Below are 72,089 nucleotides of genomic sequence, written 5' to 3' on the forward strand. Positions count from 1 at the left end.
GAACTTAACCACTATGCCACCAGGCTGGTCCCCCATCTTAATGCATTTTTATTAACAGCAGCAGCAGCTGGAGCAATGATAAGCAACCTTGTTGGAATCAACAAAGTGACTTCCAATTTGAATGGGGATGTATTACATGGTGAATTTTACTAACAATGCTGAGTGAAAAAAGTCTCAGAAGACTATATACCTTATGATACCCTTTTCATAATATGAACAAAAGGGTCATGGTTACCAGTGGGATGTGGGGAAGGATGGGATAGAGGAGGAGGGCATAGGTTGATATGTGGTATTGGTTATCTTCTGGTTCTTGTGGGTGGTGGGTTCATATATATTTAAATTTTTGAAAACCTGCCATTTTGGATGAGTTACATGAACTTGTAAACAATGCTAAATTTACTCACCTGCAGAAAGGTAAGCAACATTTGAATTCATCAAATCAGGTTTTGAACCCCTTAAAGCAGACATGGGACACAGTAGCATTCCTTTGGCTCCTCTGGTTCTTTCCTCAGAATATCTGAAGTTCTTAACTACGTATTGAGGCTTCAACAACTCCTCATTCTCCAGTTCTTTTGCTGCTGTTTTTTCCTGAAACTGGCCTGACCGGCAAAGAAGAACATCTTCCCCAAGAGTAGACAAGGACTGGAAGAGACAGGTTCAAAGAATAAAAAGAAAGTGAACATGGCCTCTGCCCTCCTGGATGTACAATTGAGAAGATAGAGAATACTCATGATAAATAACTGCCTAACACTTAAAGGCACTATGAAATTAAGAGCAAATAGTTGTCATACAGTAAATGAGCCATTTGTTAATGCCTTAGGTTATCTGTGATCCCAGCCAAAGAGTATAGATGGAAATCACACATCTCCCAGCAAAATAAAAAACAAAACTCAAAAAGTTCTTAGTGTACTGGTGGTGGGCGGGTTGCCTCTTCTTCACAAATGAAAGACAATGATTCTTTGAAATATACAATTAACTAGTGTTGGTGCCCCAGCTGAACTTGACTCCTGAGGTGAATTGAGAGAATGTAGCTTCTGTCCTTGGAAAAGTTCATAAAGTCAAATAAGAGGTGAAAAAACATAACATGAAAAAGAAGTAGAGAGCAGAAAAGACGATTTGTGGGTAAGTGAAACACTGCTGTGGGAGACCTCCGTGTGGGCCACAGTGGTGTGACAGGAAGCTGAAATCCTAGGTCTTCATCCTTAGTGCCCTTTTTCTTGAAGCTGAAAGGCTGGGACCCACTCACTCAGGCCTGCAATAAATTTTGACTTGTGTAATTAAATCACTAAACCTTTGCACCTCCTTTAACCCAGGAATTCCTCCTGTGTAAGGTGTCTGCAAAGAATAATGAGAAAGGCCAACCAAACCAGTGTAGATTATTGTAGGGGAACAGGCTTTGCTAGGATCTTAATGAAGGAGCTTCGATTTCAAAGGGTGTAACCAATACTTCACTGTGACAGTATTGCCCCAGATACATTCCTTTTTCCTTATTGGAGAGAAAGTTTAAATTTCTCAGATCTGAATTTGCTTAATTTTGCATTTGAAGTTTGAAATGAAACCAAGGCATTTGAAGGTAACCTTTTTGAAGTACACTCATATCTCTTTCCCAGATTTCTCATTCAGAGGGCATACTTAATTTGCCTGGATAATAGTATGGGATATGATGGCCAAACCCAGTTTGGGGTTTGTGATACACAAGAAGAATATAATAGAAAAAGAGAAGATATTAACTTCTAGTGTAGAGAGATTTCACGGTTTTCAACCTATGCTTTTTTTTAAGAACTGGAAAGAGATATACCAAAATAGTAACACATGCTTTTGATGAGATTATGAGTGATTTTCCCCCTCTGTAGTGAACTCTTCACTATGGAAACCTCTAAGCACACACAAAAATGACAAAAATACACAGTGAACCCTCTCATACCATCTCCCAACAACTATCAGTGGTCAATCCCACTTCAAATATAGCCTCATCTCAATTTTCCACCCCTACCCCTGTATTCTAAAGTAAATCTTGGACTTGAAATCAGAGAGTCAGATGTTTTAATGAGCTTCACATGAACCAGTCAAGAGATTCAAGGTTGATAATTAAATCCTGTTTTTTAAATTGGGATAGACCACCAGTGTCAGCTTGTTTTCTTTTTAGCCTCCACTCTTAAATTTTTGGACCTTTAAAAATCCCTTTTGTAGAAGATGTTTTCATAAAAGTGTAGAATGGCCTCTGGGGAGTCCTATTGTACAATAAATATTGTAAGTAAATAGTAAAAATATTTACATATTTAATTATACATAACCTTTTGGAGAAAGGAGTTCAATCCATTTAAAACAAAATAAAGATGCCAGGAATTTAGCATGCCATAAAGGAAGAAAGAGACATAAATGGGACAAAACATCCCAAGGACACTAAATGTGGGCCACAGTTTGGTTTTCAAAGATTGATATGGGAACTTGGTTAACTTCGTAGCTCATAGTTTCTATGAGATGGAAATTGACTAAATGTTTAAGGGACTTAGTGGGATTCTTGTTAGTCAAGGATAGGCCTGGGTTCTTGGTAAATAGAAACTATCACAAGGGGTTCTCTTTTATTTAATGTTTTCAAATCAATGAGGAAAGATAAACACTGCAATAAAAACTTGGTAAGCAATTTACTGAGGAAGAAAGATAAAAATCCTTTAAACATGAATGTTGATCCTCACTCATAAAGCTGTATAACAATGCCTTACCATTTTTCACCCATTAAAATGTTTTGTTGTTGAGGTTTAATCGTATTCTATTGGTTAGGTTTGTGATATCTAAATTGTTTTAAATTTTTTGGTAGGCAGTTGGACAGTATATATCAAGAGCTGAATAAACTTTGATCTAGTGATCCCACTTACCAAAATTTAAGGAAATAATTACGGATATTTGAAAATATTTACACAAGGATGTTCTTTAGAGCATTGCTCATGAAAATGAAAAATTAGAAATAATCTAATGTTCAACAACACTTGTTTGATATGGGATATCTGCAGTACTTTACAATTAGGGGAAAAAATAAATTTTGAAGAGGTTACAATTGTCATGTCAGGAATCACTTCTGAAACTTTCTTCAAATAGAACTATAGTATATGACAGAAAATATAGCAAATCTCATATCTTGGAGGGAAGGAAATTAGGAAACCATTGTTCCCTGTACTTCTCACTCCCCGTTTTCTCTTTAACTATCAAAAGTAAACTATGAAACCAAGGAAGTCTGGAAATCTAAGCTAGGGCATACCGAAACTCAAATTGTTTCTCTTCATGCAGAAAAGAGCTCTAACCTTTGCCTTAGAGAAAGAAAAAAGAAAACCTTTGTGTGTTAATAAGTACAGAAAATAACCTATCTGGACAAAATCTATTTAAAATTTACAAGTGTATGTTTCTACTCTCTAAACTTAGCCCAAAATCCAACAGTTGAAACGAGTCAAATACATTTATTGAGCTCCTACCATGCATGCCGGGTGCCGCCCTGGGCCTACAAAGGTTATTTTAGCACAGTTTACCTGACCCCTGAACGCTCTCAGTCTCGTTGGAGGAATAAGTTCTTATTGTTTAGTCTCAAGTCTTCATTGAAATATGTGACCTCGGGCCTTGCAGACCACAGCTCAGATTACTTTGCGCAAAGCTGAGAAAGCTGTAAAGATGCAGCTCGTCCCCCTTATTCTCACCCCGCCATCTCCCTTAAAAATAACTGCCAGTCATGCCCGCCCCGGCAATGGACGCCACGGAGACTTTTAATTTGGAACGTCTGAGCGAGACTGGGACGGTGGGGAGGCCAGCGGGTCCCTCCAGGGGGTTCTCTGAACCCGGGACGGGTCAGCCCCCCGGAGCAGACACTGGCTTGTCCCGCCCGCCCCGGCGGGAGCCGTCGACCCTACACGGACTTCCCCAGGCTGTCCCCAGCTGTTGCTTTCGGAGCCCAAAAGAAACTGCCCAAGGAGTGGCAAGGCAGTTCTGGGGACGAAAAGGAACCTAAATAGAGATCGAGGGGGCCATGCCACTGAATCGGGGTCTTTTTTTAGATTCGTTGTTGTTCCTCACTATCTCCAAAAGAAAGAAACCCCAGAGCGAGGCTAACCACGCTCAAGATTTCGATGAGGATTAGAGGCTGCAGGACCGACGGAGCGACCCAGGCAAAACGATGTTCGTTCTTTCCTTTCCTTCCTTCCCGAAATATGGGCCGTCTGGGCCCAGGAAGTGTTTGCACTCCCTTCGCGAGATGGGGATGACAGTTGTAAGGCCCCCGAGAGAAGTGTGTCCAGTTTTATGCATAAACATTTTTTCTCCGCCCGCGAAATTCTTCCTCTTCAATCCACAGGCGGCTTTTTCCCTCTCCGGCCGTTACCCGGCAACACTGATATCAACACTTCCTCGAGTGTACGTCACAGAGCCGCTGCTTCTGGGTATCTATTTTACCGAAAAAATCACCCGCTGCTCGCAGGGTGTCAGGATGGCCGAGTGGTCTAAGGCGCCAGACTCAAGCTTCGCTTCCCCGCGCTGGGGATTCTGGTCTCCGAATGGAGGCGTGGGTTCGAATCCCACTTCTGACACATCGGTTTTTTTTTTTTTTTTTTCCTCCCCTAATTTCCAAAACAAATACTGTACCCACCTGAACAGTACGCATAAACAATTTACCAACTCATGATGCTAAAAACTGACTTTTAAAATTTTCTCACAGGGACTGCTGTCGAAAAGATTAAAAGCGGAAGCATCGCGATATTTCTTCGAAGCCTCACGATTTGAGGCAAAGACACTTAAGAGCCGAGATTACTAGAGGCTAGTGACGCTGAGGCATCGGGAGATAACCTCGAAACCGCAAAATTGTGCACCTGGGTAGTTCCCGCTCCTGTGGTGCTTGAGGAGAATGCGGGCGGTGGCCGGGTGCCTTCTCTGCTCCTTCACTCGGGTCACTCGCTTTGTCCCGGACCCGGGCCCTCCCTGAATGCTTCCGGTATTACTGTCCCACCAATCCCGCTCCCCGGCTGGCCCACGGCAGTGCCGTCTCTAAATAAACCCTGCACAGATCCTCTGCCCTCTTCTGCGTTTTCAAAAGTCATGGGACTAGTTCTCGAACACTTCCTTTGTAAATTATGCACATTCGCACTCACGTTGGCATCTGATAATTATTGTTTTGTCTCCTCTGTCAAAATTGAGTACCATTTTAACTCCTGAATAAAATATGAAAGCTATACTTTCCTCCTCCAAATGTAACCACCATCAATATTTTATCGTATTTCTTACAATTCTACTTTCTCTGAACTTGCATATATGTATTTATAAGTAAGTATTTTATTTTTTACAGTAATGTGGTCATACCACACACGTTCTCTGACGCATTTTTTACTTAACATATCTTGGGCTCTTTCCATGTGAACACAATCTTTTTCCTGACAATGGAAATATCGCAAATCATTCCACAGGATAGATATATCCTGCTCCATTTATCCACTTTTTTTTTTTTTTTTTTGCTGAACATTTAGGATATTTCTAATTATCGGTCATCCAACAAGTATTTAATGAGTGCTTATTATTTGTCAGGCGATGCAGTCCTGGGGCTGTGGCATAAAAATATGAAATAGAATAGGATAGGAGAAAAAATTAGATTTAATTTAAAAAATAAGAAAATAAAATAAATTTCTGCCCTTGTGTTGCTTATATTCCAGTTCAATGACTTTGGTTCTGCCTTAGAAACACCACATTCCGAAATTTCCCTTTCTCTCAGGAGAAGAATATAAATCTTGGATCTTGAGACACAGTGTTTAATGCCAGCCATTGAAGATTCATGTCTGCATGACCATATATTTCTCTGTCAGTATAACTACTCACGACTGTACTTATTTGATTATTGATTTTAGCCTAATAGTCAAAATATGAGAGACTGGGCAGGTGAAAAGAAGGCTGGTTTATTTGACAATAGAATTTTCAGGAGATGTGCATCAGGGACAAGGTCCAAGTGCTCCATTGGAAAGACCACATTTTGAATTCGGATAGCTTAGAACCAAATGGTCTCCAGTACTACCAAACAGACTCAGCTCTCTGCGGTACTTAAATTAACTGTGGTTAGGAGAGATACGAAATGAAATATAAAAGCTTAAGAAGGATAAATGAAACTAATTCTCACAAGGTTATTATTATTATTATTAAATATATAAATGTGCAGGGCAGAATATATCATATGCGTGTACATACATCAACTACGCTCATAAAATCATTTTCAGTGGAGCAGACAAGTGTATCTCTGAAGATTCTGGAAGAACTTGTAGTTTGCCCTCCCCGTAGGAAAAGAAATCTGAGTAAGAGTTTTTGCTTTCTTCCATCCACATTTCTCTTTTGGGTGACATTAATGTTTAGCTGTGCTTCTGTGGTCTCCCTTAGCCCTTTGCATTGGTGGCTTTTAGGGGTATTTGTGTCTTCACAGAGTTGCTGGGTGAATGTGTCCACTAGGTTCCAGGTCTAGACACGGGAAGGAGTGGAGAAAGCTCATTCTAGCTTCAAATCCAAACCATGTTCTTCAGTCTACATTTACCAGTGACAAAGCTGATATTTTGTTTCTGCCACTGGTGTTTATGCCTCAATTGGTTCCAAATTGTTAAAGGATTTTTTCTTTTGTAAAAAGTAAAATTATGACTTCCATTCAAATAAAAATGAATATGTGTCAAAAACCATTTAATTCATGAAATAGTATAACAATCAGTAAGATGTTCAAACTGGTTCAAAAGAAAATTCAAAGTACCACATATTTAAAGATAATCTGGAATGCTGAAATAAATTTACAAGTAGTTTTTTTTAAAACCTGTCAATTTCCAGGGCAATGATCAACTGCATTCCACTAAACACAATTCATTTGCATTTCTGTGAATGAAAATCATTTGCACTAATTATTAGTTTTCTACAACTTAAAGAGTTGTAATTCACCTCAAAATCAATGAAAGTAGCTCTTATGGATTGAATGTTTGCATCCCCCCAAAATTCATATGTTGAAAGTTTACCCCCTAAAGTGGTGGTATTAGGAGATGAGGTCTTTGGAAGGTAATTAGGATTAGATGAGGTCATGAGGGTATAACCCTCATGATGGTATTAGCGTCCTCATAAGAATCCTGAGAGAACTTGCTTCCTCTCTCTGCTCTTTCTGCTAAGTGAGGACACAGCAAGAAGACAGCCTTCTGCAACCAAGAAGAGATTCCACACTAGAACCTGACCTCTTGGACCACTCTGATCTTAGACTTTCCAGCCTCCAGAACTTCGAGAAATAAATTTGTTATTTAAGCCATGCAGTTTATGGTATTTTGTTATAGTAGCCTGATCTGACTAAGATAGTTGTCCTAGACAAGGTACCCAGGAATCTTTTTTTTTTTGCCCATTTGAAACTTCATTTTTTCCTGACAAAACTCACATGGGAGATGGATGTGATTGTAACCTTAAAAACTGAACACATCCTTCCCTATGTAGCTAATACAATCATGTAGAATTGGGTTTTAGAGTTTAATCTACTAAAAAGTGAAGAATATAGGCATCCATTTCACCACATCTCAGCAAGCACTCTCCAATTTGAAATAATTCTGCAGCCAATCAGTGTCCTTCTTTTTGTATATAATACTGTAATAGCAGGCATTTATTGAGCAATTCTATGAAATTTACATTATGTTACATGCAAATGCTTTATATGTGAGTTTTTCAGGTATTTTTATTTTCATTAACATCAAGATAGTGATGACAAGAAAGAAAAAGAGAAAGAGAAGAGGAAAATGACTAAAATTTCTATCTATTCAATCATTTATGGTTTGAAGTATTAGCCTCTGAGCTAAATGACCCTTGGCCCAGGAATGTGACATTCCTGAGGAATCTAAGAAAAAATTAGTTATTTTCTTATCAGGGAGAAAAGGACCAGTTTTGGCAGAGGACTTAAATCCTCTGCCAACAAGTCACTCTCTCTACTGGTTACTGACTGGCTACTGATCAGCTTGCCTATGTGTAGTTCTAAGCGTTTCTCCAAAGTACACTGTGAGAACAAGATGGGGGGGAGCAGTGCTTTAGACATGGAGCCTGTCATGTTAACTCAGTCTCGGTGTGACAAGTGTTAAAAGAGGCAGAAGAGAAAGCTTCCTTGAAGTGCTAAGTTAAGGCCTCAGTATGGGGAGGGGAAAACCAGGAAAGGACCAGGGGTGGTAGAGAGTCTGATTTAAGCAGAGGGAACAGCATGTGCAAAGGCCTAGAGGGACCCAAAGTAGTTCCAAATGAAATATATATATACATATACATATTTTTTTAGAAAGATTGGTCCTGAGCTAACATTTGCTGCCAATCCTCCTATTTTTTGCTGAGGAAGACTGGCCCTGAGCTAACATCCGTGCCTGTCTTCCTCTACTTTCTATGTGGGACGCCTGCCACAGCATGGCTTGCCAAGCAGTGCCGTGTCTGCACCCGGGATCTGAACTGGCAAACCCCAGGCCACCAAAGCAGAACGTGCAAACTTAACCGCTGCACCTCTGGGCCAGGCTCCCAAATGATATTTTTAAAGAGTTTGCTGCAAGGATGTGGTGGGAAAGAAAGCTAGGGAGATTAGCAGGGGCTAAATCACAAAAGGCTTGGCCTTGTACTCTTGACCTTGTAATACTGAGGAGCTCAGTCTCTATGCTGAGGCTGGGTGCGGTCTTCTACATCTATGGCCTATATCAGTTGAAAGAATCCAAGAAGTATAATTAGAGATAAAGTTTAAGATTTAGTTCTTGACCTGAAGAAACTCTTTGGAGTGGAGAGTTTAAGCTGGACAGCTGGAGGAAGTTGGAAAATGTCCTTACATTGCTATGAAGGGAAAGGACACAAGACTGTTATTCCTTTCTTTCAAAATCTGGTCACAAGGGCTGGCCCTGTGGCATGATGGTTAAGTTTGGCATACCCTGCTTTGGTGGTCTGGGTTTGCAGATGCAGATCCCAGGCATGGACCTACACCATTTGTCAGCCATGCTGTGGCAGCGACCCACATATAAAGTGGAGGAAGATTGGCATAGATGAGAGCTCAGGACTAATCTTCCTCAGCCAAAAAGAAAAAGAAAAAAATCTGGTCACAAATCAAGAGATTATGATAAGGAAAGAGAATCAGAAGTTTGAAGGGCAGCAAAACATGCCACCCCAAGATATGCCTCTTTGGCATAAGGATTATTTTCAGAAACAGCAGACATAGGAAAAACTCTGAAAACAGAGTAGAAGTTAGTCTTTTGTAAGGGTGTCTCTCTCTCTCTGCACCAGGAAGAGAAGGATGACTCTCAATCACAAGAAAGAACAAGGCAGTGACTTAAATCTCTATACAAATTTAACTCTTGTTTATCATGCTTTTCCTGGTCACTCCCCATAACTGTCCCCCCCACACCTTCTTTCTTTTGTCTTTAGCTGAAGACGGTAGTTAAGCCTGAATTCTAAGCCACCTCTGTGAGTAACTCATTTTTCCCTGGGTATCTCCCATGTATATATGAAATACATATGTTAGTAAACTTGTCTGTTTTTCTTTTGTTAATCTGCCTTTTGTTACAGGGCCCCCAGCCAAGAACTTAGAAGGGTAGAGGGAAAATTATGTTTTCCTCCCCTACAAGTTTTAAAATTCTACAAGCCTTTTCTGGGAGAGTCTTATCCATTGCTCCATCCATAGAGAAGCAAAACTAGACTGCGACCCGGTTAGGGAGTGGACTGAAAGTTAGGGAAAACAATTAACATTTGTTAACAGGTTTTGGAGCCTAAGTTAGACTTATCTAGAGAGCTTGTAAAATATGAGTTAGACACAATCAAATGATGACATTTCAAAGACGGCCGTGCGGAGGCGGCACCCCACATACCACAACTAGAAGGACCCACAACTAAAAATATACAACCATGTACCAGGGGGCTTTGGGGAGAAAAAGGAAAAAAAAAATAAAATCTTTAAAAAAAAAACAAAACTCGTCAAACTTAGAATTGTCCTATCATAGGGCTAGAGGAAGAAACACTGTGACTGAGTTCAATTTTGAAGATTTGTGGAAACAGGCTAAGGTCTAATTTCAAGTTCTTTGACTATCAGGAAACCATCTACCTCATGCCCCATTTCCAGGCTCAAATGAAATAATGTGTGCAAAGTGCAGAACTCTTCCCACCACAAAGAAAGGGGTCTGTAAATGCTCTATGCAGTGTTGGTGGGAGAAGCAAACAGCCAGTTAACTCTGGTGGGGGCGGTGAGTGAGTTTGAAAGCTTTGGCGGCTTTTCTGCCCTCAGTGCAGGAATTGGAGCGGGGGGGGGGGGGTGGGGGGGGGGGGGGGGGGAGGGGGGGGGCGGGGGGGGGGAACCAGTGAGAAGGTGAGCCCTCCAGCGTCCTAGAGAGGACCCGGAAGTAACCTTGGTATGTGTACCCTAGGCTGGCTCTAGGACAGGCCTCTTTAAGGTCAGTTAGAAGTTAACTTTTACCTCTTCCTTCGTAACCTAGGACTCTGGGTGAGACGGTCCCATTCGCTGGCTAGAAGAATGAGGTGAGTCAGAAGTGAGGGTCCCTGGGCTCCGCGGTGGGCGTGGCCATGGGGGCTGATTGGAAGCCCTGTCGGGGCCCCCTTTTCTGGTCTGGCTCCCTGGGACGTGTCACACTCGGGACTGCTTGCTGCTCCTCCGCGCGGGTCAGACTCGGGTCCTGGCGGACTACCTGCCCTCACCGCTGCACACTTTCGCAGGGTCTGGGAGGATCTGTCACATGAAAGGAGTTTAAACAGGAGAAGGTTTTCCTGTTTATTCTTTTTCGGAGCCCTAGAGTTATTTGGAAGTACATATTATTTGGCTTTTTTAGCTTTCATCCTGTTTTGATGTGACATCAAGAAACTGTGAAAGCACTTCTTAAACTGTAAGGGAGTGTATAAATGTGAGATTGTTATATAGAAGGGGGGAAATCAGCTCCTGTTGGTGGAGACAGACATATAAACGATTAGTACCAGCATCACCTGGTAAGCACCATGGAGGAGATAAACAAATGCTGTGGAATCACAGAGGAAGGGGCAGCTAATTTCTTCGAGAAGCAAGAAAAGCAAGAATCTTTCATTATCTGGGCATCTGGGTTTGTGATCTGTGTTCTCTTACAGTCTTTCTTTGCTTATGGACAAACTATTCTGGAAATTGTCTTTTGGTAGCATGTAAATTTAGCTTACTTTTTTTTTCTAACAGTAATTTCTTATGCCGTTTTCTAAATCAAAATATATCTGTCCCAGTTGAGTTTCCTACTTCCTTGCCACATTGGAAAGAACTTTAAGGGGAATATCTCTCAACGGAGAGAGTTCAATACCTTCTTTGTGGGGCTTATATCGAGCCAGCAGACCATGAAGCCAAGCGAAGCTGGAGGTTTCTCCCTCCACGTTCCAGGGGAGCCTGTGGAGCTTGTGATACTGACGGTGGAGAAAGATAGAACATGTTGCGAAACAGGAATCCAGCATTCAAAGGAAGCAACCCCAGACCAGGGAGGGCTTTTGCCGGTGTTTCGGACAGTTTTGTTATCGAGAGATCCCTGGGCCCCGTGAGATACCTGAGTCCTGTGAGGCTCTGAGTGGGCTCTGGCTCTGGGAGCTCTGCCACCAGTGGCTGAAGCCCCAGACTCGCACTAAGGAGCAGATCCAGGAGCCGCTGAGACTGGAGCAGCTCTTGACCATCATACCCGAGGAGCTGCAAGCCTGGGTGCAGGAGCAGCATCCTGAGAGTGGGGAAGAGGTGGTGACTCTGCTGGGGGATTTAGAGAAAGCTGGTTGAGCCAGAAGAGGTGGGAGAGAGAATGTGAGCTCTCCCCAGGAAAGGGGTTTAGATCTCTGGTCTGTGGGGAGGCATCTATCCAACAATTGGAGAGTGGGCAAATTTCAGTTTTCTCTAAACAAGTATAGAGCTACTAGCTTCTCATTTTGTCTTTATCTTTGGAAATGAAAATGTTTGCTTCTCTCTGTTAGGATTTTCTTAGATTTTTCTCTCACCTCTAAGATTTTTTACTCCAGTTTTCATATTGATGCCCACATGGGCCCATCTTTACACACTTTTTCCTAGGTTCCTGTTAGTACCCAGAAAATACCCTAGAGGGAGACGGAACCCATGGAAACAGCACAGAGGTCACCATGTTTTAAGCTCCTGTCCTTGGCAACACAGTTAAAAAGTGAATCTCCATAATCCAACCATTCCTTACAAGAGAAGGGTAAGAACCAGGGTTCAATCCAGTATGAAGGGAGAGAATGGGAGGAAAACAGATATTTTCCTTTATCTGTTCTTGGAAGTGAAAGCAATATTGATTGATTGATTGATTGTGAGGAAGATTGGCCCTGGGCTAACATCTGTACTCATCTGCCTCTGTTATATGTGGGATGCCTGCCACAGCATGGCTTGACAAGTGATGCATAGGTCCATAGCCAAGATCTGAATGAGCGAACCCTGGGCTGCTGAAATGGAACGTGCGCACTTAACCGCTATGCCACTGGGCCAGCCCCTGATTTTCTACTTTTTAAATTCCCACATAGTATATGTCATACAGGAGAATTTGGTTACAATTATTTTGTATCTTATATAGATAAAATATTCTGCTCTCTTTCAGGGCCACCTATCACAGATACTGAATGTTGGATCATGGGATACCAAGTGACTGTGACAGCCATGCTGCTTGTGCTGTTCATGGTAGCGCATTCGCCCAGCCATAGAGTCAGGTGTGTCCAGCATTACTACGGTATGTGGTTGAAGTAGAACATTCAGTGTCTGCTCTAAGCAGAAAAGCTCTCAGTGTAATCCTGTTGCTGAGTGGCTCCGTCTCTATAGCAGCCACTGGAATATGTGGTAGCTGTGGGCTTTGCTCTAATAGGGGATCTGAAGGGAACCTAAGAAGGCAGTGGGAATTGCAGAGTTTGAATTCCCCTTGGATGGAATCCTATTGCTCTAATAGGACTCTTAAAGAGGAAATAAAATCATTCATATTTAACGACTTTAAAGAGAAAAGCAGGGATCAGACTAGATTCCAGGTTTTGGTCAGCTTGTCTGATTACAAATGCGTGTAACTGTCTTCAGGATAAGGTTTTGAGTCAGTTATAGAATGTTCATGATCCTGTGGGAATTATTCTGTCTTTTTGCTTAAATCATATTGTATTAACTGCAATTTGAGGCTTTTTTTTTACTGTCTGTTCCTACTACCTCTTTCCTATTCACTCTGGCTTTTTCTGTGTTCTTTCACTTACACATACTTTTCTATGTCTGTTGCATGTATAGGAAGGCTGACTGGGCTCCAAGTGCTGGTATACAAAATGAAAACTGAAAATATTAAAAAAAATTATGTCAAATATGGGAAAAAATAAAATTTTTAGTCATACAATAGAAAGTAATATGGCAGTTGAAGGAAGTAAACTATGTCTATAGCTATTGACGTGGATAAGGCGCAAAAGCACAATGTTAGCTGAAGAAAGGAAGTTGAATGTATTGTATCCTTCCTGTAAATTATTTATTTTTTTTAGGAAGATCAGCCCTGAGCTAACATCTGCCAGTCCTCCTCTTTTTGCTGAGCTAGACTAGCCCTGAGCTAACATCCATGCCCATCTTCCTCTACCTTATATGTGGGACGCCTGCCACAGCATGGCTTGATGAGCAGTGCCATGTCTACACCCAGGATCCGAACCGGGGGACCCCAGGCCACCAAAGTGAAACGTGCACACTTAACCACTGCCCCACCGGGCCAGCCCCCCTTCCTGTAAATTTTTAAAACATACATTATGCTATTTGTTATTACTAGAGGTATGAACATGTGGGTAAAGACAACAGTGACCACAGCAACTAATTTAATTCCCTGGCAAACAAGACTAAAAAGATTTTTAAAACGCATATACCCACAATGACAAGGGAAACAGAGAGAGGCAATAACAAAGTTTTGGAAGCAGGATGGCAGATGGGTTAAAGCTAATTGATTTTGCAAACTCCCTGTCAGTGAGAAAACTCGTTTCATATGATGGAATCCCCAGAGGCAACATGAGTTATCTCTGGGAATGAGAGTGCTGTGGGAGCTAAAAGAAGGAGAGGTGATTTTAAGTTGTTTAAGAAGCACTTAGATTCTGAGGTCTCCAGCCTGTTCCACATTGATGGGTGTGATTGCTTCTCCATCACAGGTGAATATTGGAGATTTTCTCTGGAGAGGATGCCTATACTGAGAGATGTTAGGCACAGCAAAGGATAGGAGTGTAGTACTGAAATGGGATTAAGTGAATTTATGCACAATGAATGCTAAGACTGCCCCCCTCCTCTGTCTACCCTCCAGCCCTCTTTCCTTAGTCAGCTTCTAGGATGCCTTTATTCTCTAGGCGGGCGATTGGAAGAGCCTGCTCTGGGGAATCTGACCATGCTAAGTGAAAGACGTAGATACCAATGATGAAACAGCTTGGCCAGATCACCCCATTGTGATCCTATGTGCAGGCCATGGTAAAAAGCCCCATTCATATACTCAGAGTTTCCAATTAGTTTTTTTCCTTTTAATTAATAAGCTTTACATTTTAGAACAGTTACAGGTTTACAGAACAATTGAGCAGTTAATACAGAGCGTTCCCATATAGCAACCTTCTCCTCTTCCCAGTACAGTTTCCCCTATTAGTAACATCTTGCATTACTGTGGTATATTTGTTATGAGGCCAATATTGATACATTATTAACTAAAGTTCACAGTTTACATTGGGGCTCACACTTTGTGCCTTAGAATTCTCTTGGTTTTGACAAATGCAGAATGTCATGTATCCACCATTAAAGTACCATACAGGATAGTTTCTCTGCCCTAAAAATCCCCTGGCCTCACTCTCTCCCCTTCTCATCTGAACCCATGGCAACACTGATCTTTTTACTGTCTATAGTTTTGCCTTTCAGTATGTCATATAGTTGGAATCATACAGCCTTTTCAGACTGGTTTCTTTCACTTAGCAATATGCATTTAAGTTTCCTCCATGCTTTTTCATGGCTTGATAGCTCATTTCTTTTTCTCGCTGAATAATACTCCGTTGTCTGGATGTACCACACTTTGTTTATCCATTCATCTATTGCGGCACATCTTGGTTGCTTCCAGGTTTTGGCAATTGTGAATAAAGCTGCTATAAATGGTTATGTTCAGGTTTTGTGTTTTCAACTTGTTTGGATAGATATCTAGCAGTGCAATTGCTAGATCATATGGTAAGATTATATTTAACTTTGTAAGAAACTTCCAAACTCTCTTCCAAAGTGGCTGTGCCGTTTTGCATTTGTACAAGCAGTGAATGAGAGTTCCTTTTGCTCCACATCCTTGACAGCATTTGCTATTGTCAGTGTTTTGGATGTTAGCCATTCTAACAGATGTGTGGTGGTATCTCCTTTTAATTTGCAATTCTCAAATTGTATAAAATGCTGAGCACTTTTTCATGCGCTTACTTGCCATCTGTATATCTTCTTTGGTGAAGTGTCTGTTTAGATCTTATGCTGATTTTTAAATTGGGTTGTTTGTTTTCTGATTGTTGAGTTTTAAGAGTTTTTTGTGTAATTCGGATACAAGTCCTTTATTAGATAATGAGTTTTGTAAAGATTTTCTCCCAGGCTGTTGCTTGTCTTTTCATTCTCTTAGCAGTGACTTCCGCAGAGCAGAAGTTGTTAATTTTGATAAATTTATCAACTTTTTCTTTCTCAGCTCATGCTTTTGATATTGTATTTAAAAAGTCATCACTAAAGTGAAGGTCACCTAGATTATATATGCTGGATGTTAGCTCAGGGCCAGTCTTCCTCAGCAAAAAGAGGAGAATGGGCAGTAGTTAGCTCAGGGCTAATCTTCCTCAAAAAAAAAAAAAAAAGAATTTAGTGTGAATTTCTATGTGTTTTATTCTTTATCTATAGCTGGTTTTACAAATCTGTTGAACAAAGGAAAATAGAATTTATTCCCCTTATTGGAAAATCATGTTTCTCTATTAGCAGTGAAATTTAAATACTTTTTTGTTGTTGTTTTGTTTCAGAAGGTGAGTGTAGGTTTAGAAATGTAAAACTGACTCAAGAGAAGAAAAGTTCTGAAGAAGTAGCATGTCACCCCCCTGTTCCTGGGAAGATGAAAAGGTGAAGATCCCCAGAAGCCTACACCTGAACACACTTGTGACCCTAAGGGTAGGTATGAAAGGCATTAAAAACCCTTTATTGGTGAGGGAGAGAAAATCTTCATCCCAAGAAGGAGATCACAGAGTAGTCATGAAGGTTATACCAAAGAAAATACTTAGGAGACAGAGATGTCATAAATGTGATGAACGTGGAAAGTTCTTCACTAAGACTTCAAATTTTATTTGACATGAAGTAATTCGTACTAGGGAGAGACCCTATAAATTTGAAGTTTGTGGGAAAGCCTTCAGTGGGAGCGCCAAACTTTGTCTCCATCAGAAGATCCACACTGGGGAGAAACCTTATAAATGTGATGAGTGTGGGAGAGTCTTCACCGTGAGCTCCAATCTGACCCTGCATTATAGAGTCCCTATCCTAGTCAGACTGTATGAATGTGATCAGTATGGTCTGACCTTCAGCTAGAGCTCAGATCTTAGTAAGCATCAGAGACTTCATACTGGAGAAAACCCGTATGAATATAATGTGTGCAACAAGTCCTTCAGTTAAACTTCTGACCTTAAACACCAGAGGGTACACACAAGAGAAAAATCCTACAAATATCGTATGTGGGGAAAGCTTCTAATCAGAGTCCACACTTCTTTTTTTTCCCCATCTTTTGCTTCAGAGTCTGCACTTTATTAAGCATCTGAGAATACACGCTGAAGAGAAACCCTATCACTGTAAAGAATATGATAAAAGTCAGAATGCAGGTCTGACATCACATCAAAGGCTGCACACAAGAGAGAGACCTTATAGGTGTAAGGAGTTTGGGAAAGCCTTCAGTGAGAACTCACACCTCCTTAAACATCCCAGAATTCAGACGGGGGCAGGGAGGGGCGACTTTATCAGTGTGCTAAATGTGGGAAATGCTTTACTGAGAGCAAAGGTTTTATTTCACATCAGAAAATCCACATTGGAGAGAGACCTTGTAATTATGATGAATGTGGGGAAGCTTTCCACAACAGCACAAACCTTTTTAGACATTAAAAAAGAAAAACATATCAGAGAGGGAAAAAGACATAACTGATGAATGTGTGTAAAACTTTAGATTTCCCTTGTAATTGACCTTTAGAGATGTTCAGAGGAAATACCATGAATATAATTGTGAAATGTTTCAATGATAGCTTCTTACCTCACTCTAGAGTATTCTTTTCAACACCACCAAGCAATTAACTCAGTCCTGACACTATTTACCTGGTGATAGTGTCAGATCCAACAGGTTAGAGACTCAGTCCCACAAGACTGCACCCCTCCCTATCCCCCACTTCAGACACCAATCTGAGGTTGTTACCTGTGCTTCTGACCAACCGGCTATGGATCGGAGATTCCCATGACCCTCTCCCGGGGTTCAATTCATTTGCTAGAGCAGCTCACAGACCTCAGAGGAACATTTACTTGCATTTACCCCTTTATTATAAAGGATATTGTGAAGGATGCAAATGAATAGCCAGATGAAGAGGTAGATAGAGGTGAGGTCCAGAAGTGTCCTGAACGCCGGAGCTTCTGTTTCCGTGGAACTGGGGTGCACCACCCTTCAGGCATGTGGATGCTTCACCAACCTGGAAACTCATGAAATCTTGTTCGAGAGTTTTCACAGGGCCAGCCCAGGGGCCCAGCAGTTAAGTTTGCACATTCTGCTTTGGCAGCCCGGGGTTTGCCGGTTCAGATTCCAGGTGTGGACCTATGCACTGCTTGTCAAGCCATGCTGTGGCAGGGATCCCACATGGCAAGATGGGCATGGATGTTAGCTCAAGGCCAGTCTTCCTCAGCAAAAAGAGGAGGATTGGCGGCAGATGTTAGCTCAGGGCTAATCTTAAAAAAAAAAAAAGTTTTTATAGAGCTTAATCTGGAGCACCCCCACATCCCCTTCTCAGAGGTGGGTGGTGCTGAAAGTTCCAACCCTCCAGTCATTTTTGCTTTCTGGGGACCAGCCTTATTCTGAGGCTATCTGAGGGTACTTGAAGTCACCTCATTCCTGTAAGATCAAAAGGGGCTCTTGTGACGGACAAATGACGCTGTGGTCACTGGAGAATCCCAAGGGTTTGAGGAGCTTTGTACTAGGAACTGGGAACAAAGACCAAATATATTTCTTATTATACCACACTCACTTAACATTAGCAAATCCGTCAAGTGCATGTCAGCAATGGGTTGGCTAAAATTTGGTTTAGCAGAGATAAATGTAAGATTTCAGTCGTTATACTCTTTCAGGAAGGAGTCAGTCTTACCCAGTGACCAATTCCAAGCTCCAACCTGACTCTTAGGCAACAATGAGGAATACTTCATTTGAGCCTATAGATATTTGAAAACTTTGATGTTCAAGGTCGGTAAAATATTGGAAGTGGTTTTCACTCTGAGACTTCCCTTGTGAAAATAGTGCTTTGTAATGTTCATGATTCCCTGCTCTCTGTTTCCTCTCTCTGTGATCTTATCGTTATTCAAAACCTGGACCACTATGTGTAGTCCTGTCCCTAAACTCCCACAAAGATTTAAAGGTGTTGGAGTAGATCTAGAGAAAGGCAGCCAGACTGTTCCTTATCTTTGTTTGCTTGTACCTGGCATAGTGCCTGGCACTTGAGTTCCATAAATGTTTATTCAAATGAGTTAAATTAAAATAAATTCAAGTGATAGATCCCAAAGTTATACAGTACAGTTATTGAAATTTGCTCTCAAGGGGCCAGCCCGGTGGCACAGCAGTTAAGTGTGCACATTCCACTTCTCAGCGGCCTGGGGTTCGCCGTTCGGATCCCGGGTGCAGACATGGCACCGCTTGGCAAGCCATGCTGTGGTAGGCGTCCCACATAGAAAATAGAGGAAGATGGGCATGGATGTTAGCTCAGGGCCAGGCTTCCTCAGCAAAAAAGAGGAGGACTGGCAGTGGTTAGCTCAGGGCTAATCTTCCTCAAAAAAAAAAAATTAAATTAAAAAAAAATTTGCTTTCAAGAAGTGGCATAAAGGGAAAATAAAAATATTTTAAACACATTTAGAAATATTAGTGGGGTGACTACAGTAGGAGTCTCTGATCTTCTGAAGGTATATATGTAACCCATGAGTTGATGTCTGGGAGAGCACTGTTCCCTCCCACATTTTGTAGTACTGGAGGACCATAGCCCTGACCAAATGGGACTATTTTTAAGTTATGCTCTTAAATTAAAAAAAAAAAGGTAACATCAATTCTTTAAGTACATGTACTTAAAGTACATTGTTAATGTAATTATTCTGTTCTGTATAAAACTATGATACAGTGTTATTTGTGAAATGGCCTTTCTTCACTTACTACTGTGGAAACAAACTAATAAATGCTTCTTTTAAAAGAATGAATCTCCTTTCAAAAAAAGGAATCAACTTTGAAAGATTGGCCCTGGGCTAACATCTGTGCCCATGCTCCTGTATTTTGTATGTGGGTCACTGCCATAGCATGGCTTGATGAATGGTGTAAGTCCACGCCTGGGATCTGAACCCGCGAACCAGGGCTGCCAAAGTGAAGCACGCTGAACTTAGCCACTACACCACCAGGCCAACCCACAGAATCAACTTTTAATTAAAAGAAAACTATGGAGCAAATCACTTGAAACTTAAAATACTTTATATAGTCAAACAGTGAATAAACTTTGTGCTAATTCTTTATCTGTGCTAATATGCAGTGGTTCTCAAGCCAAGGCATTGCTACCTTCAATCCACATTTGGAAATATATTTGGGAACATTTTTGATTGTCACAATGACTGGGGCGTGCCACTTATATTTTATGGGTGGGGTCCATAAATTATAAACACTGTAGTATATTATTATAAACAGTATAGTATATTATATACTATACATTATAGTATATAGTAGAGACAGAAATTATAGTATAATATACTATATTGTGCTATATATTATATAAAATGGAGGACAGTATATTGTAGTAGAGTATAAAGAAAGAATTGTTCCATTCAAAATGCCAGTAATATCCCTTTTGGAAAACAGTGAACTAAATATGGAGTATTTCCAACCCAGGGAGCTAAGCAAAGAATGTTTGTTAATTAAATTAAGCTAAAGTTGCAAATAAGACTAAACTGTACTTTCTTTATTAAAAGTGACATATTTCTTTGAAAACAGTGTAGTGTGTTAAATTAAACGGGGAGGCCATTCGACTGAGGTGGCTCTACAGCCACTTACATAGCAGGTAGGTGCCACCTCACGCAGCAGCCTACATAAGCAAACCAGAATCTAAGCCTGTAAGTGCCTCAAGGTTATGAAATCGAAAGCTAAGGACAACCAATCACAGCCAGCTAGGCTTTAAACTATAGCCAATCGATGCTTTCGTTGCTTTGCTTTTGCCTTTTCTCCGTGAAGGTCGCTCCCTGTGCTCCTGTTGGCGGAGCACTGCTTACCCCTTCAGGTTTGGTGCTGCCCGATTCAAATCGATTTTTGCTCAAATAAACTCTTAAAACTTTTAATGTGTCTCAGTTCATCTTGAAACAAGTGTAAAGGGATAATATTACTTGTTTTATTCACCTGAAACGTAGAACCGTTATGTCTGTATAGATGTCAAGATTTGTAATAATTGTGAAATGTTAAAGCGTGCCTCAGTGATGGTTGTTAATTGTATGGTTGTTGTTAGTCAATTATTAACATACTCCCCTGTGGGTACTACTATCATAATTTCAGTTGCCCCGCACTGTGCTGTTGTCTGTTTGGCTCTCTTCCTCTCTAGGTCAGTCACCTCGAAGGAGGAACTGTATCTTTATTCGTCTTCCAATTATCAGCGCTAAGCATACTACCTGAAAAAGAGTACCAATAAATGTGGATATGCAAGCACTGCATCTAACTCTGTAGTCTTGAATTTTGGCTGCTCTCTTGGTTTTATTAATTCTCTTTCCTCTACCCCTTGCATCTTGGTGCTTTCTGGAATTACATTAGCATCACAATATTCCTGTTTAGCTTTGATTTTCACTGTCACTTCCTGCACCTGATTATCCCTCACCTCACCTCCACAAAGCCAGCACATTGGGAGAGTGTTGTCCCCTTAGCAACCTATTTATTCTGAATCTTTGGAAACTTATTCTAACCTGCTTATTTGGAATCTGACCCCTACCCAGCTTAATTACAATTTCATACAATACAAACTGATTGCAAATGAAATTTTCCTGCCCCAAAGAAGCTCACAGTCTAATTGTAGGCCCAAGGTTGTGTAGGCAGCAAAATATAATTACATATAATATTTTATTTAAAATAGTTTGTGTCGGGGGCTGGCCTGGTGGTGCAGCAGTTGGGTGCACACGTCCCACTTTGGTGGCCTGGGGCTCGCTGGTTCGGATCCTAGGTGAGGACATGGCACCACTTGGCAAGTCATGTTGTGGTAGGCACCCCACATATAAAGTGGAGGAAGATGGGCACGGATGTTAGCTCAGGGCCAGTCTTCCTCAGCAAAAAGAGGAGGATTGGCTGCAGGTGTTAGCTCAGGGCTAATCTTCCTCAAAAAAAACACAATATTGTGTGTGGATATTGGAAAGCCAAATATTGACAGTAGTAGCAATCATCTCTCTTTTTGATGAGAAGACCCCCAAAACACAGAAAGCTAGGGGCTTACTTTTCCACCAAATAACCCTTGTTTTGAGTGACTTTTGTTCTGTATAATCTGAGACTATTTTGCAACCAGCTATTTTAAATGGGATTTTATATGTTTTAATTGAATATAAAGTGTTTGGTCTGAGACTACACCTTTGTTATTATTAATCATTAAGCTCTAAGGTATCAAAAGAAAAACATTTTAAATATCAGAACTAAGAATAAAAATAAGTATATCTAATATTGTGGAAGACTCATTGCACGGTCTGCATTTTTTCCTTTCCTTACAGGGAAGTGAAAGCGTTTATCCCATGCATTTTCCGTTTGCATTTAAGAACCAGTGTCACCTGCTGATAGTGCGGTCACCCTTACCTCTATCTCACTTCTTTCTCATCCTTTAGGAAGAATAGACCTCTTGGCAGAATCAAAATCTAGAAAGAAAGCAGATAGACCAGGCTTTAGGACAACCCATAGATTGCAAAAGAAATAGTCATAGTTCTCTCTGAAGGTTGTTACTTCGTTCTCACCACCAACGTTCAATTCCCAGGAGATGGATTCTGTACCTTTCCTTAGGTCTTTACACAATAGCAACTTGCTTGTAAGTGAGTCTGATGGACTTAGCCATGGTCACATGGATATGTACTAGCTAAAAACTGGAGGGTAATAGAAAGTGAGTACCTGACTTTTTTGACCTTTTAAGTGTGAGTAAAATAATGAAGAATAGTGCTCACTTTGGCAGTACATACACTAAAGTTGGAATGATACAGAAATTAGTGTGGCCCTGTGCAAGGATGACACGCAAATTTGTGAAGCATTCCATAGTTCTAAAAGAAAAAAATTTAAAAATCAAGTAATAAATTTGGGTTTGACTAAGCTATCCTTAGAATGGTAAATCTCATCCTAGCAATTTGAGTTCATATAACCGACCTAAAACTGACCTAAACCAGTACTCTTCAGTGTAAAGCATGTCTAAGATTTAAAAAGTGAAGGTAGGGGGAGGGCACATGACTAACAATAATGTACAACTGAAATTTCACAAGGTTGTAAACTATTATAATCTTAATAAAAAGTTTAAAAAAAAAGTGAAGGTAAAATTCAGCTAAATTACCGATGGCTCCAGCTGAAAAAAAATGAAGACACTTTTTAAAAAATGCAGAATACCCAGCATAGCAAGTAGGTTCAGAAGATGGGTGACCAAACCATAACCACTACAACACAGGTCTGATATCTCTGTTGATGAGTGGATGTGAATGAGATGCGTGTGGTCCACCAGCAGAAGTCTCCTAGGAAAGCTGTAGAGGAAGTCTCCAAATCTGATTTCTCTCTGAAACATCATTAGGCCAGTATTCTTTAGTAGAGAATTCATTTAACTCATCTATTCTAGCGTCCTTCAACTTTTTTATAAGTTTGATGTGAAAGGGTGACATTTTATTGAATTAACACACAATACTCTTTTTTGTTGGTGAGGAAGATTGTCCCTGAGCTAACATCTGTGCCAATCTTCCTCTATTTTGTACGTGGGATGCCACCACAGCGTGGTTTTTTTTTTTGAAAGATTGGCACCTGAGCTAACTACTGTTGCCAATCTTTTTTTCTTTTTTCTTTTTTCTTTTCTGCTTTATCTTCCCATACCCCCCCCCCCACCCCCACCCCGTACATAGTTGTATATTTTTAGTTGCAGGTCCTACTAGTTGTGGGATGTTGGACGCCACCTCAACGTGGCCTGACAAGCAGTGCCATGTCCGAGCCCAGGATCCGAACCCTAGGCCACCTCAGCGGAGCACGCGAACTTAACCATTCGGCCACGGAGCCGGCCCCCACAGCATGGTTTAATGAGCACTGTGTAGGTCTGTGCTGGAGATCCAAGCCCGCAAACCCCAGGCCACCAAAGCAGAGCAGCCAAACTTAACCACTATGCCACCAAGCTGGCCCCACAGTACTCCCAATTTTACCCCCATTTTATCCATTTTTATTATAGATATTTCCCCCCTTTCATGGACAATGAGGTGAGAAATAGACTGTGCTTCACCACTTAAAACATCATGCCCGGGGCTGGCCCAGTGGTGCCATGGTTAAGTTTGCATGTCCCGCTTCGGCAGCCCGGGGTTCAGCGGTTTGGATCCTGGGTGTAGCACTGCTTGGCAAGCCATGCTGTGGTAGGCGTCCCACATAGAAAGTAGAGGAAGATGGGCACGGATGTTAGCTCAGGGACAGTCTTCCTCAGCAAAAAGAGGAGGATTGGCAGCAGATGTTAGCTCAGGGCTAATCTTCCTCAAAAAAAAAAAAAAAAATGCCCTCCTTCAACATGTTAAAGAGCATTTATGAAAAACCCACAGCTGACATCATCCTCAATGTTGAAAACCTAAAAACTTTCCTTCTAAGATCAGGAATGAGACAAAGATGCCTGTTTCACCACTGCTGTTCAACGTTGTGCTGGATGTTCTAGCCAGAACAATTAGACAAGAAAAATCAATAAAAGTTATCTAAGTTAGAAAGGAAGAAGTAACGCTGTCTCTGTTCACAGATGACACGATCCTACATATAGAAAATCCCAAAGAATCCACAAGAAAACTACTAGAGCTAATGAAGAAACTCAGCAAAGTTGCAGAGTATAGTAAGATCAACACACAAAACTCATTTGTGTTTCTATACACCAGCAATGAAGAATCCGAAAAGAAAATTAAGAAAACAATTCCAATTATAATAGCATCTAAAAGAATAAAATACCTGGGAGTGAATTTAACCAAGGAAGTGAAAGACTTGTACACTGAAATCTATAAAACATTGCTGCAAGATATTAAAGAGGACCCAGGGGCCGGCCTGGTGGCGCAGCTGTTAAGTGTTCATGTTCTGCTTGGCGGCCTGGGCTGGCCGGGTGCGGACATGGTACCGCTATGGCATGCCATGCTGTGGTAGGCGTCCCACATAGAAAGTAGAGAAAGAGGGGCATGGATGTTAGCTCAGGGCCAGCCTTCCTCAGCAAAAAGAGAAGGATTGGCAGAAGTTAGCTCAGAGCTAATCGTCCTCAAAAATAAATGAATTAATAAATAAATACGACCCAAATAAATGGAAAGATATCCCATGTTCCTAAATAGGAAGTCTTAATACTAAGTTGTTAATTAAATGCTAAGATGTTAATACTACCCAAAGTGATCTACAGATACAATATAATTCCTACGAAAATTCCTACAGCCTTTGCAGGGAAGCCACTCCTCAAATTCATATCGAGGGGCTGGCCACGTGGCTGAGTGGTTAAGTTCGCTTGCTCCGCTTTGGCGGCCCAGGGTTTCGCCAGTTTGGATCCTGGGCACAGACATGGCACCGCTCATCAGGCCATGTTGAGGCAGTATCCCACATGCCACAAATAGAAGGACCCACAATTAAAATATACAACTATGTACTGAGGGGATTTGGGGCGAAAAAGCAATTAAAAAAAAATGAAGATTGGCAACAGTTGTTAGCTCAGGTGCCAATCTGAAAACAAACAAACAAACAAACAACTTAGTATAAAGCTATAGTAACCAAAGCAGTATGGTACTGGGGAAGGATAGACATATAAACCAATGTAATAAAATTGAGAGTCTAGAAATAAACCCATACATTTAAGGCCAACTGATTGTTTTAAAAGATGAATATTTATGCTTTTTTTTTTTTTTTTGAGGAAGATTAGCCCTGAGCTAACTACTGCCAGTCCTCCTCTTTTTGCTGAGGAAGCCTGGCCCTGAGCTAACATCCATGCCCATCTTCCTCTCTTTTCTATGTGGGACGCCTACCACAGCATGGCTTGCCAAGCAGTGCCATGTCCACACCCGGGATCCAAACTGGTGAACCCCAGGCTGCCAGGAAGTGGTAGCTTCGGACTTAGCTGCTGTGCCACCCGGCCGGCCCCTATTGATGCTTTTTTTGTGTGTGAGGAAGATTGGCGCTGAGCTATCTGTGCCAATCTTCCTCGATTTTATGTGGGATGCTGCCACAGCATAGCCTGGCTAGCAGTGCCATTTCTGTACCCAGGGATCGAACCTACCAACCCGGGTGCAGAGGCTGAGCACAGGAATTTAACCTCTACGCCGCTGCCTGCCAGCTTGCCCCTGTATACTTTTAATTGTGGGGAGAAAACCCATCAAACTTGCCATCTTAACTATTTTTGAGTGTACTGTTCAGTTGTTAAGTATATTCATATAGTTGTGGAACAGATCTCCAGAACTCTCTTTGTTTTGCAAAATTGAAACACTATACTCATTAAACTCCCCATTTCCCCCTCCCCCACAGTCTGGTAACCACCATGCTACTCTCTGTTTCTAGGAATTGGACTACTTTAGATACTTTGTATAAGTGGAATTATATAGTATTTGTCTTTTTGTGACTGGCTTATTTCACTTAGCATAATGTCCTTCAAGGTTTATCCATGTTGTAGCATGTGACAGGATTTCTTTCCTTTTTAAGACTGAATAATATTCCATTGTATTTATACACACACATACATTTTGTTTATCCATTTATCCATCCAAGGATGTTCGGGTTTCTTCTACTTCTTGGCTATTGTGAGTAATGCTTCTGTGACCATAGGTGTGCAAATACCTGTTTGAGACCCTGCTTTCACTTCTTTTGGACATATACTCAGAAATGGAACTGCTGGATGGTATGGTAGTTCTATTTTTAATTTTTTGAGGAACCTGCCTACTCTTGAGATCCATTTATCGCATTTACTCTCTTGCTAAAACCCAACCTATCGTGACTACTTTAATAGAAGTTGCTCCAGAGGACAGTTCAGTTCAGGATAAAAGCCTTTGGTGGCTTCTGCCTTTTATGCTTCTCTCTGAGATCGCTATTTGGGATGTAGTGGCAGTTACATTTATGGTACTAAGGAAAATCTGGAGAAGATCAAAAAGTGCCTTCAGGTTCTCAGCGAGTTAGCACTGTTATTTCTTCTGTCAGGAATACTCTGCCTAAAGAAACCCCCACCCCTTATTCTTGATCTCAGCCCATTGCTTATTTCTTTCACAAGTCTTGAGACAAATCTTCATCATTTTGTTTCTGTGTTTGCTTGATTTCATCCGTCGGGTCCAGTAGAAAGTAAGCTCTTTGAAGACACGTGCTATTTCCACCTCCTTCTTTTGTAAAGCACTTGTCACACAGCAGGCATTCCATGTATACTTGTTAAATAAGAGTTTTACCTTTATGTGTGAGGTGGTAACCAGAGCACAGCAACAAGGAAAACGCTGCTAATCAAATTTTAAGCATCTTCCGGACTTTATCCAAGCTGGCGGTAATCAGACTAGTAAGAAAAAAACCACGACCACGAAGGGACTCGAACCCTCAATCTTCTGATCCGGAATCAGACGCCTTATCCATTAGGCCACGCGGCCAGTTGTTGGGAAGCTTTTGTCACGTAACCTCCAAAGGGTATGCAGAGAAGTTGGGGAGAGGGGCTTTCCTCTCGCTAGTTCTAAAGATCCAACTTTATAGTTTCCTGTTTGAGATTAAAATTCGCCAACAGTTACAAACCATTTACAACACCCTCTAAAATTTGCAAAAACTAATACATAGAATTTAGGAGCTGTTAGATGGTTCATCAATGTGAACCCTGTCGAAGTCTTTGATTAATTACCTTGAGAGGTATTTAATCAAAGGGATAGGGCGGAAGACTAAATAGGGAGCTGAGGCTGCAACGCGCACGGAAAAGAGCAAAGAGGAGAGAGCGAGCGCAGACAGATGGTACACAGGGAGGGTGGGAGTCTGAAAGGAATGGTGGCGGGGCTGGTGGAAGGGCAGTGACGGCCTAGAAGCTTTGTAAAAGGTTCTGCTGGAAGTGCAAGGTTGGCTTAAACCTGGAAAAAAGTAGGTTTTTCAATTCATATATACTGTAGGTTTAAAAAGATTAGAGCGACTGGATGCCGTTGTTGAACTTGGTGACTCCATGCTGGACTTGGAGACTTCTCAAGTTTGACTTATTCTTGACAAGAAGATGTCCATTGGTTTATTTGTGGGTTAATCCACAGAGGAATAGGGTGTTCTGAAAGAACCTCGTGGACACCGAATGTATGGGTGGAACACGAAAGCTGCAAAACACATGCCTAGAAGTACAGCAGTTAACACTCATCTGCTAACTCAGTGGTTTTGGTTCCTTGAACATGAGGAGTTATTTGAAAGAAACCAAATCAAAGCAAAACTTCTCCCCGCCGCCGTCCTGCACTGTCCCACAAAAAGTCTTTCTCAGCAACTTTTCCCATTTTTTTCCACTATTTTCTTCTTATAGTATCTTCTGGGGGTTAACTCAAAATTCAAATTGTCTAGGAATCCTTCAGTTAACGTTTTTGGAGTGCCTACTGCAGACTTCGACGTCTAGCTCAGGGCTAGAATTTAGGGGTCATTGATGATGGAGAGACCATGGGGTGGAGTGGAGCATGTCCCAGAATGAGCACAAGACTTGGAGTAGCAACACAGTGTGCTTCCCTGTCCTTCCAATACAGGATTGCATAAACTGTTGCAGAGCACAAAAAGGGACAAAAATAATCCTAATTTTAAGGGAGGAAAAAGTTTTCCTGGACCCTCTTTGGATCTCTGGCTGTTTCTGAAAATTAAAATGACAAGGACAGATGAACAGGAGAAAATCATACAAATTTATTTAATACAAGTTTTATGTGACGTGGGAACCTTCACAGGAAAATGAAGACCTTAAGAAACAGTTAAACCTGAGTATTTTTATATTGAGTTTGATGAAGAGTGGACAGTCATGGAAAAATATGATATGTCAAAAAGTATAAGTGTAGTAAACTGGAGAAGCTTAGCAAGGCCTGTTTGTTAGGATTCTTCTTGGTGTCCCTTTGTCTTCTGAGATGAGGACGCTCCTTGTCTCTGGGTATAGGGTGGGTACTACTCCCTTGAGGGTTTTATGACCTGTTTCAAGGGAGAAGGGTGCCAGGGAAGTCAGAGTGATCTTCCTGCTTCTGCTGTTTTCCAAATTCCATCAGCTTAAAATATTCAATATGCCAAGATGCCATATTTTGGGGTAACATCTCCTGAACTCCTTTATATCCCCTGGGTAAAACATGAAAGATTTACAATTCCTGTTCACCATGTATTGTCACTCTTAAAGATTTATTTATGCAAAGGGTGGAGATCTTTCATCAAATTTCTTTTAAAATAGGGCCACGGAAAATAATTTCAACTAAACACAAGATCCAACCACCAAACTTTAAACCTTCAGTCCAGTGCTCTGCCGACTGAACTAATTTGCTCATCAAGAACATTTTATGAATTCTTTGCGTGAGGCAATGTTTTGGTGGATGGGCTTCCCAAACTGCTAGTCATGATTAGGGAAAGCCCCTCGAGCCCTGGGTAGGGCTGGTTTAATGGAGGAGAGTAAATGCATCTTCTGTTTTCAGGGACCTAGGTAATGGTTGCACCCACTTTGCACCCCAAACCTCACAGAAAAGAATCTTCACACATTCTCTCTAAATCAATTGGACCCTAACTTCTTTGTCTCTTTCTCTCTCTCTCCTCTACCCCTCCCCTCCTTTGACAGCTTAACAGATAGCCCTTCCCCCATTCATATATATAGAAATCAACACATTTGCACTACCTTAAAAGTAACTTCAGGATTCATCTTAGAATTTACACTTCAGAGAGGAGAAAAGGAAATAAAAAGAAAGAAAAAAAGGAAAGCAATTCTACGTAATAATATTTACATCTATAGCTATCTCTCTATCTCATCTCAATCTGATAAATCACATGGCTGCAAAAGTTTCTGCATCGTTGTTGACCCTGACATGCCCCTCAGTCCTTAGGCATGCCAGGGAATGCTGCTTTCCACGGAAACCTAGGTTTCAAATCCAGGAGCGTTTCTTTGAAGGGGTGGGGAGAGGAGAAGGGCTGATAAAGTTTAACAAACTACAGACCTGCTGCTTCCAGTTCTGTCACGGACCAAATTGCGGAAACGAAACCACTTTGACATATAGTTTACAGACAAAGAACATGCTAGAATTCATGATTTTATTAATAATCCTTTGCCAAAGAGTGAAAATACAGGATGGAATCGTAATACACTCTAGCAAACAAATTCAGAAATTTGTGGGTGGGCTAAGGCTGGGAATAAATTTTGCATGACAGTTAAGTAGCACTCCTTGGACATAGGTGATTACACTCCAGAGGAGGTAACATTAAACTTTTGAAGTCTGAACTCTTTAATGGCTTCTCTTGGATTTTGATCTTGACATCCACATCATTTGCAAATAAAAACTGGTGTCCCCTAACCCAATTTTGTACTTTTAATTTCTTTCTCCCCTTCATTGTTCTTGTACTCGATAAGACTAGACTGACTATAGATTATTTGTTAAATATGATGTTTGCTTTGGATTCACATGGATGATCTTGATTTCATTAAGAAAATGTTTGCTTTTTAGTTTTAGGATATAATAGAAACATAGAAGCAATCTTCTCCAATCTGATGGGGTTAGCTTTTGATTATTTTTTCTCTTTGGTTACCATGCTGTATATTACATCCTCAGGACTTAGTTATCTTATAAACTGGAAGTTTGTACCTTTTGACAACCTTCACCCATTTTGACTCCCCCACTCCCCGACCTCTGGCAACCACCAATCTGTTCTCAGTATGTATGAGTTTGGGTTTTTTTTGTTTTCTTTTTAGGTTCCACATACAGGTGAGATCATATAATATTTGTCTTTCTCTGTCTGACTTATTTCACTTAGCCCTCAAGATTCATCTGTGTTGTCATAAATGGCAGGATTTCCTTCTTTTTTATGGCTGAATAATACTCCGTTGAATATATACACCACATATTCTTTATCCATTCATCCATCAATGGACACTTAGCTTGTTTCTGTACCTTGGCTATTGTGAATAATGCTGCAGTAAACATGGAGGTGCAAATATCTTGTCAAGATAGTGATTTCATTTTCTTCAGACAAATACCTAGGAATGGAATTACTAGATCATATGATAGTTATATTTTTAATTTTTTGAAGAATCTACATAATGTTTCCATTGTGGCTGCACCAATTTACATTCCCACCAACAATGCACAAGCGTTCCCTTTTCTCCACATCCTCGCCAACGCCTATTTCTTGTCTTTTTGATAATAGTTATTTTAATAGGTGCGAGGTAATATCTCATTGTGATTTTGATTTGCATTTCCTTGATGATTAGTGATGTTGAGCCCTTTTTTTCTTTTCCTGATGATGAGCACCTTTTCATGAATGTGTTGACTATTTATATGTCTTCTTTGGAAAAATGTCTGTTCAGAGCCTCTGCCTGTTTTTTAATTGGACTGTTTTCTTTTTCTGTCAAGTTGATTAAGTTCTTTATATATTTTGGATATTAACCCCTTATCAGATATACGATATGCCAATATTTTCTCCCTTTCTGTAAGTTGCCTTTTCACTTTGTTGATGGTTTCCTTTGCTAAGCAGGAGCTTTTCAGTTTGTCCCACTTGTTTATTTCTGCTTTGTTGCCTTTGCTTTTTCTGTCAAATCCAAAACGTTATTGCCAAGAGTGATGTCTAGGAGCTTACCCGCTATGTTTTCTTCAAGGAGTTTTATGGCTTCAGGTCTTACGTTCAAATCTTTAATCCATTTAGAGTTAATTTTTGTGTATGGTGTAAGATAGTGGTCCAGTTTCATTCTTTTGCATGTGCCTGTCCTGTTTTCCCAATACCATTTATTCAAGAGCTATCCTTTACCCATTATATAGTTTTGGCTCCTCTGTTGTAAATTAATTGACCATATATGTGTGGGTTTATTTCTGGTCCCTCTTTCTGTTCCATTGTGCCTATTTTCATGCCAGTACCATACTGTTTTGGTTACTATAGCTTTGTAATATAGTTTGAAATCAGGAAGTGTGATGCCTCTAGCTTTGTTCTTCTTTCTCAGGATTACTTTGGCTATTCATGATCTTTTGTGCTTCCATACAAATTTTAGGGTTGTTTGGTTTTTTTTTTTTTTTCTGTGAAAAACGCCATTGGAATTTTGATAGGAATTGCATTGACTCTGTAGATTGCTTTAGGTACTATGGACTTTTTTTTTTTTTAGGAAGATTAGCCCTGAGCTAATATCTGCCGCCAATCCTCCTCTTTTTTTGCTGAGGAAGACTGGCCCTGAGCTAACATCTGTGACCATCCTCCTCTACTTTGTGTGAGATGCCTACCACAGCATGGCTTGCCAAGTGGTGCCATGTCTACACCGGTGAACCCCAGGCCACCGAAGCGGAATGTGCACATTTAATTGCTGTGCCACTGGGCTGGTCCAGTATGGACATTTTAACAATATTAATTCTTCCAATCCATGAGCATGGCATATCTTTCCATTTTTCTGTGTCTTCTTCGTTTTCTTTTATCAATGTCTTATAGCTTTCAGTGTATAGGTCTTTCATCTCCTTGGTTAAATTTATTCCTAGGTATTTTATTGATTGGTTTTTTTAAGAGTGAGTAAAAATGGAGAACTAAAAATAATGATATAACCTCAAATATTTTGCTTTAACTGAATCACCACCAATTTTTTTAAAAAGGAGAGGGGAAATTCCTTGTATATTTCTTTCATTAAATAAACATACAATGTGTCTTGTATAGATTCCAGTTTCCATTTACTTAAAAGGAGTGAGAACTTCAAGATTTTTTTAATCTGAGTGAAGAATCCTTTTAGATTTTTACATTTCCTCCCTTATTTGTTCATGGTGATATTGTATTTTATTAATAATTGCTGCATTTTCAGGGCCAGCCCCGTGGTGAGGGGTTACGTGCGCATGTTCTGCTTCGGCGGCCCGGGGTTGGCCAGTTGGGATCCCTGGTGCGATGGCAAAAGCCATGCTGTGGTAGACGTCCCACATATAAAGTGGAGGAAGATGGGCATGGATATGAGCTCAGGGCCAGTCTTCCTCAGCAAAAAGAGGAGGATTGGCAGCAGCAGTTAGCTCAGGGCTAATCTTCCTCAAAAAAAAATAATAATAATAATTGCTGCATTTTAATGCAATCTTTACAGCTTTTAGAATCAAGGTTAAGCTACTGATGGGGTTCAGGACATGCTACCCCAAAATATGGCACCTTGGCATATTGAATTCTTTAAGCTGAAGGAGTTGGAGAAAGCAGTAGAAGCAGGAAGGTCACTCTGACTTTCCCCTCATCCTTCTCTCCTGAAAAAGGTTATAAAACCCTTAGGTGAGAGGTGCCCTGCCTATATTCAGAGAGAAAGAGCATCCTTACCTCACATCCCCTACAGATAGAATAGCGATTTCTCTCCTAACTCTTTCATTCTGATCTTTTACCTTTTGGCCCGTTTTATCTAAAACCTCTTTCCTTTTCAAGGGCAGTTATGTTTACATTCTTCTGAATACATGTCTTTTCTGTCATTTCCATCCGTCCTTGGAAGGGGAGAGGTTATGCCTAGCTGCCAACCTTCTTTCCCTAGCCCGTGCCTTCCTTACTCTCTTTTACTTTTTCTCTGTCCTTCACATCCTCAAATTTTAATTTCTTCAAAAATTGGAGACATTTTAAGGATTGTTCTGATCGTTCTTTGGTTGATGAATTCACAAGCAAGCAACAGTTGTTGGGTGGCGTAGCGACTGTGAACGTGTGTGCTGGCGTGGGACATTAGCATTGCGGAGCTGCCCCGGGCTCAGCGCTCCAGAGAATTCACTTTCTCAACACGGGCTGGCAACAGGAACAGTGGATTTTTTGCCCAAAACAATTCTTTTCTTTTTTTTAAAGATTTTATTTTTCCTTTTTCTCCCCAAAGCCCTCCAGTACATAGTTGTGCATTTTTATTTTTATTTATTTATTTATTTATTTGAGGAAGATTAGCCCTGAGCTAAATATTGCCAGTCCTCCTCTTTTTGCTGAGGAAGCCTGGCCCTGAGCTAACATCCGTGCCCATCTTCCTCTACTTTTTTATATGTGGGACGCCTACCACACAGCATGGCATGCCAAGTGGGGCCATGTCCCCACCCGGGATCTGAACCGGTGAACCCCGGGCCACCGAGAAGCAGAACATGCAAACTTAACCACTGTGCCGCCGGCCGGCCCCAGTTGTGCATTTTTAGTTATGAGTCCCTCCAGTTGTGCCACGTGGGACACCGCCCCAGCATGGCCAGATGAGCCGTGCCGTGTCCGCGCCCAGGATTCCAACCCGGGAAACCCTGGGCCGCGGAAGCGGAGCGCACAAACTTAACCACTTGGCCACGGGGCAGCCGCTACCCAGAACGATTCTAAGTAGGGAAATCGTTTTAATTTAATCACTTTAAACTCTGTCCAGCAGCTCCGCATAAGGATCATTGCTAAGGATTATTTGAGGGTGGAAGATATGAGAAGATATGACTTCTGTTTCTGTGAGCTAGGTACCTTTTGTTTCAGGTGATGCCAACGCACTCTACTCTCTACAGGGTGTTTGATCAAACGAAGCCAAACAGTAGAAACAAAACCTTTTAAGTAGAAATTGCAAGATGAAGATTTGGCTAGAGTCAGAGATTTTATTAACATCTTTTCTGGTAAACAAATTCAGAAAATTTGAGCCAGACTAAAGAACTAAGACGGAAAGAGTTTTACATGACCATTTAGCGGCCAAGATTGGAAGGTTGATAATTACATTCAAGAGGAGACAACACTAAACTTTTGGAACCAGAGTTCTTGAGTCCATTCTTTGGTTTTTCATGGGATGCATTACCTCAGAGACGTTGATCTTTCTGAGACAGCTTTCCCCTTGTGCATTGGTCTATTGTGTGTTTCTTCCCTAAAGCATACCAGCTCCCACTGTTTTAAGATGTTGTGAGGTTTACACATTCTCTAGTTAGAATGCAGCATCCTTTTAGATGCTTTCATATTCCTTGTATCTTTTCCAGTTATATCTCCTGCACCTAGTTTGAAAGCATCTATTTTTTCATCAATTTGCTTTTATAAAGTCATTTCAAAATTTTACTTGGCAAAAAGCTATTCTTTTTTGAGGGGTACTTATGTTTATCAGTTTACCTGACAAATAACTAAATTGTGTAATTTGCAACAAGTACAACTAAAATGCAGGTTTTGGAACAAACATGATAAGCTTTTGGTATGTATACAATTAAATTCTTGGGAACAGGATTTGGGTGTGAATGCATAAGCATTCAGGTGCTATGGGTATCTTTCAGCATATTTACAGAGAGAATGGAGAGGATAGCGTTATCCAGCCAGTTAAATGTGTATTACTCCATGATTCTGTTACTGAACCAAAGTGGGCTTGCCTCCTGGCGAGTTAATAGATTCTCCACCAGAAGTAATTCTTTCACAAAGTAAGATATGTTTGTGGCAAACAGGAGAGCATGCAGAGTCATTTCCAAAAGTCATGGCATCCCTGAACAAAGGGAAGCAGGGACATTTTATTTCAGGTGGGGGATGGATATTCGAAAGGGAGAGGTAGGCATTCACTTGCGCAGGCTCAGTTAGAAAACATGCTTCCACACACACTGCAGGTTATGGTAATAAGGCCTAAGCTCCTCCTGGAGAGATCCTAGCATTAAAAATAAGGCCAGGGTCATAGGTGCAGCTCCTGTGGTGAGGCTTGGTTGGTTCTGGGGGATTGGTGATTGCTTCTCCTTAACATAACGAAAGGAAAAAGAACAATTTGGAAAAACAGTTAAATGCTTCCAAACCCACCCTTGAGTTTCTTGGGGTGCATAGATGTGACAATTCTACTAGCATATAAATTTAAAATCTATACTGGATTTTGAATTTTTCCAAATTCCTTTTGACATCTACTGAGATCATTTCATTTTCTCCTTCAAGCTGTTAATTCATCTTAATGATAGATTTTCTTTCTGATGATAAATCATTCTTATGCTCCTGGAAAAATAATTTGTTTCGGTCAATACGGTGTTTAATTTAACACGCCAATATTTTATTAATAATTTTTGCAATAGTACACTTGAATGAGATGGGTCTTTGGTTTCTTTTTCATTCAGCTTTGGAAAGTTTTGGAGTCAAGGTTACACTAGCTTCTTAAAATGAATCGGGAGGGGCCGGCCTGGTGGTGCAGCCATTAAGTGCCCACGTTCCATTTTGGTGGCCTGGGGTTTGCCGGTTGGGATCCTGGGTGCGGACATGGCACTGCTTGGCACACCATGTTGTGGTAGGTGTCCCACATAGCAAGTAGAGGAAGATGGGCATGGATGTTAGCTCAGGGCCAGGCTTCCTCAGCAAAAAGAGGAGGATTGGCAGTAGTGAGTTCAGGGCTAATCTTCCTCAAAAAAGTAAATTAACTAAATAAAATAAATAAAAAAATAAAAATGAATTGGGAAACTTAGATTTTTTTTTTTTTTAAACTGCAAAACAGTTTTAGTGGCATTGGAAGTGTACATATGTTATTCCAAAGCCTGCCCTCATTTTAGGTCACCATGCTGCTTTTCTTTCACCAGCTGCTCAAGGATTTCTGGAAATTGTTGCTGTATCCTGAGTATGTTTCAGATTCTGTGTGAGATGCTGAAAGATGCTGGAGACCACTCCAACAAGCTGGTCTTCAGTGAGACTCTCCAAAACTGCCGACTCACGGTCAGTGAGACTCTCCAAAACTGCTGACTCACAGTCAGTGAGGCACTCCAAAACTGCTGAGTGAATGAATTGGAGATAATTAGGAGCAGCACATGGTCCCTGAAAACAAATCATTTCAAACTTACTTTCTGGGGCTAGCTTGGTGGCATAGTGGTTAAGTTTACATGCTCCACTTCAGTGGCCCAGAGTTCATGGGTTTGGATCCTGGGCACAGATCTACGTGCCACTCATCAAGTGATGCTGAGATGGCATCCCACATACAAAGTGGAGGGGAATTGGCACAGATGTTAGTTCAGCAACAGTCTTCCTCAAGTAAAAAGAGGGAGATTAGCAACCGATGTTAGCTCAGGGCCAATCTTCCTCACCAAAAAAACCCCACAAAAAACCCTTACTTTCTCCCTGGGTTGAGGTTATGTTACTGCCAAAGGGGGGTCATCTGCCTGCTGCAAGACGTGCCAATAGTCAAGAAGCAAGGTGGTAGGAGAGAAAGGGATTTATTACAGCTTGCTAGCAAAGGGGAAGATGGCCAACTAACATCCAAAAGGACCATCTTAGAGAACAAAGACTACAGGCCAGTTATATAGGCGGCTGGTCTCCAGGTGGGGGAGGCATCTAGTCTCTGGGTGGAGGCATCCGCCTGATCTCCGGTGGGGGCAGACATCTGGTCTTAGTTCCTCATAGTCTTGTTTTACTGGATATGCATCAGAGATCAGAGCAACGCCCTATACCTTGATCTTTCAGTTGTCATTGATGATGGCTGTCAGATTAGACTCTCTGCCTAGGGGTCATTACATTCCTATGGAACTCAAAAGAACAAAGTTATCAATTTACAGCAGCTGGGAGTGGCCATAAAATTACAGAGCATGTCTGGGTTAGTTAATCAGAGGTCATTCAGAGTTACAATATCGTTTCTTTTCTACGATCTGGCTTCCCTTATTTCAACCTTGTGTTGAGCCACTACCAGTTACAGAATTGTCAAAGTGGAGAAGTTATTTCAAGTTTGGAGTACCTCGGCTTTGGGAATTTTCTTCTCCAGCAAGTCAAGAATGCTGAGATTTGAATCTGCATATTATATGTGCTTATCTTGCTAAGCAGTATCTAGCCCAAGGAGGGGTTTGTTTAAATGGTACTAACTTACTAAGCAGCACCTAGTACAAGGAAGGGGTGTCTTTTTTTTTTCCCCCAAAGTCACCTTTGCCTCAAATGACTCTTGACAAGAGTCTGTCAGAAAGCAAAGCTCTTGTTGATACCAGCTCAACACAAGGGTGACATTAGGGAAGCCATACTGTAGAAAAGAAACCGTATTGTAACTTTGAATGACTTCTGATTAACTCAATAGCTCCTTTGAATCTTTGCTTTAGTTTGCTTAGATAAGTAAGGGTCTGTCTCTGGGGGATTTCTAGGCTCTGTAGATTTTATGGCCTCTCCCAGCTATGATAAAATGATAACTTTGTTCTTTTGAGTTCTGCAGGAATGTGATGATGCCCGGACAGAGAGTCTATGCTGATACCCATCATCGATGACCACTGAAAGATCAGGGGATAGGGCGTTGCTCTCGTCTCTGATGCATATCCAGTAAAATAAAAGCCTATCAGGAACTAAGACCAGATGTCTGCCCCAACCAGAGGTTAGATGGAGGCCCCACCCAGAGACCAGGCCCGTATATACCTGGCCTGTAGTCTTTGTTTTGCAAGATAGTTCTTTCGGACATTAGCCAGCCATCTTTCCTCTTGCTAGCAAGCTGTAATACAAAAACTTTTCTCTCCTACCATCTTGCCTCTTGCCTATTGGCATGTCTTGTGGTGGGCTGACAACCCCCTTGGGTGGTAAAATTGTGAGCAGAATTTGAACCTGCACAGGAAAGCTCTATTGGGTTTCGAGTCCAATGCCTTAACCACTCAGCCATCATGGCACCCAAAGTGGCTTTTTATTTTTTCTTTCCTTATGCATCTATACCACACATAATGTTTTGCTTCAAGATCACAATGTTTTGGGTTTTGCAAGTTTAAAATTAATAGGCTACTAGGTCTGAAAAACAGAAAATTTGAGAAAAATAATATTCTGGGATGGAGAATGGAGGACTCTCAGGTAAAGAAAGAAGAAGGTATCACTGCCCCATAATTTTCTCGGCCAACTTCTAAAAGATTGAGAATCTGATATTCAGTACTAGATTTGTGCTGCAGGGGCATGAGCCCTGTTCTGGAAGCTTCTGAGCTCATTTTGTATGTTCACTCAGACAAGAGTGACAGAAACACAGGACAAGAGACAGGCTGCTCTGTCCTCTTTACCTCTGTTGATGAAAATAATCCATAACCAATCTATAAATGAAAATTTGGGTGAGTTTATTCTGAGCTAAAATGTGAGGACCATGGCCCAGGGCCTTTCTTCCCAAAGGAAGAAAGGGCACCAAAGAAGTGGGGTGTACAGAGTGGTTATATACCCCCAAAGAGGATGTTTCACATATGATTGAAATGTCCCTTTTACAATAGACACGAGACTGCTCTGTCGGCACAGCAATTGACGGACACAGCAGGTAGGTCTGCTGTCTTGAGCTGGGTGGTCACAGGTGAGCTGGGTGGTCAAAGGTGAGTGCAGCAATCAGTTCCTAGCCTAGGAAGAGATGCTTATCCTTAAGGAAATGCCAATGTGGGAGCAGTTGCACTTTTATCTTAAAGGCATTTGTTCTTGCCATAATAAATGTTCAAAGCAGATATACAATGCATACTCAAAGGCCACGTCAGGCCCTTTTGGAAAAAACAAAGTCAGGCCGAATTAGGTTTACACCAAATGGCTTCCTCATATACTCCAATATATCCTATTGCTTGCCATTTCTACTTGTCACCTCTGATTTGTGAGAAACCTGATTAACAATCTCTTTTCTGCCTGGCGTCTTAAACCTGGGTGTGGATGGAAGGGAATTGCCTCTAGACAAGACAGTGAAAGAAAGGAATGTGACCCCTGAACCCTTAGGCATGAAACTTGGGTGAGGCTTATGTATTTTAAATACAATGAAGATTCTACAATTTCCTTTAAGTATTTTAAGTTCTCATCTCAAAAAATGTCAGTCACCATGTACTCAAACATACCATTCAACACATGAAATAAAATATCTGTGTTTTTTCTTAACTCTAGAGAAAATTCTTAGAGGGATGTCTTGGAGAAAAGAAAAAGATCAAGTGGTGAAAGAAAGGCTAGACCCTGTGTGGGAAAATGGGTATTGGACCCAAGAGAAAATTACTTTTGTTTTTTTTCAGTAATTCATCCAATTCAAGGAACATAACCATGGCATCCACTGGAGAGAAACAAGTGTGATTTTTTTATTAATTCAGTGGCAGGGGAAGATCCATGTTTTATGGGGCCTAAAATTTATACAGTATTGGGAGTCATCTTTAAGAAAGCAATACGAAAGTGTGAATACAAAATTAGATATGAAAGTCAATATTCATTTAGAATGAGAAAATAAATCAAAACAAATGGCAAGCAATAGGATATATTGGAGTATAGGAGGAAGCCATTTGGTATAATCCTAATTTGCCCTGACGTTCTTTTTCCAAAAGGGCCTAACATGGCTGTTGAGCATGCATTGTATATCTGCTTTAAGCATTTACTGTGTCCCAAAGACAAGAACAAATGGCCTGAAGATAAATATGCAACTTCCGCCACATTGGCATTTCCTTAAGGATAAACATCTGTCCCTAGGCTAGGGATTGATTGCTGCTCCCACCCTGTGACCACCCAGCTTCAGACAATAGACCTACTACCTGCTGTGTCCATCAATTGCTGTGCTGACAGAGCAATCTTGTGACTATTGTAAGAGGGACATTTCAATCATATGTGATACATGCTCTTTGACAGCATATAACCACTCTGTACACCCCTACTTCTTTGGGCCCCTCCTTCCTTGGGGAAGGAAGGCCCCAGGCTAAGCTAGTTTTCAGATCTGGCTCAGAATAAATTCACCCCAATTTTTATTTATAGATTGGTTGTGGGTTATTTTCATCAACACAAATTACAAACTTTAAAAAGCTGATGAATTCCACACACATTACAAAAACATAATTAAAAATTAACTTACAGATATACCTCTATATTTCTCCTACATTATTTAGCCGCATTATCTTTGATTACCTGTCATATGACAATAATTTTTTATATTATTTTCTATAGCAAGAAATAGATAATTCAACCTTTCTTCTAACAGTAGAATGATTTTTAAAATATAGTTTAGAAAAGTTTCTTTCAGCTTCAAAACCCCTTGTTGGCAATGCCAAGCACATTTTTCAAATTGTTTTTACATTTGGGAAATCCTTAAAGTTTTTTCATATATTAACTATAGTGTTTCAGGCTCCAGCATTTCAAACATTGTTTCTCCTCATTACTCACTTAGAGGGCCAAGTATGGAAAGTAAATTGGCACAATGAGAGGTGGAAATATAATTGAATGTCATATCAAGTTGGTGGGGCTAGCAAAGACTTAGCAACATATGGAAAAGATCTTGAAGTGCATATCATATTCCTTATACTAAAACTAAATGTATCCTCAGTCAACATTTTCTCGGCTGGATCCTCCAAATGCCTGATCCTATGCCAATGCTATTGGATAGGAGGGAAAATGAAATGCTAGGGAAGTTTGAGTGGAAAAAACGGTAATATTAACATATTATGATTAAAATTTCTTATTTTTGAAAACTTTATACAGATAGACCGTGTGAATACATTTTAGGCCTTGGAAAAGGCTGGGGCAAGTGAAAGACGAGATGCTTAAGCTTCATTAGCTTCTTCCATCTCTGCAACTGCAGCCTCATTTTCCTCATTCCCAAATCCCAAACGCCTTTCTCAGCTCCACTGTCCTCTACCCCCATTTTCATTTGTAATGTCCTTTTAATGTCTTTGTTTCTTTTTGAGGAAGACTGGCTCTGAGCTAACATCCGTGTCCATCTTCCTCTACTTTCTATGTGGGACGCCTACCACAGCATGGCTTGATGAGCGGTGCCATGTCCTCACCCGGGATTTGAACCAGGGGACCCCAGGCCACCCAAGCAGAACGTGTGAACTTAACCGCTGCACCACCAGGCCGGCCCCTCCTTTCAATAGTCTTATGTCATTTACTGTACAAGCTACAAGTTCAGGCTTGCTTCTCTCTGGAGTTGACTTCTCTAAAGGCAACACGTTCTGGTGATTAAGATTGCTGGCTTTGGGGGTGTGGGGGCCTGGAAGTGGCCGCCTCAAGATATGTCTCTTTGGCATGAGGATTATTTGGGGCTGGTTACTTTGCAGATAGGAAAGCAACTGAAAAGTAGAATTTACTTGCCTTTTGTTAAGAGACATTTACATTCTAAAGGAAATCTCCATCTGTAAAGGTCCCTTCCTCTCTGTACCAGGAAGAAGAGGGGGATGACTTTATCTCTAGAAACTCTTAATCAATGCCAAAGGCAAGGACTTAAATCTGCATAATAACCTTATTTCTGTTTCTGGTAACCTCCTGTAACTGACTTCCCCCACCCCCAACTTCCTCCTTTGTCTTTAGCTGGATATGATATTTAAGGTGAGGGCTTCAGCCATTTTGGCGAGTTGCTCAGCTTGCCTGAGCCTCCCATGTATACATGTTACAAGGCTTTGTTTAATTTTCTCCTGCTATTCTGTCTCATGTGAATTTAATTCATTCTCCAGCCAGACGAACACAGAGAGGGTAGAGAAAATGTCTTCCTCCCCTACAGGGGCAAATCACTGTGATTAGCATTAAGGTTTTGCCTTGTACTAGTTGTAGGGGTGTTGGTAATGTTGCTTAAACTCTCTAAGCCTCAGTTTCTTATTTTATAAAATGGGGATAATAATGGTATGGACTCATTGGGTATTATGAGAATTCTATGAGGATACACATACATGTACAATCATTAGCACAGTGCTTAGTTCAATGACTGGCATATTTGGTGTTCACTAACGATAGTTACTATTAATGTTCTTGCTGTTGTTCACAGATGTAGTTGCTTTGTGATTACTTCTCTTTCTTCAGGAAACTACTTCTAAAAGAAAGGCAGTCATGGTAAATGATGAAAAAATGTAGGGGTGTGTCCTGGGCTGCTTACATACTGAGCAAGCACTTTACTCTTCAAACTGAAACTAAAAAAAGTTAAGCCTCTGAAAGTATTTTCTCATCTTCATCATTAGCACTGGGGCTCTCTTACTGTGGACAAAATGTGTGGCTCACCTTTTTAATGAATTAGGATTGGGCCACCTGGGGCTTGGAGCACTGTCTTGGACCATAGAAGGACAGATGTGGCTGATACCATGATTCATGGCCCTAATCTTTCCTCCAGAGGCCAGAGAGGAGCTAAAAGGTTTGGATCCTGAAGAGTGATAATATTAAGATTTGAAATCTCTGAATTAAAATCCAGTTGACAGCTTTCTCACAAGGCTCTAACTCTAAAATAAAAAAGAAAGATGGAAAGTTCATTGAGATTTCTTCTATCCTTTTTTATCTTATCTTGCTTATCTGAGAATGCTAAGCCTCTTAACCTGTGTGTCACTCTATTTCTGACTTCTTTTACCTGGTTATCATTCAGAACTGTCCCCGACACTCTCTTCTGCTCAGAGAAAGGCAACTCCTGACTCAGTCCATTTTCCTTCCTTTACTTGTGCCCCCTTTTCTGTGTTGACTTCAGCTTCATCTCCATCCTCTTTTCCATTTATACTTTGCATCCTGTGTCTTCTGCAAAGTATATCCAGAAATATGTGCTAAACTGAGCACAATCTCTCTTGTTTCTTGGTGTCTTATTCTTCTTTTCTCATTTTCACTGGCTCTAGACAGAAATAGGTCTGTCATTTGAAGGAAAAATAGTGGAATTTCAGTAGATTCTCAAAGACTCCCCCTTTTGAGGTCCAAAAACTTCTTCTCTTTCCATTCTTCCACTGCATCACATGAAGAGAAAGTGGAGAGTGAGGGAAGTGTGAATGGAAGCTTGCCGGAACCTGGAGGATGAGAGTTCCACACGCTCTTACTATATTCAAGATGGTGTCTAATTCTTGCTTCTCTGGTGTTTATGTAACAAGGAGGAAATAATAGAAGGGTTACTTTGAAGAATTCCAGGACGCTTTGAATCCCCTCAGTTCCTTCACTAATTGCTGAATATATTTACAGATGCAGAAAAAGAGTTGAAACAAATCAAGTCAGAAATAAAAATACCTAGTTATCTGGACAGGTTTTCTGAGAATTCCCTTCTTTCTTCCCATAACATGGAGCTAGAGCACTGGAGGAGCAGGTAGGATGGAATCATTACCTTCTGTTTTCCTCCTTCAGGCCTTTGCTAAGAGCTTTCCATGAGGAAATTCCACATGGTGATGACTCTAAAGCTCAGGAAATCTCTCTGAGAGTAAAAAAAAAAAGACAAAGAAATGGGAACTTAAGAAAATTAGAGGATAATTCCAAGTAGTTCGGCCAACTAACAGGAACTCTAAACAAGAGGAGAAGAAAGAGAGTGAAAAGAAGAAAGGAGAAAAGAAGGTGAAGAAAGAACAAAGAGAAGAAAATTTATCAAAGAAATATTTTTTAAAATTTCCTAGAATTGAAGGCCATGAATTTACAGATGCCATGCTGTGGAGGCATCCCACATAAAATAGAGGAAGATTGGAACAGATGTTAGCTCAGGGCCAATCTTCCTCACCAAAAAAAAAAAAGGTAAATTAGTTAAGATGATACTAACCAGTGTAAAACCAAAACAAACTCCCAAATTTCAGGAATGGCTTAGGCAAAGAAGAAACTTCTTTCTTGTCCATATTCAGCTTAGATTGAGGGTTCTTGATCAGTAGGCACATTTCTTCAAGCAATGAGTCAGGGACCCAGCTCCTTTCAATGTGTGGCTCACCATCTTCAACATATGATTTCCAAGTTTGCCTGCTTCTCTGCATTAAGACAGTAGATGGAGAAAGAACTTGGAGGACTGGCTAAGAAATGTTTTTATGATTCAACCCTGGAAGAGGTACAAATCATGTCTGCTCACATTCCACTGGCTAGAACTCAGTCACATGGCCACATCTAACTACAAGGAAGTCTGGGAAATGTAGTCTACTTGTGTGCCCAGGAAGAAGAGAGGCCAGTTTGGTGAATAGCTGGCCGGTATCTACCACAAGAGGATCTAACAAATGCTAAGCAAAATGAATGAAAAGGATCCGTATCAAGACATAGCATAAAATTTCAGTAGTCTAGGAGGTTCTCGCACAATATTTTTACTGATGGAACAGTTTGGCCACCCATACCTAGGGACGGGACATTTAGTAAACAAGAGAGGAAAAAAAGGAGTAGTTCATCAGAGATGTTGAGACTTAGGGCCTTTTTACATGAGAAAAATGTAGCGCAGTACTCCCTTCACTATGGAAAGGCCCTGTGGACTGTTTACTCAGGCTGGAAGGTAACGGGAACTTTACTAAGGCCACACTACTCAGGACTCACAGACTACCCACTCCTGGAGGGAAATAGAGCTGAGAAGAAAGAAGAAAGGTGGCTTTTCTCACTGAATTCTCACTGGGGGAAATGACAATAGACTAATATAACTTGACAATATAGTAACTAATAACAGTCAGACAAGATTTGTTGAGGCCCTAACTTGCATTTTGCATCCTTGCCTTCTAACACAGGGCCTGACATAAGGATGATCAACTAAACAGGCTGTGTGTGGATGAGGATGTGTGTGAGCGCACGTGTGTGCATCACATGATATGAAGAGAAAATAATCCAAGATTTCAGTCAGATAATCCAGGTTTATGCTTCATAAATTTGATGAATGTCACTGAAGCTTTCATTTCATATCTGTAAAGTAGGGCCAGCCATGATTATGTGTAATGCTTTTTCTAAAGATAAATTCCTATGTATATGAAACAGTCCCTAAGGTCAGAGGGAGTCTGGAAAACAGCATTGAATAGGAATCTGTTAGTAGGAAATGGTACTTCTTTGTGATGCGGGGTCGGTGAGCCGAGGAGTCGAAAGAAAGATTTCTTAGACTCTCAAGATCTGGCAGGAGTGCTCTTTTATTTAGAGAATAGTGTGGAATAGCATGGGGACAGGACCCATGGGCAGGCAGAGCTGGTGCGTGGGGACAAGACCCACGGGCAGTCAGAGCTCCTGCTGCTGCCGCTTCTGCTGCTGCCCCGAGTTGAGGGTTAGGGCTAAATTTAAGGCATAGGTATGTGAGTCATCTCTTTACGAAGACAAAGGAAAGAACCCAAAAAAAGTTAAAATGGTATCAGTGCAGGTGGGGTCTGGTCGTTGGGTGATCCCATGACTTTTAGACAAGAATCAAATCGGATTAAGTAAAGGTCAGAAGCCACCACCCTAAATCAGTTACATGAGATTGCCAGACAGCAACCAACTTAAGGTCTTGCCTTCCCCATTAAGAGTTTCTAGGGATAAGGTCATCTCTCTTCTTCTTCCTGGTACAGAGAGGGAGGCACCTTTTACAGATAGAGATTTAAATGTGTCCCAACAAGGGCAGGTTCCATTCCCCAGAGCCTCCTTCCCTGTCCCAGCCCATCAAAAGCAATCAGCCCAAAATAATCCCGATGCCAAAGAGTCATACCTTGGGGTGGCCAATTTCATGTCCCTACAAGCTCATTCCCCCCTTCCTTCACAAATGCAAATGTCTCTCAAAAGGGCCAGCAAAATTCCAGTCCTCGGAGCCTGCTTCTCATCTGTAGTTTTAAAAGTAACCAGCCTAAAATCCTCATCACTTTGGATCATCTAAGGAAGTTTCAGAGCCATAATAGTAACCAGTATAAATCCCAGGGTGCAAGATGAGCCCAGGGACAAGTTCATCCGTTTGTTTTCCATACATTTTATTAATGAATTCCCATCCTCAAATCCCAAAGATCACTTTTCAGTCCTCTACCCATCCTTCATGGACACTGTCTTCTGTAGACACCAAATAATCAAAATTTCTACATCTGAGTTCTCTGATCCATAGGTCATACTGTTTATCAGACATTTCCATGAGGCTATCCTGTAAGTATCTAAAAATTCTTGTCCAAAACCAAATTAATCTTCATCTCCTTCTGGATCCCATCCCACTTACTGCAAATAAAAGCAAATAAATAAACAAGCAGAAATCCCACTCCTCCTCTACTTATTAGCTGGTGAAAGGCAATAACATCCACATTAGTCCAGCTACTTGCATATGTGTGCGTGTATTTCTTGAGAGCACTCTCTTTCTCTCTCTTTAAATCCATCAGGTCTCTAAATCCTGTTCATCCAATTTCCATCTGCTTGAAAGGTCGTTTCCTTTCCATCCCTAAAGGCTCTGCTAGTTTAGGCCTTAAGCAGTTCCACTGAACGATCGCAGGAACCAGCCATCATGCCTTCTTCCCTAACATAGGACATAATGGGGTCCATGATTAACAAAAGGTTGAACAATTGACTCTCCAATTGTATGGCCACCCTTCCTCTCCCCTCCCTTGTACAATTCTGCTCTTCAGATGTCTTTTTAGCCAACAGCAGTGTGATTACCAGAAATGGGAGACAGCCAGGGAAGGGAACAACTCTCAAAGAAGTGGCTTAGAATGCAGGCTTAAGTACCATCTTCAGCTAAAAAGAAAGCAAGAAAGATGTGGGGAGTTAACCTGGAAAAGCACCGTGTAAACAAGGGTAAGGTTTGTTATCCAGGTTTAAATCAGGCCCTTCCCCATTGATGAGATTCTCTTGTGATTTAGAGTCAACTTCCTCTTCCTGATACTGAAAGGAAGACACCCTTACAAATGGAGACTTCCTTTTAAATGTAAATTTCCCTTACAGAAGGGTAACTTCTACTCTGAGTTCAGAGGTTCTCTTTTGTAATGTGTTTCCCACAATAATCAGCTCAAGGGCCGGCTCCGTGGCCGAGTGGTTAAGTTCGTGCGCTCCGCTTCCGCGCCCCAGGGTTCGGATCCTGGGCGCGGACATGGCACCGCTCGTCAGGCCTCGTTGAAGCGGCGTCCCACACCCCACAACTAGAAGGACCTGCAACTAAGATATACAACTGTGTACCCGGAGGGGTGGGGGGGTGGTTTGGGGAGATAAAGCAGGAAAAAAAAATTAAAAAAAATAATCAGCTCAAGTTAATCCCCATGCTAGAGGCATATTTTGGGGTGGCATTTTCTGGCCTCCTACAAAACAAATACTCTAGTACATGCACCTGAGAAAATACTGAGCCCATCCAGCAATGGAAAATGTGCACCCAGATGATCTCAAAGCCATGACAGACTTGGGGAAAATGGCCAGATCTCTCATACAGAGGCTCTGACATTTGGTCCCAGGATCACCATCAGCATAATCTGGAGACCTGTTAGAACTGCAAGTTCTCAGGCTCCACCCTAGACCCACTGAGTCAGAAATTCTGGGGACAACGCCCCCAATTTACATTTCAACAGGCCTTCCAAATGATTTCGATACACCTAAAGTTTGTGAACGACTGGACTAGAAGGACCAACATGTTCTGCTGCCTCCCCTCGGAGCAAGGGGCCTTCTTTTTTTTCTCTCATACCTAAAGAAAATGCAGGAGCAATAGTGTCACTGACTAATTGCCCCCCCCACGCCCCCCCACCCCCCGCCCCAGGAACTCAAGGGAGGTTTCAGAAGCATTTAACTGTTTCTCAAAATTGTTCTTTTTCTTTTTTGTTATGTTAAGAGATGCAATCACCAACCACCCTGAACCAGACCCAGCCCCACAGGAAGAGCAGTGCCTGCCAGAAGAGCCAACTGAGCCTGCGCAAGTGAATACTCATCATTCCCATTTGAATATTCATTCCCCATCCCAAATAAAAAGCCTCTGCTGTCCCGTCCTTGGGGAGAGCTATGACTTTGGAAATGATTGCTTGTGGTCTCCTATTTGCTGCAAATAAACCCTACTTTGTGTGACAACTACTTCGGGTGGAGAGTCTGATTTTAACCTGCCAGGAAGTGAACCCAATTTGGTTCCATAACAATAGGGATCTGGGACACATCCTACTGCTCTGCTAGTCTGAATCCGACTGTTTTGAGGGACCCACTCCTTAGCACTCTACCTCCCACCTCTCCTGCCTCCTGCTCCTAAGTTCCCTCTCTTCCCTTCTTGTCTTGCTGCTCCCCCTGTGTTAACTTTCTGGAGATCCTAGTTTATTTCTGTTTCTGTTGCTAGATTTTTCAGGCCCAGTAGTGCCCAAACTGGTCAGATTATCAGATTTGTCTAGAAAAATCTTTAGAATACAAGAATTTAGTTAGGAAAGCTTTATTGCTCACACAGTTTGCAAACTGGGGAGATGTGGCTTTCGCAGCAAACCAAAACTAAGCTCCAGGAGAACAAAGAAAGTAGCTCTTTTAAAGAAAGAGTTTCTACCCAGGTTCCCACTCAGGTCTGCTTACGCAAATGAGAGATGCAATCCTACTTAGTCCTGATTGGTTGGCACAGGTCACAGTTTTATTGGTTAGGTCCAGGTGACTCTTAGGAGTTTTTGTAAAATCAGGAATTTTGGCAGAGTCAAAACTTAAGAGTGCATTCTGTGGTGTTTTTTGAGAACAGAGTATGTGACTGCATACCAGTGCGTCATGGCCACTTGACTCAATTTTGTCTTTTTTTTGCAGGGGAAGATTTGCCCTAAGCTAACATCATTTGCCAATCTTCCACTTTCTTCATCCTTCCCCCCCACCACCCGTGAGCCCCTGTATATAGTTGTAAGTTCTTCTAGCTCTGTGTGAGTCACGGCCACAGGATGGCTACTGACAGACGAATGGAGTGGTGTGGTTCTGTGCCTGAGAACAGGGCACACCAAAGTGGAGTACACCCAACTTTAGCTGCTAGGCCATCAGAGCTGGCTGTCAATTTTGGATTTAGGTCCCAGTTAGACACACAAGAGTCCATCTGATTCTCAGTGGTCTTTTTGAGTTCATTTTATTCCACAGATTCAATTGTGGAAGATTTAATTAACACAGGATTCCCAAATCTGAGATTCTGAGAGCACTCATTGTCTCCATGGTGGGACATTATCAAGCTACCCTAGGTGATTTGCCACTGTTGGGGCTCAGGACAGGCCACCCCAAAGTCTCCCACAATGACATCTTGATTATTTTGAATTAAAGTTACTTGTTTGACTTAAAGTTTTGACACTCCTATCTCTGTTCCCTCTGAAAATAGGAAATAAATCTCTCATGTGAAAGGTACCCTCCTCCCACCAGGAGAAAGAGACATTCTTATCATCAGAACTAGAGAATTCCGGGCTAAAAAGCCTATGTTAACCTGGAAGAAAACGCCAGCAGTCAACAGATCAAAGAAAGTTGAAGTTTGTTTTGCCGGGTTGCAGTCCGCAGCCTAGGGAAGCTCTGACCCAAGGGTGTCTTGAGTGTGTGTTCAGAAGGGGAGGGAGGGGGAAAAAGTTATATAGGCTGAAACTGCAAGATATTGATGTCAGTTCAAATTCCTTAGTGACTTGAGGAAAAACAGGGCCTGCAGACATGGTCTGGTGATCTACCACTGGTGTCAATCTATCTTTGTCTTTATCTTAATCAGCTTAACGGGAACACTGACAAAAGTTCGGTTGTAAAACAAAATGTCACAAGTTAGGGATCAATGGTTACACATACATTCTCAAGTTTCCATTTCTCCTGAGAAACTGACCTGGGGTCAACAGAAAGGAATTTAGGCCCAAGTTAGCAAGACAGAGTCCATTTTTCTTATTACATTTAACACCTATGTAAACAAACCTTGTTGCTTTTACTAATGTACTACCTCAAGCCTAAACACTGCTCAAATTCCTCACTAATTACGGACCTCAAACCTAAGTTCCTTCGTCCTGTCAAATCCTCACGAATTTATTGCTTCTTTGTGTAAAAAGATATATAAACTACTTGCTTTGTTCATTCTCTGAGCATTATTTTTATGATCCAGGAGTATCTATTAAATTGGTTTTTCTGCTGTTAATCTGGTCTTGTGTATTAATCCAGCCATAACTATAGAAAGGTAAGGGGGCAATTTTCCCGTCCCCTATACCGCTTTTAAGGACCCCTGCAGTGTTGTCTAAAAAGCACTTATATCAAGGACACCTATGTCCCTTTAAACTCGGGTCTGAGGGTGTCCCGTGGTCCGTGCATTGTATACCCCATTTCTTCATGCCCCACACTGCCCCACTGCAAAGGTCCCCCAGGTCTCGGCAGGGTCTGATCAGCCCGGGAGGCCAGACCTGGAGTTGGGGAGGAACCAAAGAGATGGTGTTTTCAGGTCTGCAAGGGTCCACAGGGGTGAGAGAGAATTTGAAGAAAACTGAAGACAGAAAAGGATTTAAGATTTGCTCCAAACACTCATTTCTGGGTCGACCGTCTTTAGATCGGCGAACGGCGGGAAGCGCCTGACGGTTGCGCCTCGGAGTGGAAGAGGTTTAAAGAGTGCTGGCGCACGGAGGGTTTACACAGTTCGTTCGTTTTGCAGATCAAGCCTAGGGCTCAAAACACCTTACTTCAAAAGTCCGCGGAGGATCCCGCCCGAAAGGGGGCGCTATAAAGGATGCTGCATCGGGTTTGCTCCTCTTTTCCCGGTGCGCGTCTCGATGGTTCTCACGATCCCAGAGTCAGAGCCCGGGAGATGCGTTCGCTGCGCGGGTTCTCGAACAGGAGGGCGGGCGCGGGAGCCTGCCGGAGTGCGGGCCGCGACCCACGCGAGCCGATCCGCCATTCCCCACCAGTCTTCTCCCACCTGGACCTAAATCCCCATGTCAGCGTTTAGGGTTTTCTTCTTTTTATCCTCCTGCATTGTATTCTCGGTTTTCTGGCAACCTTTTTAAGCAGAGAGGCCTTATCCCAGACGTCTCCCTGGGGTCAGCCGGGCAGTACGGCGCCTTTCCCCAGCGGCAAGTGGCCGTCGAGCTGACGTCCGAGAGGGTGACCCTTAGTGGAAAATCTCAGAACCAGAAAGGGGCTTTCGGTATAATATTTAGGTTTCTTTTTCCCGGCTTAGCTGCGAGACAGTGTCCAGTATAGAACGGTCAGGGATTGAGTTTGACAAAATGAAATTACTTTTGTCACCAGCGAGAAGGGTCTATCGGGTCATAGAAATGTTTCTGAGTTCCTTTCCGCGGGAGGGGGTGTAGCTCAGTGGTAGAGCGCGTGCTTAGCATGCACGAGGCCCCGGGTTCAATCCCCGGCACCTCCACTTTTGTCGGTCTTGTTCAGAAGAATATTTTTGCTCTGAATCCTCCTTGGCCCTATCATTTGAGGAAAAATCCGCCGGCTGCTTCTTTTCTGGTCCTTTCATTCTCCTTAAGTTCTTCTAACTCACAAGAAAAACTAACCAACTGTATTTTGCTTTTAACATCGACGCGTGTCTGCCGTAGGACCTTGGCATCGCCTTGGGTAGCTGTGTCAGCAGGTGAAAAGAGAGATAAAGGGCTGGGGAAGCGCGACTTGCTCAGGATTCCGGCATCCGAAAAACAAGCAAGGCACCAAATTAACAAGCTCAATCACGGTAGTGACATTTCGCAGTAGTATCGGAGAGCAAGACACACAGAAAGAAAAAACCAAAACCCCAAAACGAATGCGAAGTCCACAGGAACTTTTCTTTAGATCTCTTCATTTTCTGAGCTGTTCCAGGGTCAAGGAACGGACTGGAGGAGAGGAAAGCTTTCCAATATATATATCCCTACCACCCCCTGCCCATTATAGCTCCCCGCTTCTTCTGTCCCATCCCTTTTTCCTGTCCTCTCCCTCTGTTTTTATACTCTATATGCATTTCTTTTCCTCATTGTTCCTGACTTTAATTAGAATAACTTCTAAAGTATGATGTAAGCTTCAGATCTACATAGAAGTTCTTATTGTGGTAAGTTCGTTCTAGCCTTCTTATCTGACTGACTTGAAGCAGCACTTGCTTGGCTAATTTTACAAGATGAGTTAAGGAGGGGAATAAAAGTAAAGATACACACCCCTACCCACTTTTCTTACCCCTCTTGGCTCTGAAGGGCCTCACACATGCATGTGAACACTTCCAGGCTTCACACACATCCCTGGCCAAGAGCAACCTTCTCGGCCTAGGCACATGTACACTAATGGCGTGATCTGCCCTCAGAAGGATGGATCAGGAGAGAGGCCTGTGCAGGTCCTGGAAGAAGAGAGAATCAGGACTGCTTCAGCAGAGAACTCCAGGAGCCCTGGGAAGTAGAGTGTGGACTCCGTATCCATAGGAAGATATCCGGCCAGGAGAGGCCCCAGGCAACAGCACCTCTTGCCCAGCATTAAACATGATATTGAGTCTATGCTCCAGAGCTTAAGGGGATATTTGTATTTAACAGTATCTGAAATGATCCTTTCCTATGTAGTCCTAAGGTTATCCTTCCATGATATCCTTTCCAAAATGCTGTTTTCTGATTTATGTATGTGTGGGTCTAGTAGTGACTCTTTTGGCGATGCAACTTGTACCTGTTGGACATAGGACGGTGTACTTGACATTAGATTTTGACAGTACTTGCAAAATTAGATTGTAATGTGTGTGTGTCTCTTGTGGTGGTGGTGGTGGGGGCGGTCCTCCACCCTCTTAAGGTCACCAGCTGGGTCTGAAAATTAAAATGACAAAGACAGAGTAACAGGAGAAAAGGATACAAATTTATTTAGTCAAAGTTTTATGTGACACAGGAGGCTTCATAAGGAAACGAAGACCCGAAGAAACAGTTAGACCTGAATATTTTGTGCTGGGTTTGATGAAGAGAGGACTATTGTGGGGGGAGTATGATAGGTTAAGGATGATGAGGCAATTGTAGCAAACTGGGGGAAATTTAGCAAGGTCTGTTTGTTAGGGATATTCTTGGCATCCCCTTGTCTTCAGAGATAAGGATGCTCCTTCCTCCCATAGAGCAGGCACCTCTTACAGGTCAATTTTTATGGCTTACTTCAGGGAAGAAGGGCAAAGCAGGGAGGTCAGAGTGACCTTTCAGCTTCTGCCATTTTCTCAAACTCCTTCAGCTTAAAATGTTCAATATGCCAAAGTGCCATATTTTGGGATAACATATCCTGAACCCCATCAGTAACAAGGTAGAATCCGTCAGAAGAAGAATCAATCTAAACTTTATGGATTTCTCTAGCAATATTTCATGGTAAGGGTTTATGGGGATGTTTTGTCATAGATCATATTGTCTTAGGACTAACGGTAGAATTTTAGGCTACAGAAAGCTCTTCTGAAAATTTGAAAGTGTCTATTAAAAAAAACCCCAGAAATTTGTACTCTTTCTCAGAGTTTTGGTAATGATAAGGATAATGAAGAGTATATTTTAGTAGGAGAATCTTAAGAATTTCACCTTTAAAATGGATTTCTCTGTCACTTAAAAGTGCTAAAGGTATTTCCCAAGTAGAAAAATAAAATCTGTAAGCTTTTAAAAATATTTATTATTATTTTTTGATAGCAGAGCTGTTGGCCTAGTCACATTTCAAGTGCTGAACAGCCACATGAGGCTAATCACTGCCATTTGGAAGCACAGATATAGAACATTTCCATGGTTGTAAAAAGTTCTATTGGATAATACTAAGTTAAAGGACTATTCTTTTGGAAGAGAAGGCTTCCATCCAACCAAAAATTATACAATTTTACTTTCAAAGATATTATTGAAACATATTCAGTTTTTAAAAAATTAGGACAACTGAATGAAATCCATTTGTAGTCTGGCAATAGCTTTAGTTTTGGGAGGATTACGATAAATACAGATGGAAAAGAGTCAGCCATCCATAGAGCTTCTTGGGTAAAGTTTTCCTAACAATAGCTTTGAAAAGTTGAGGAATTGGTCCTGCCATTATGAGTGCTTTCATGTGATAGAAGCACAAAGGTTTGGAGGATGACTTAGGCGCCACCTAATGGCCGTCTTGGAAACACCAAAGTCCACTGAGTTTGACATGGCCAGTATCTTTTTATAATGGTGGATTGTTATTTTTGAATATTCCTTTTGGATTCTTAAGATCATATTGAGAAACTGTTTTTTACAATACCGATAGTAGTTATCTAGAGCATTTTCTTTAGCTTCAAAAGTTCTTTTTTTTTAAGATTTTTAAATTTTTTTTTCCTTTTTCTCCCCAAAGCCCCCCAGTACATAGTTGTATATTCTTCATTGTAGTTTCTTCTAGTTGTGGCAGCTTCAAAAGTTCTAACTTTAGAATGGGCTTCAGTATTCATAACGGAGCTATTTTTTGGGTGTTGATTTTCTTCTAATAAATATTAATATTTTCCAATTTTTAACTGAGGTTCCTAAGATGGTTAAAAATCTATAGGTTTCCATATCATAGCATTCCAAATCACTAACAACCTGAAGTCATATGTACTCTCAGTATAGATGTTAACTCTTAAACCTTTAGCAAGGTGACCTGCTCACATTAGAAATATTAGTCCTGTCATTTGAGTAGATGTTGGCAAAGGGGTGGCTTCCTTTACAGAGTGTTAAGAAGTTACAGTATATGCAGCACGAGGTACAACTTGAATCTTTAAGGATATGAACCATCAACAAATCAAAGTTGTGTAGGGGGAATATCAGCCAGTCCCTGGCTGTCAGGATAGTTCCCCCCTTCTCTATCTGATAAAGGGATCAAAGGAAGCTCATTACCATATTCATCTCAATAGATGATTTGATCACCTCAGTCTTCTTCACCAGAGTTTAAATACAGTCATGCCTGAACTCGCCAGACCTTTTACCTCCGAAAAGCTTGGCAGGCGGCACAGGCAACAGTCCCCTCCGCCCTGGATCCCAACAGGATTCTGTTTTAGAATTTCCACTTTTATGTATTCTTGATTAAATGATCTACATCTTTCACAGCTTATGAAAAGTAGTGAAACAGAGGAAGCTTTTTTTCCTCTGCCTCAGTATTTCCCTCATCCTCTTCTCTGGTCTATGTTTAACTATTGAGCTTTCCTTAGGGAAAACCACTAAGTACACTATCCTTACCACGATAGAGAACCAAGAGCCACCTACAGCACAGAGGGCCAACTGCTGAGACTAACAAATGCACCATTAGTTCCAAATGAATATGAGTGCTTTGGTCTCTGGGACAGGGAAGTGAGAGGGACCTAGTGCATTAAAGCAGTTCCCCAACTGCTTGAAATCAGGCTTCAGGCCAAACGTCTAAGAAGGACAAGTTGGCATTTAAATCAGAATCTCCTTTTAGTCCTTTAACCAGAAAACAAAAAAGGCAACAAAACTTTTGTCATCTGTGAACATTTTTTTCTTTCATTTTTTTGTTTAAAACAGCCACCATAGCACCAAGTGGAGTATATGGAATCAAGGATTTGCTTGTCCTCAACCAATTTATTTCACCCTCTAACTCATTCCTGATTTTCAGTGTAGGCCCAGAGAAATGGAGGCTCAGGCCCAGAGAAACAGACTCTTGAATATCTGGCCCCGTTTTGTCAAAGTCTCTTACCTGTTCCATAGCACTGTTTTGTTTCTTGTAACTCCAAAGAGTCCTCTGGAGCCAACAGATTCAATGTAAAGTGGAATGAGAGGGGCTAGTTTTTAGAGGAAACAGAAAAGGATTCTGACACAGAAAAAATGGACATTTTTTCCCCAATAGCAAACGTTTATTTTTGGAACATTTATGGAGAGGGAGTGGGTACTAGTAGCCAAGGGCCTGGACACTGTATCTAGTGGCCTCGCATGCAGGGGTGCTTCTTTAGCTACTTCAAGAAGGCTGCCAGGCAGTCAGTCATGATGGAGTCATCCCATCTTGGACTCTCTGTCACAAGAAAATGGACACATGGCAGATCTCTAATTGTTACCCTGTAATGTCATTACTCTCACGGCAACATGGCAGCCTGATGTTGCCCTTGGATCATCTCACCCATCATGGGTAACTCTGGACTAAGGGAGCAATCAAAAGAAAATACCAGGGGGCCAGCCCTGTGGCCGAGTGGTTAAGTTCGCGAGCTCGGCTTCGGTGGCCCAGGGTTTCACGGCTTCAGATTCTGGGCACGGACATGGCACTGCTCATCAGGCCATGCTGAGGTGGTGTCCCACATGCCACAACTAGAAGGAGCCACAACTGAAATATGCAACTATGTACTGGGGGGATTTGGGGAGAAAAAGCCAAAAAAAAAAAAAAGAGAAACGGTGACTTGAGTCCGGATGATGGCAAATGCTGAATTCAGACCAACACCGGACCATCCTAAAAGTAAACGGAAAATTCTTTTTACAGAAAGTTAGAAAGCCTTGATGTTCACCTTAAAGTACTCATCTAACTTTGTGTATCAAAGTCTTCTTTTCCTTTCCTTACAGGGGATGAATTATGTGGGAGTACATACATTGAAAATTGTCTATTTTATTAGCATCTGGATTACCTTAGGGCAGTGATTTGCAATAGGTGGTTCTTGATCTGAGGCCGATCTGTGGTTAAATTCTCACTCGTGCACAAGAAGAAAAAGGAGACAATACACTGGGATCTTCATAAAACTATACTGATACAACTTAATGGACCGGCCTTTTGTTCTTTGATTATGCCTTTCCTACTTTTTTTATGTAAAAAGTCCAAGGTTAGGGCAGTGAAACTATTCTGTATGATGCTATGATGGTGGATGCATGTCGTTTTACATTTGTCAAAACTCATAGAATGTACAACTCCAAAAGCGAACTCTAATGTAAACTGTGGACTTTGGGTGATAATGATGTGTCAGTGTAAGTTCATCCACAGTAATAAATATATCACTTTCGTGTGAGATGTTGATAGTGGGGGAGACTGTGCCTGGGTGGGGGCAGTGAGTATATGGGAACTCTCATACTTTCTGCTCAGTTTTACTCTGAACAAAAACCGCTCTAAGAAATAAAGTCTGTTAAAGAAAAGTGCAGACGTATGAAGTTGGAGTGATAGTTTACGGTAAGACTTTTTTTCCTCTAAACCCCTTACTTTTCTGTACAATTAAATTGATATATAATTAAGCATGTCAAATAAAAAAAAAAATGAAGGAGACAACTATATAGGCTCTAGTGAGGTTGAGCTATCATCTTCTGACTTGCACACAAGGCTAAAGATGTACTATTTAATCAATGAAGACAAAATTGGATCATTCTGCAATAAGTGCTTTTTAAAGACTTGGATGAAATAGCATTGCCTTCATATTTTTTTCCCCAACAATTCATTCTATTAATAGTGTTGGCAGTGTTTTTTTCTTTTTATGAGGAAGATTGGCCCTGAGCTAATACCTGTTGCCAATCTTCCTCTTTTTGCTTGAGGAGGATTTGCCCTGAGCTATCATCTGTGCCAATCTTCCTCTATTTTGCATATGGATTGCTGCCACAGCATGGCCACCGATGAGTGGGGTAGGTCCACGCCTGGGAACCAAACTAAGGCTGCTGAAGCAGAGTGCACTGAACTTAACCACTAGGCCATGGGGCCGTGTGCTGACAATTATTGAGATGAAAATGGGGTGTCTCAGGTTTTAGACAATAGCATAGCACTGTATATTCATACAAAGTCTGCAGTGTAGCACAGATATGAGATTCTAGATTATATCTCTAGCCCTCTGTTACTTTTTAAACATAGATTTGGGCTTGAATGTTCTAGTTTTTTTTCAAACCTGAGGGTGCTGTCTACCACTGGTGGTTAACACTTTGGAATCAAACAGCTGGATTTGAGCCTGACCGTTCCTCTAGGTACAGGCTCACGCACACCTTTGGAACGTGAGTATTTTCCATAGACCATAGTGCAGCAGGTTCAGCTGGTATTCACTGGTGCTGACGCTAGTGTTCAGTTGTGGGAAGTGAAGAGAGATAGAACTTTCTTCCTGGTAATGGCAGACTAGGTAATTCAGAATAATCCTCCTGATGAAGACAACAAAAAAGTTGGACGGTATATAAAAATAATTCTTTTTCAAAGCATCAAAATATAATAAACTACGGATGAATAGCCTGCTGAAATTCAGCAAAAGAAACAAACCCAGAGAGGCAAGTCTAGCACTTGCGACCACTTTTGCTTTGGTGATTTTTGTTAACATGGCCACAGAGGCTAAGAGGCTGAGACGTGTTTTTTTTTTTTTTTTTTTAAAGATTTTATTTTTTTCCTTTTTCTCCCCAAAGCCCCCTGGTACATAGTTGTATATTCTTCGTTGTGGGTCCTTCTAGTTGTGGCACGTGGGACGCTGCCTCAGCGTGGTTTGATGAGCAGTGCCATGTCCCTGCCCAGGATTCGAACCAATGAAACACTGGACTGCCTGCAGCGGAGCACGTGAACTTAACCACTCGGCCACGGGGCCAGGCCCTGAGACGTGTTTTTATTTCATTTCATTTTTTATTTTTATTGAGGTCATAATGGTTTATAATATTATGGAATTTCAGTTGTACATTATTATTTGTCAGTCACCATATATGTGTGCCCCGTCACCCCTTAGCACACCCCCTAATCCCCTTCTCTTCTGGTAACCACTAATCTGTTCTCTTTGTGTATTTGTTTATCTTCCACATATGAGTGAGATCATATGGTATTTGTCTTTCTCTGTCTGGCCTATTTCGCTTAACATGATACCCTCAAGTTCTGTCCACGTTGTTGCAAATGGGATGATTTTGTCTTTTTTTGTTTTGGCTGAGTAGTATTCCATTGTATATATCTCTATATCTATATCTATGTCTATATCATATTTTCTTTATCCATTCATCAGTCGACGGGCACTTGGGTTGCTTCCACATCTTGGCTGTTGTGAATAATGCTGCAGTGAATATAGGGGTGCATAAGTTTCTTTGAATTGTTAATTTCAAGTTCTTTGGTTAAATACCCAGTAGTAGAATAGCTGAGTCATATGATATTTCTATTTTTAAGTTTTTGAGGAATTTCCCTACTGTTTTCCATAGTGGCTGCACCAGTTTGCATTCCCACCAGCAGTGTATGAGGGTTCCTTATTCTCCACATCTTCACTAACATTTGTTATTTTTTTTGTCTTAGTAATTACAGCCATTCTAACAGGTATAAGGTGATATCTCATTGTAGTTTTGATTTGTATTTCCCTGATAATTAGTGGTGTTGAGCATCGTTTCATGTGCCCATTGGCCATCTGTACATCTTCTTTGGAAAAATGTCTATTCATATCCTCTGCCCATTTTTCAACTGGGTTTTGTGTTATTGTTGAGGTGTATGAGTTTTTTAATATATTTTGGAGATTAACCTCTTGTCAGATTTATGGTTTGCAAATATTTTCTCCCAATTTGTGGGCTGTCTTTTTGGGGTTTTTTTTCATGGTTTCCTTTGCCTTGCAGAAGCTCTTTAGTTTGATGAAGTCCCATTTGTTTATTTTTTGTTTTGTTTCTCTTGCCCGAGTAGACATGGTATTCAAAAAAGGTCCTTCTAAGGCCAATGTCAAAGAATGTACTGCCTGTATTTTATTCTAGGAGTTTTATGGTTTCACGTCTTACCTTCAAGTCTTTAATCCATTTTGAGTTAATATTTGTGTCTGGCAAAAGATAATGGTCTACTTTCATTCTTTCGCATGTGGCTGCCCAGTTTTCCCGGCATCATTTATTTATTTATTTGAGGAAGATTAGCCCTGATCTAACATTCACCACCAATCCTCCTCTTTTTGCTGAGGAACATTGGCTCTGAGCTAACATCTGTGCCCATCTTCCTCTATTTTATGTGTGGGACGCCTGCTGCAGCGTGGCTTGATGATCGGTGCTACTTCCACACCAGGGATCGGAACTGGTGAACCCTGCCTGCCAAAGCGGAATGAGCGAACTTAACCACTGCACCACCAGGCTGGCCCCCAGACGCCATTTATTGAAGAAACTTTGCTTGCTCCGTTATATGTTCTTAGCTCTTTTGTTGAAGATTGGTTGTCCATAGATTTGTGGTTTTATTTCTGGGCTTTCAATTCTGTTCCATTGACCTGTGTGTCTGTTTTTGTGCCAGTACCATGCTGTTTTGATTACTATAGCTTTGTGGTATATCTTGAAGTCAGGGATTGTGATGCCACCAGCTTTGTTCTTTTTTCTCAAGATTGCTTTAGCTATCTGAGGTTTTTTGTGGGCCCCCTATGAGTTTTAGGATTCTTCTATGTCTGTGAAGAATGTCATTGGGATTCTGATTGGGATTGCACTGAATCTGTAGGTTGCTTTAGGTAGGATGGTCATTTTAATTATATTTATTTTTCCAATCTATGTGCATGGAATGTTTTTCCATTCATTTATGTTATCATCAACTTCTTTCAATACGTCTTATAGTTTTCATTGTATAGGTCTTTCGCCTCCTTGGTTAAATTTATTCCTAGATATTTTATTCTTTTTGTTGAGATTGTAAATGGGGTTGTATTCTTGAGTTCTCTTTCTGTTAGCTCATTATTAGAGTATAGAAGCACAACTGATTTTTGTAAGTTGATTTTGTACCCTGCAACTTTGCTGTAGTTGTTGATTATTTCTAATAGTTTTCTGATAGATTCTGTAGGGTTTTCTATATATAAAATCATGTCCTCTGAAAACAGTGAGAATTTCACTTCTTTATTGCCTATTTGGACTCCTTTTATTTCTTTTTCTTGCCTAATTGCTCTGGCCAAAACCTCCAGTACTATGTTGAATAAGAATGGTGAGAATGGTCAGCCTTGTCTCATTCCTGTTCTCAGGGGGATGGCTTTCAATTTTTCCCAATTGAGTATGATGTTGGCTGCAGGTTTGTCATATGTGCCCTTTATTATGTTGAGGTACTTTCCTTCTATACCCATCTTATTCAGAATTTTTATCATAAATGAATGTTGGATCCTGTCAAATGCTTCCTCTACACTGAGATGATCATGTGGTTTTTATTCCTTATTTTGTTAATGTAGTGTATCATGTTTATTGACCTGCAGATGTTGAACCATCCCTGTGTCCCTGATATAAATCCCACTTGATCATGGTGTATGATCTTTTTAATGTATTGCTATATTCGGTTTGCCAATATTTTGTTGAGGATTTTTGCATCTATGTGCATCAGTGATATTGGTCTGCAATTTTCCTTCTTTGTGTTGTCCTTGTCTGGCTTTGGCATCAGAGTGACATTGGTCTCATAGAATATGTTAGGAAGTGTTCTGCTTTCCTCAATTTTTTGGAAGGATGGGTACTAAATCTTCTTTGAATGTTTGGTAGAATTCTCCAGAGAAGCCATCTGGTCCTGGACTTTTGTTTTTGGGAGGTTTTTGATTACTGTTTCAATCTCTTTACTTGTGATTGGCCTACTCAGATTCTCTATTTCTTCTTGATTCACTTTTGTAATGTTGGAAAAGTCTAAGAATTTATCCATTTCTCCTAGATTGTCCAATTTGTTGGTATATAGTTTTTCATAGTATTCTCTTATAATCTTTTGTATTTCTGTGTTATCCATTGTAATTTCTACTCTTTCATTTCTAATTTTATTTATTTGAGCCCTCTCTCTTTTTTTCTTAATGAGTCTGGCTAAGAGTTTGTCAATTTTGTTTATTTTCTCAAAGAACCAACTCTTAGTTTCATTGATCCTTTCTACTTGTTTTTTTCTTTCAATTTCATTTATTTCTGCTCTAATTTTTATTATTTCCCTACTTCTGCTGACTTGTGCTTTGTTTGTTCTTCTTTTTCTAATTCTGTTAAGTGTAGTTTAAGATTGCTTATTTGAGGGGCTGGCCCCATGGCCAAGGGGTTAAGTTTACACACTCCACTTTGGCGACCCAGTGTTTCACTGGTTTGGATCCTACGTGCAGACCTAGCACCAGTCGGCAGGCCATGCTGAGGCAGTGTCCCACATGCCACAACTACAAAGACCTAAAACTAGAATATACAACTATGTACTCAGGTGCTTAGGGAGAATAAAGAAAAAAGAAGATTGGCAACAGATGTTAGCTCAGGACCAAACTTGAAAATAAAAAAATAAAATAAATTTTAAAAAAAAGATTGCTTATTTGAGATTTTTCTTGTTTGCTAAGGTGGGCCTCTATTGCTATGAATTTCCCTCTTAGGACTGCTTTTGCTGCATCCCATATGAGTTGGTATGGTGTACTTTCATTCCTATTTCTCTCCAGATATTTTTTGATTTCTCCTTTAATTTCTTCAGTGATCCATTGGTTATTCAGTAGCATGTTGCTTAGTCTACACATGTTTGTCACTTTCTCAGATTTTTTTCTTGTAGTTTATTTCTAGTTTCATAGCATTATGCTCAGAAAAAGTACTTGATATGATTTCCATCTTCTTAAATGTATTGAGATTTACCTCGTTTCCCAACATATGGTCTATCCTTGGAAATGTTCCTTGTGCACTTAAGAAAAATGTATGTTCTGCTGTTTTTGGATGGACAGTTTTATATATATCTATTAAGTCCATCTGGTCTAGTTTTTTGTTTAAATAGAATATTTCCTTGTTGACTTTCTGTCTGAATGATCTATCCATTGATGTAAGTGGGGTGTTAAGGTCCCCTACCATTATCATGTTGTTGTTAATATCTCCTTCTAGGTTTGTTAGTAGTTGCTTTGTGTACTTTGGTATTCCTGTGTTAAGTGTGTAGATATTTGTAAGTGTTATGTCTTCTTGGTGAACTGTCCCTTTTATCATTATATACTGCTCCTCTTTGTCTCTCATTACCTGTTTTGTCTTGAAGTCTATGTTGTCTGATATAAGTATGGCAACACCTGATTTCTTTTGTTTGCCATTAGCTTGGAGTATCCTCTTCCATCTCTTCACTCTGAGCCCATGTTCATCTTTAGAGCTGAGATGTGCTTTCTAGAGGAAGCGTATTGTTGGGTCTTGTTTTTTAAGCCATCCAGCCCCTCTGTCTTTTGATTAGGGAATTCAATCCATTTACATTTAGAATGATTATTGGTATATGAGGGCATAATGCTGCCATTTTATCACTTGTTTTCTGGTTGTTCTGGATTCCCCTTTTTTCTCGTCCTGTGTATTTTGGACTGCCATTCAGTTTGGTGGCTCTCTATGATGGTTTTGTCAGTTTTCTCTTTATTTATTGTTTGTATCTCTGTTCTGATTTTTTGCTTAGAGGTTACCATGAGATTTGTATAAAAGATCTCATAGATGATATAGTCCATTTTCTAATAGTGTCTATTCCCTTAGTCTGAGCAGGTTCCATCCCTTTCCTCTTCCCCTTCTAAGTAGTTGTTGCCACAACTTATCCCATTGTGTGTTGTGAGTTTGTGGTTAAAATGAAGTGATTAGATTTACTTTTTGTTTTCCTTCCCTTTATCTTTAATGTGATAATTAAGTGTTTGCTAATCTGTTCTGATAGAGAGTTGCAATTTTCTGATTTTGTCTGCCTATTTATCTCCTTGCTCAAGGTTTTGTAAACCCTTTCTAGGTATGAAGGCCTTCTTGATTATATTTTTTAGGAGGGGGTCTTGCAGCAATGAACTCCCTCAGCTTTTGTTTATCTTGAAAAGTTTTTATTTCCCCACCATATGTGAAGGATATTTTCGCTGGAGAGTATTCTTGGCTGAAAGTTTTTATTTTTCAGGATTTTGAATAAATCATTCCACTCTCTCCTAGCCTGTAAGGTTTCTTTTGAGAAATCTGCTGAATGCCTGATAGGGGTACCTTTATATATTATTTTCTTTGCCTTGGTGTCCTTAATATTGTTTTCTTTGTCATTAACTTTTGCTAGTTTTACTAAAATATGCCTCGCAGAAGGTTTTTTACATTGATGTAATTAGGAATTCCATTAGCTTCTTTTACTTGTAATTCCAGCTCCTTCCCCAGGTTTTAGAAGTTCTCAGCTATTATTTCCTTGAATAAGTTCTCTGCTCCTTTCTCCTTCACATCTCCCTCTGGAATACCTATAATTTTTATTTTGCATTTCTTAATTGACTTCTATATTTCTCAGAGAATTTCTTCATTTCTTTTTAGTCTTTGTTCTCTTTCCTCCTCCATCTGAAGCATTTATATATTCCTATCCTCTAGATTGTTAATTCTATCCTCCATAATATCAGCTCTGTTATTTAATGACTCCAGATTTTTCTTTATCTCAGGTATTATGTTTTTCATCTTCAACATTTCTCATTGGTTTTCTTTATAATTTCAATCTGTTTTGTGAAGAATTCCCTCTCTTCATTAATTTTGTTCCTGATTTCATTGACTGTCTTTCTGAGTTGTCTTGTAATTAATTAAGGTTTTTTTTTATGATAGATATTTTAAGTTTTCTGTCATTGAGATTGTATATTTCTGTGCCTTCAGGATTGATTTCTGGATGTTTGTCTTTTTCCTTCTGGTCTGGAGTATTAATACATTTCCTCATACTTTTGATGGGATGGGTTTGTGCCATTGCATAGTGATAGTATCTGGTAACAGATTCCACCTGCTGCCAGTGGGTGTGGGGCAGGAACTGTGTATTCTGAGCCTGCAGTGAACCCTGGCAACTGTGCCTGTCCAAGCCTGGGCCACTCATTGGGACTGCAGTGGCCCTATGAACTTTGCCACTGAATGGGAAAGTGATCATGTGGGGCTCAGGGCAGCTGCTGGCTGCTCCCCCAGTCCCACTGAGATGTGCTCCCCTCTTTGGAGCCACAGTGGTACTATGGGCATTCACAGCAGCTGGTAACTCATTTGCCTGGGTGTTTCAGATCCACCACTGTCTCCTTCTAGATCACAGCAGTGTTGTGCTTGGTGGGCAGGTTTTCCCCACTGAGTCTGAGCCTGACCTGCACCTTGGGGACTGTGGCAGCACTGTGGGCTCTCCCACCAGACAGCAAAGTGATCACATGGGGGTTCAGGGCTGCCATCATCTGTTCCCACAGTCGTGCCAAGATGTACTCCCACCCTCAGGGCTGGAGTGGTGCTATGGGCACTCCAGCTGGGAGAGCAGTCACATGTGTGTACAAGGCTTCTGAGGGCTGGAGAGTGCTCACTTATCTCCACTACCTCCCTGGTGCTAGTCCATACCCCTTCAGAAGTATAGCTGTGTGGGTCTCAGGCATCCTGATGTGCTGTGTGGGTATCCTCCACTGATCAATGAATGTCCATTTAGTTGTAGTTCGAAGGAGGAGAGACAAAGGGAACAGCTCACTCTGCCATGTTGCTGGCGTCACTCCTGAGCTGTGCTTTTGACAGCCTCACAGGGCTAGAGGGACAAAAATGGGAATCTAGGGCTGCCAAAATTGGAGACACTGGTGATCATTGGCCCCACTTTGGACTACTTGCTAGGATTAAGGAAGAACTCTAAGTAAACCTTCCCAAACACAAACTGCAACTTGGCTCACAATCGTCTGGGTAGATTATAAAATGTCAAGTCTTGACATTGGTTTCAGTTGGTCTGGACTTCCAGCACCTCGAGGTGCTTGGTAGATACAAAGGAAATTCTCTCTGAAGGAATAAAACATTAACCTAGGCTTCACATTATTTCTAGAAATAAATTTCTTTCAAATACAAGGTCCAACATCAAATCAAACATGTGTGCACATGAAGAGACAAGATTCCATGAGTGAGAATCAACAGAAATAGCAGACAACAAAAATAGAACCACCAAGGGTGGAGGAATTGGATGAAAGTAGTTGAAAGGTACAAACTTCCAGTTATAAGATAAATACGTATTGGCAATGTAATGTACAACATGATGACTATAGTGAACATTGCTCTATGGTATATTTAAAAGTTGCTAAGATAATAGATCCTAAATGTTCTCATCACAAAGAAAAAAGTTTCCTTTCTTTTTTTTTTTCATAACTATGTGAGATGATGGATGTTAAATAAATTTATTGCGGTAATCATTTCACAATATATGTAAGTCAAGTCATTATGCTGCACACCTTAAACTTATCCAGTGCTGTAAGTCAATTATATCTCAATAATACTGAAAGAAAAAGGAATACTTGAAATAATGGTATTTCTAAGAATGCTATTTGATGGCTACATTGAGAACAGTGTTCTATCAGTATATAGAGGTGGTACCCCTTCTGCAATGCATGTAGAGAAGTGTATAAGAACACATAATAAAGATGTTTCTGAGAACTCTACATGTTTACTATGTTGAGAACAATGTTATATCAGTATATGGAAGTGGCACCCATTTTGTACTGCATGGAGAACTATTTCAGAACACTTGAGATAAAGATGTTCTTTAGGAAAAAAAATAGAAGCATCAGGACTCCAGATGTTGGATAAAGGTGTATCACAACTGCTTACTGTGTTCAGAGAAACAAAAGCTAAGCTTAATTTTTTTTCAAAGATTGGCACTTGAGCTAACAACTGTTGCCAATCTTCTTTTATTTTTTTTCCTGTTTTTTCTCCCCAAATCCCCCCAGTACATAGTTGCATATTTTAGTTGTGTGTCCTTCTAGTTGTGGCATTTGAGACGCCACCTCAACATGGCCTAATGATCTGTGCCATGTCCACACCCAGGATCCGAACCCTGGGCCGCCGAAGCGGAGTGAGCAAACTTAACCACTCGGCCATGGGGCCGGCCCCTGTATAATTCTTTTTATATGTTGCTGGATCCTGTTTGCTAGTATATAATGAGGATTTTTAAATGTCAATATTCATAAGAGATATTGATCAATAGTTTTCTTGTAATGTCTTTGGTTTTGGCATCAGGATAATATTGATGTTATAAAAAGGTATTTGAAAGTGTCTTCACTTTCTCCTGAAAGTGTTTTTGGAAGAGTTTGAGGAGAATTGGCATTAATTCTTCTTTAAATGTTTTATAGAATTCACCAATGAAGCCATTAGGGCCTAAACTTTCTTTTGATGTTAGATTTTGATTGCTAATTCAATCTCTTTCTTGCTGTAGGCTTATTTAGATTTTCTACATCTTCTTGAGTCAGTTTTAGTAGTTTATGTTTTTTAGGAATTTTCCCATTTCATCTAAGTTATCTAATATAATGACATAAAATTGTGCATAGTATTCTTTCACAATGCTTTTTTATTTCTGTCTCTATGTAATTTCTGATTTTAGTAACTTGGGTCTTCTCTCTTTTTTCTTGGTCAATATGGTTAAAGGTTTGCCATTTTTGTTGATCTTTCAAAGAACCAACTTTTGATTTTATTGATTTTCTCTATTGTTTTTCTATTTTCATTTCATTAGTTTTCATTTTAACTTTTATCATTTCCTTCCTTCTGCTTGCTTTACATTTCATTTGCTCTTCTTTTTATAGTGTCTTAAGCTTTAAGGTAGGGTTATTGATTTCAGGTCATTCTTCTTACCTAATATAAACATTTACAGATATAAATTTTGCCTGTAAGCATTGTTTTAGGTGCAATCCATATGTTTTTGGGTATCATGTGCTCACTTTATTTATTTATTTAACTTTTTTATTGTGATAAAAAACACACGTTAAATTTACCATCTTAACCATTTTTAAGTTCACAGTTCAGCAGTGTTAAGTATATTCACATTTTTGTGCAATGGCTCTCTAGAACTTTTTCATCTTGCAACTGTGAAACTGTATCCCCACTAAATAGTAATTCCCCCCATCCCCTCCACCTAGCCCTTGACAATTACCTTTCTATTTTCTGTTTCTACAATTTTGACTACTTTACCTACTACATATGAGGGGAATCATACAGTATTTGTCTTTTTGTGGCTGGCTTATTTTGCTTAGCATAATGTCCCTGAGGTTCATCCATGTTGTAGCATGTAACAGAATTTCCTTTTTTTTAAGACTCCATAATATTCCATTGTACATATATACCACATTTCCTTTATCCATTCTTATGTCAATGGACATATGGGTTCCTTTCACCTCTTGGCAATTGTGAATAAAGCTGCAATGAACACAGATGTGCAGATATCTCTTTGAGATCCTGCTTTTAATTCTTTTGGTTGTATACTCAAAAGTGGAATTGCTGGATCATATAGTAATTCTATTTTTATTTTTTTTGAGAAACCTCCATAATGGCTGCACCATTTTACATTTCCACCAATAGTATACAAGGATTCTAATTTCTCCACGTGCTCACCAAAACTTGTTATTTTCTGTTCTTTTGATAGTGGCCATCTTAGTGGGTGTGAGGTGATATCTCATTGTGGTTTTGATTTGCATTTCTCTTATGACTAGTGATGTTGGTCATCTTTTCATATGCTTGTTTGTATATCATCTTTAGAGAATTGTCTATTCAAGTTCTTTGCCCATTTTTTAATTGGGTTATCTTTGTTTTGTTTTGTTTTTGTCATGTTGTATAATATATTTATATGTATGTATATATTTTAAATATTAACCTCTTATCAGATATATGGTTTGCAAATATTTTATCCCATTCTATAGGTTGTTTTTTCACTCTGTTGATTGTCTCCATTACTGCAGAGAATTTTTAAAGTTTGGTGTAGTCCCATTTGTATGGTTTTGCTTTTGTTGCCTGTGCTTTTGATGTTATATACAAGAAATCATTGCCAAGTCCAACATCCTGAAGCTTTTCTTGGAGAAGCTTTGTAGCTTTAGGTCTTTAATATATTTTGAATTATTTTTGTATTAGTGTAAGGTAAGGGTCTAACATTTTTCTTTTGCATGTGAATATCTAGTTTATGCAAGACCACTTGTTGAAGAGACAGTCATTTCCCCATTGTATAGTCTTGGTTCTCTTGTCAAAGCTCATTTGGCCATATATGCAAGCATTTATTTTTGGGCTCTCTATTCTGTTCCATTGTTTTATATATCTGTCTTTATGCCAGTACCATAGCATCTTAGTTACTGTTGTTTCATAGTATGTTTTCAAATCAGGAAAGATGATGCCTCCAACTTTGTTCTTTTCTTTCAAGATTGTTTTGACTATTCAGGTTTCCTTAAGATTCCATATAAATTTTAGAATTGTTTTTTCTATTTCCACAAAAAATGCCATTGGGATTTTGGTAGGGATTGCATTGAATCTGTAGATTGTTTTGGGTAGTATGGATATTTTGACAATATTAAGTTTTATAATCCAGGAGCAGAGGATATCTTTCCACTTATTTGTATCTTCTTTATTTTCTTTATCAATGTTTTGTAGTTTTTAAGATACAAGTCGTTTACCTCCTTGGTTGAGTTTGTTCTTAAATATTTTATCCTTTTTGATGCTATAGTAAATGGGATTGTTTTCTTAATTTTCTTTTCAAATTAGTCTCTGTTAGCATATAGAAATGCAACTGATTTCTGTGTGTTGATTTTGTATTCTGCAAATTTGCTGACATTTTTTATTAGCTGTAACCGTTTTTTGGTGGAGTCTTTAGAGTTTTCCACATAGAATATAATGTCATCTGTGAATAGAGATAACTTTACTTCTTGTTTTTCCAATTTAGATGTCTTTTATTTCTTTTTCTTGTCTAACTGCTTTGGCTAGTTCTAGTACTATGTTGAATAGTAGTGGTGAGAGTCAGCATACTTGTTTTGTTCCTCATCTTAGAGGAAACACTTTCTGTCTTTCATCATTGAGTATGATATTAATTGTGGGCTTTTCATATATGGTTTTTATTATGTTAAGGTAGTTTACTTCTTCCTACTTTGTTAAGTTTTTTTGTCACAAAAGTGTGTTGGATTTTGTCAAGTGCTTTCTCTGCATTAATTGAAATGATCATGTAGTTTTTACCTATCATTTTGTAAATGTGATGTATTACATTGATTTTCATATGTTGAGCCATCCTAGCATTCCAGGTATAAAATTCCACTTGGTCATGGTGTATAATCCTTTCAATATGCTTTTAAATTCAGTCTGCTAGTATTTTGTTGAGGATTTTTGCATCAATAATCATCAGGGACATTGGTTGGTAGATTTCTTTTCATGCTGTGTCTTTGCTTTTGTTACCGGAGTTATGCTGGCCTCATTGAATAATTTCAGAGACATTCCCTATTCTTCAATTCTTTGGAAGATTCTGAGGAGTATTGGTGTTAATTTTTCTTTAAGTGTTTGGTAGAATTCTCCCATGAAGCCATCTTGTCCTGGACTTTTCTTTGTTGGGAGGTTTTGATTACTGCTTCAGTCTCCTTACTAGCTACAAGTCTGTTCAGATTTTTTATTTCTTTCTCAGTTTCGGTAGGTTGTATGTTTCTAGTAAATTATTAATTTCTTCCAGAGTATCCAATTTGTTGGCATATAATTGTTCACAATTGTCTCTTATGATCCTTTTCATTTCTATGATATCAGTTGTAATGTCCTCTCTTTCCTTTCTAATTTTAGTTGAATCTTCTCTCTTTTTTCTTAGTCTAGCTGAGTTCGTCAACTTTATTGATGTTTTCAAAAAATCAACTTTTGATTTCATTGCTTTTTTCTTTTGTTTTTATATTCTCTATTTTATCTCTGCTCTAATCCTTATTATTTTCTTCCTTCTGCTAACTTTTAGTTTCGTTTGTTCTTCTTTTTATAGTTCCTTGATGCATAAAGTTAGATTGTTGATTTGAGATCTTTCTTCTTTTTTAATGTAAACATTTACCACTATAAACGCTTCTCTTAGTTCTGTTGTCACTGCATCCGATAAATTTTGGTATGTTGTATTTTCATTTTCATTTGTCTCCAGATGTTTTCTAAATTCCTTTGTGATTTCTTCTTTAACCCACTGAATGTTTAAGAACAAATTGTTTAGTTTCCACATATTTGTGAGTTTTCCTTCTGCTATTGATTTCCAGTTTCACTTTATTGTGGTTGGAGAGATACTTGCATGATTTCAATTTTCTCAAGTTTGTTAAGACTTTTTTTGTGACCTAGCATGTGGTCTATCTTGGAAGATGTTCCATGAGCACTTGAGAAGAATGTGTATTCTGCATATGTGTGTTCTGTTTATGTCTGTTAGGTCCAACAGGTCTATAATGTTGTTTGAATCCTCTGTTTCCTTATTGATCTTCAGTTCAGCTGTTCTATCCATAACAGAAAGTGGGATATTAAAGTTTCCTATTATTATTGTGTTGCTGTTTACTTCTCCTTTCAGTTCTGTCAGTGTTTGCTGCTGTAGGGGACTCGAATTGGCCACCCCAAGATATGTCTCTTTGGCATGAGGATTATTTTGGGGTGGTTACTTTTAGAAACTGCAGACATGGAAAAAACTCTGAAAAGCAGAAGTTACCCTTTGTAAGAGAAATTTACATTTGTAAAGGAAATATCCATCTGTAAAGATGTCTCCCTCTTCGTACCAGGAAGAAGGAGGGGATGACCTTATCTCTGGAAACTCTTATCAATGCAGAAGGCAAGGACTTACATCTGCATAATAACCTTACTCTTGTTTACTGTGCTTTTCTGGTAATCTCCCGTAACTGACTCTCCCCACCCTCAACATCTGTCTTTGTCTGTAGCTGAGGGTGGTATTTAAGGTGAAAGCGTCCGCCATTTTGGCAAGTTGCTCTGTTTTCCTGAGCCTCTTTCATGTATACATGTTATAAAGCTTTGTTTAATTTTCTCCTGTTATTCTATCTCATGTGAATTTAATTTGTTGTCTGGCCTGAAGGACCCACAGCGGGTAGAGAAAATGTCTTCCTCCCCTACAGCTGCATATATTTTGGAGCTCAAATATTAGGTGCATATATAATTGTTATATCTTCCTGATAGATTTTTTTATCATTATATATTGTCCTTCATTGTCTCTTGTGACAACTTCTGTCTTAAAGTCTATTTTGTTTTATACAGGCATGGCCACCCCTGCTCTCTTTAGGTTCCAGTTTGCATGGAATATCTTTTTCCATCATTTCACTTTTAGCCTGTGTATATATTTAATCCATTTACATTTAAAGTCACTATTGACAAGGAAGGACTTACTAGTCCCATTTTCTCGTTTTCTGTCTATCTTACAGTTTTTTGTCTCTCTTTTCTTACCTTGCTGCCTTCTTTTGCGTTCTGTTGATTGTTTTTGTAGTGATATTATTATGGACTGCATGTTTGTGTCCTCCTAAAATTCATATATTGAAATCCTAACCCTCAATGGGATGATATTTGGAGGTGGAGTCTTTGGGAAGTAGTTAGGTTTAGATGAAGTCATGGGGCTTGGACTCCCTGATGGGATTAGTGCTCTTACAAGGAGAGGAAGGAATCAGAGCTCTCCTTCTCTCCCCATCATGTGAGAATACAGCAAGAAGGTGGC

The 72,089-nt window shown here is 40.4% G+C and overlaps 1 long non-coding RNA gene and 4 other non-coding genes across 9 annotated transcripts; 4 read left to right on the forward strand and 1 right to left on the reverse strand.

The window, feature by feature from the left end:
• Positions 1-4,462: 4,462 nt before the first annotated feature.
• On the forward strand, positions 4,463-4,568 carry TRNAL-CAA (transfer RNA leucine (anticodon CAA)). The gene is made up of 2 exons: positions 4,463-4,500; positions 4,523-4,568. It is a non-coding gene; the product is annotated as a tRNA-Leu (tRNA).
• A 5,824-nt stretch (positions 4,569-10,392) lies between these two features.
• LOC124227374 (uncharacterized) lies at positions 10,393-48,061 on the forward strand. 5 transcript variants are annotated; one of them, XR_006885467.1, is made up of 5 exons: positions 10,393-10,509; positions 12,050-12,194; positions 12,588-12,716; positions 15,988-16,132; positions 47,842-48,061. It is a non-coding gene; the product is annotated as an uncharacterized LOC124227374 (long non-coding RNA). The 5 variants fall into 5 exon arrangements; XR_006885468.1 differs by lacking the exon at positions 47,842-48,061 and adding an exon at positions 20,815-20,935; XR_006885466.1 differs by lacking the exon at positions 47,842-48,061 and adding an exon at positions 16,746-17,837.
• Positions 22,392-22,494, forward strand: LOC124227495 (U6 spliceosomal RNA). The gene has a single exon (XR_006885503.1). It is a non-coding gene; the product is annotated as a U6 spliceosomal RNA (small nuclear RNA).
• TRNAR-CCG (transfer RNA arginine (anticodon CCG)) lies at positions 26,962-27,034 on the reverse strand. The gene has a single exon. It is a non-coding gene; the product is annotated as a tRNA-Arg (tRNA).
• A 3,197-nt stretch (positions 48,062-51,258) lies between the features above and the next one.
• On the forward strand, positions 51,259-51,330 carry TRNAA-AGC (transfer RNA alanine (anticodon AGC)). The gene has a single exon. It is a non-coding gene; the product is annotated as a tRNA-Ala (tRNA).
• Positions 51,331-72,089: the final 20,759 nt, after the last annotated feature.

This window comes from Equus quagga, chromosome 15 (genome assembly GCF_021613505.1).
Source record: "Equus quagga isolate Etosha38 chromosome 15, UCLA_HA_Equagga_1.0, whole genome shotgun sequence".
NCBI classification, from domain to species: domain Eukaryota; kingdom Metazoa; phylum Chordata; class Mammalia; order Perissodactyla; family Equidae; genus Equus; species Equus quagga.